General features: G+C 31.3%; 4 protein-coding genes and 1 pseudogene across 4 annotated transcripts; all 5 read left to right on the plus strand.

Moving 5' to 3' along the window:
* The first annotated feature begins 1,409 nt into the window (after positions 1–1,409).
* LOC124938709 lies at positions 1,410–5,473 on the plus strand. The gene is made up of 9 exons (XM_047479204.1): positions 1,410–1,786; positions 1,983–2,096; positions 2,286–2,368; positions 2,461–2,930; positions 3,352–3,527; positions 3,928–4,013; positions 4,528–4,661; positions 4,752–5,060; positions 5,129–5,473. The coding sequence occupies exons 1-9, from the start codon at positions 1,448–1,450 to the stop codon at positions 5,305–5,307; spliced, it is 1,890 nt and encodes a 629-aa protein (XP_047335160.1). The 5' UTR covers positions 1,410–1,447; the 3' UTR covers positions 5,308–5,473.
* Positions 5,474–6,505: 1,032 nt separating this feature from the next.
* On the plus strand, positions 6,506–8,693 carry LOC124940196 (DNA-directed RNA polymerase subunit 10-like protein). The gene is made up of 2 exons (XM_047480682.1): positions 6,506–6,640; positions 8,197–8,693. Exon 2 carries the CDS (start codon positions 8,225–8,227, stop codon positions 8,438–8,440), a length of 216 nt encoding a protein of 71 aa, XP_047336638.1. The 5' UTR covers positions 6,506–6,640; positions 8,197–8,224; the 3' UTR covers positions 8,441–8,693.
* Positions 8,694–16,077: 7,384 nt separating this feature from the next.
* Positions 16,078–29,777, plus strand: LOC124939225 (histone-lysine N-methyltransferase SUVR4-like). The gene is made up of 11 exons (XM_047479726.1): positions 16,078–16,260; positions 16,340–16,520; positions 16,645–17,488; positions 17,568–17,634; positions 17,800–17,850; positions 18,950–19,062; positions 28,164–28,187; positions 28,845–28,869; positions 28,979–29,032; positions 29,109–29,205; positions 29,452–29,777. Exons 1-11 carry the CDS (start codon positions 16,078–16,080, stop codon positions 29,775–29,777), a joined length of 1,965 nt encoding a protein of 654 aa, XP_047335682.1.
* A 174-nt stretch (positions 29,778–29,951) lies between these two features.
* On the plus strand, positions 29,952–42,081 carry LOC124939226 (annotated as a pseudogene).
* Positions 42,082–42,497: 416 nt separating this feature from the next.
* On the plus strand, positions 42,498–52,013 carry LOC124939227 (histone-lysine N-methyltransferase SUVR4-like). Its single transcript, XM_047479727.1, is given in 10 exon segments — positions 42,498–42,827; positions 42,829–42,892; positions 42,895–42,976; positions 42,978–43,089; positions 43,092–43,192; positions 43,276–43,342; positions 50,196–50,246; positions 51,337–51,433; positions 51,725–51,791; positions 51,876–52,013. Coding segments are annotated over 9 exon segments (933 nt in total). The 3' UTR covers positions 51,754–51,791; positions 51,876–52,013.
* Positions 52,014–61,000: the final 8,987 nt, after the last annotated feature.

Genomic DNA, 61,000 nt, shown 5'->3' on the forward strand with positions numbered 1-61,000 from the left:
ACAATCTCAAGCAATGCATGTCTAATCCGATGAACAAGAAAGAAGAATCGTCTTCAATGCCTATATAATCGGTAATCGCATGATATTACCGATTATACCGAGTTAATTGCAATTTCATTACGATTTTCTTCAACTCGCGTCTCTATCCATATGAGTTAATTCGTAAACTCGAGCGAGTTCACGAATTAACTCACAATTTTGACCGTGTTGGCTGCGACGGAAGAAGAAAAGGGAATCGACGTCCACAAGAGAGAGATTTCATTGTTGATTTCTTGCTGCTGCTACACTTCAACTTCATCGGGCTCGATTCTTTAATCTTCTCAATAAAATCAGGTATATTTATTACTTTATGGCTATGATATGATGAGCTTAATGTTGTTATGGCTTAGATTGTGATAAATCTTTGTGTTTAATAAAATAAATGATGCAATAAAGTGTTGATTCTTTCTTATTAGTGCTAATTCAAGTTGATTTGAATGTGACAAATATGTTGAAACAATAAAACTTCCTATTAAAAAATAGTTTGAGAAATCTTGATTTTCTTATGATCCAAATGTTTTGAAAATTTGCCAAATTTGTAGTTCTATTAGCTGTTTAAACTTGTGCAAGCTTGATTAAGATTCGTTTTAGGATAAACTCCAAGTGACCTACTTTCTTTTAATAAATTGCAATCTAATATCTCTTCATGAAATGAGCTTAAATTTCTCCAAAGTTGTAATTTAACATGATAGTGTGAATTTAATTGTAAATAACCAGTCAAATTTAGCTTTTACTTGATGAAAACCAAAAGTGTGATAGTTCAGGATTTCAATTTTCCAAACTTACTGTGATATCAGTTTTTCTCTTACATGAGCTGAAAGGACATGTTCCAAAATAAAGTTTTCAAGGAAAATATGTTCTGAACATCTCTCGCATGTTAAAGTGTTGTATTTGAGATCATCTAAAAACTCAAATCACTTGTTTTCAGAAATGCTGTGGAATTGGAATTAAATATAGGAAAGAAAATAACCTCACTGTTTTGAATTAAAATTTGATATTGATAGTAAGCATTTGATGTTAGATTAGATTTATGAGTTAAGTTTTAAGATATGAAAGTCATTTTTTCATTTAAACATAAATGGTTTAAAAAATCACCAAAACAATAGGCTGTCCTATTTGTTTTGATTTCTGGGCAGCCTGTTACAATTTTTTGTGAAAATTGAAAATCAAACTTGCCTCTGTCATTTGAAGCTAAAAACCTATCAAATTATAGTTAATACATTTGGTTTTTTATTTGTTCTAGATTTAATGCACCATAAGACTCATAGTTAAATTCAATTTTATGACCTGTAGACTGCTTCTAGTTATAGTTTCTATTATACATTATATAAGAACAGAATATCTTAACTGAGTTAAGCTTATTACAGATTGACTGGCTCAGAAAAAAAGATATTCTAAGAATTTGGAGATGGAAGTGGACGATGAATGTAAAGAAGAAGTTAAAGGTTCTAAAGAAGAAGTTAAAGTTGGTAAAGATAAAGGTTATAGAAAGGCTAAACAGGACATGTACGCTGAAGAAGTAAAAATTAGGCGTATCAAGAGAATTCTTTTATCTATCACAAAGCCTTCTTATACTCTAAGGCTGGGTGGTGAAAATGTTCGAGCTGAACACCGTAATCGACTACAATATCTTCTGTGCATGCTCGTGCGTAGGCATAATTGGGAAGAAGCGAGTGGCGTGCTGAGTGTTCTTCTAAAAGCAACGGAAGGCAACAAATCACCAATAAAGAATCGCATAAAGTATGGGGTATGTAATTGCTTAACCTAATTGATAAAAGTGCTTTGGAGTTCATGTCTGAACACACAATTTTTTTTTAAGTTAAGAGAGATTAAAATTGGATGTCAATTCCAAGTGAAGTGTATATTGGAGGATGCAGTTTGTCATAACCTAAGCTCAGAATGTTATGATTATTTTTTAAATTAATGCGTGTACTCTTATTTAGGTGGCATTAGAAATTCTTAAGCATGCAAGAAGTGATGTTAAAGCAACTAAATTCCGGCACATATTTGAAATTTGGATGAAAAAGATCGGGGCAATGAAAATGTGGCCAACAAAGGTACAATATGGAGACAAAGGTTATTGATTAAGCAGTTTTTACTTGCTTTTCAACACAGGTCATTCCACCAATTTAATATCTTTTTTAAAAGTCATTTTCTTGTTATACTGAATGTATTTTCTTGACCTGATACAATAAATATGATTTGGATTCCAACAAATGCTACATTTTCTTTTTCCTTCTGGACAGGATAGGTATGTGGTTCAATCAGAATATATTATTTTCTGTCTAAAACAAGGGAATCTCGATGGTGCATATCAGGCTGCATTGAGGTATTGATCTTTGTTTATTTTTTCTGTATTAACTGAATATTGGTTCATAGGACTTTCTTCCTTCTTGGCTAATTATTGATCATTACTCTCAGTCTGATGCAAGAACGCCAATTTTCAAATGATCCAATGTCGAACTTAGTTGTGGGTCTGACGTTCTATCAGTTATGGTATTCAAGTATTCCAGAGGATTTGCAGTTAAGAGATATTGATGAATCACGTGAGCCTCTGGAGCCAGAGATTTCAAGATCATATGCTAATACACTATTTGAGAATTCCGAAGGACATAGTGTGATAGATGAGCATGAATCTAGTCACACCTCGGACTTAGACTCAGACACCTCTGTTAGAATTGACAAAGTCAGTTCTCATGCTCATAGTGTGAATGATAGTAAAGATTCCATGGAGGTTGATGGGTCTAAAGGAGAAATGCCCCCCCAAAAATTCCAGTCACAAGGACTTTACATGCAGTCTGATGATGATGATGATAATAGCAGTCAGAAAGACCACTCTTTTGATAATCATGCTGATTATATGGAATATGTATCAATTCTTCATTCCCGTGGTGAGTTAATCATTCATTGCCATCTTGTTTAGCCTAGGCTCCACTACTCCTTACAAAGTTAGTGTCCTTACAAAGTTAGTGTAAAGATAACTTGTTTAGCCTAGGCTCCACTACTCCTTACAAAGTTAGAAGGGGACAATTATGTTATATGGCGGTTTCCTTTGGTTGGTACTTATTTGAATCTCTGCAAAACCATAGTCTTTCACTTGGTTGTTATTTGTTCAATATTTGTTACGATGAAAATGGACACTGAGAAAACTATTAGTATTTTAACCACTTTCTGCATATAATTCATTCTGATGCATAACTGCTTGAATGTAGATTGTCATGTGTTTAGGGATTTTGACCTGCTGCATCCTAAGAGATGCATCTTATATGACTGTTTTTAACAAAATATTTACCTGATTCTACTTTGGTACAGGTTTAAATACATGGCTTCTTCCACTGAGGATGTTGAATTCTAGTGGTAATTTAGAGGATTTCAATCGCTTACATGTGGAACTGACAAATGATCACTACAAGAGTGCAATCAAGCATTTACGGCTTGCTTTATATATGACACCTCCAGTTAAGGAGGCATTACTTCCTTTGGTACAGGTAAGGCAAATCCTTCATTGCCATTTCTGTACACTTGTTGTGACCTGGAGCACTTTTCTTATCAGCATTCAAAATCTACTTTTTTTTTAATTAAGACTTGTATAATCTTAGTTACGAAATACAACTAGGGTACAAACTACCATTCAAAGAGAGAAATTGGGGAGAAATGATAAGAATGGGGATAGAAGGGAATGACCTCACATGTTAGCCCAACCAAGCTATAAAGACTATAAACAATGAAGCACATTAAAAAAACCAAAAAAAAACTATTGAAAACTCTAAAGACTGCTCGTACGCTCTTTTGTTAGTTTTTCTTTTCTCTAATAGTTGAGATATGTCGTCAACTAGAATATTTATAAACTTTGGTAGGGATGCTCAATTGAGTTTGTTAAATTCCCAGTTGTTGTTACTTGGGAATCGCGTTCACGAGGCCATGGATGAGCTAGAGAAGTTCGGTGATCTTTCGGATTCAACACTCTTACTAAGGTACTGTTGTTTCCTTTATTATTTTTCTGGATACGGAAAATAAAGCTTTGGATGAACGAAATTGGAATTAGAAATATAATTTCAATTCCAACTCTATAACTTTTTTTTACTTTTATTCTTTTTATCGTTAGATTGTAAGTCTTTAGAGATTTATTTGAATTTTGTTTTCTATTTTAACCGCATACAAACCATTTCAGCTAATTAACAAATAGTTAGAAAAATGACATTGTCTTGAATAGGGCGGGAATATATTGGAACTGGAATTTGGATGTCACGACAATAGAATTGCAAATAAATAAATTACACATTTTAATTCCAAAAGAATTTCTAATTTTAAGCCCATAAACAAACAACATTAGCTGGAATTGAACCCTAATTCAAAGTTCAGTTCTAATTAAGCTTTAGCCAAACGTGTTGGTGTCAGCTTAGAAAGCACAAGAAGAAAGTAACAAATAACTGTTCTCACCAACTGTAGATTTGATTATATTTTTGAACTTTTTTTATTTGATATTAGATTGAAAGCAAGTCTTCTGGAATCATTTGAGAGAGACAGTTATAGCAAAATAGTAGCTTGTTATGAAGAAACGTTGAAGAAGGATCCAACATGCTCTCATTCATTATCGAAGCTCATCAGCATGCATCATAATGGTATATATATATATATATGTATTTTGAACATATTCCTTATTTATATAGGTAGGATAACAGTAAGTAATTATGTAAATGATTTATTTGCAGGAGAGTATGGTCCTGAAGAACTTATAGAAATGATAGGTCTTCATTTAGACGGTACATATGCAGAAAGTAGTATGTGGCATGAGTTTGCTAGTTGTTTCCTTAAGCTTTCTGCAACGGAAGAGGACCGGATGTCAGCGTGCTTAGATGAAACTGGAAACAGTACAGCTAGGCATAGGTACTCTGTTCGTTTCAATAGGGTCCCCAAAATGCTTATAGAGGGCGCATCTGGAAAATCCTGGGCCTTTCGTTCTAGATGGTGGTTGTCAAGGCATTTCAGTCCAAACACCTTTACCTTAGAAACAGCAGCAGGTAAAACCTTTTTTATTTTTACTGTTTTACCTTTGGGGAGGAACTGAAAACATAGAATTGTGAAACAGGTGAATTGCAACTGGTGACTTACAAGGCAGCTGTTGCATCTCATATCTACGGACATACATTTGAATATGTTTCCAATGCTTCCAAATTCTTGCAAGAAAACGACACGGATTTGTTCTTATTCTTGCGAAAGCACATGCTAAACTCTGTTCCATTCTTTGATACGAATAAACGTCTGTAATCCTTCTCTTTTGGCTAAAATTTTGGCGAGTTATAGGTTAAAAAAGGATGCTAGTTTATAATTTATTGTATGTATAATGTCAGTCTTCAAAGGAAGATTTTATTCATTTTTTTAATAGAGGGAAGATGCATTTTAGTCCTCTTCCTATTCCCCTGCTTTTGTTGTTTATGTTTGACTAATGTTACAATCATGTGTTTTATTTCTACAACAATGTTTTTTAAAAGTGAAATAATAACCAAATGTATTCACCAAATAAGAATGAATGAATACATATTATTTTTTTCTAATAAAACCTGTATCTACTTAAACCAAACATCTGTAAAATTAGTAAAATTTTGTTTGTCAATGGAGAAACTGGTTTTGAATGTTAGTTTTTTATTGGTCCATTTGTTAAATTGAGATTTTTGAATTAATTGTGATATTTTTTATCTCTTTTTCAAAGTTTAGAGTATTAATTTATTATTTATGTGATATTTAAAAAATAATTTGTCTATCCAAGTTTAAAAAATAGAGTCAAAATCTTCAATTCAGTATTATATTAATTTTACATATATAATAAATTAACATAATTTGAAATTATTAAGACAAAACCTAGTATTAGTATTGTACTTTATTTTAAAGTAACTTAAAATTGTAAAATTTACAAATAGATATCCGAAAACTCAATTGAATCAAATTGAAAAAGCATCGATTGGATAATGACAATATTTTATTTGTAGATTTATCTTAGAAGAAAAGGAAAGTCTACAACTTATATAATTTTTTTTTTCGTACATGTTAAATAAGATATCTTTATCATATTAAGAAAAAAATAATAATTCATAACAGTTAAATAAAATAATAATAATAATTAGTTTAAGATAAAGTAGAAAGTAATTATATTATTTAAAAAATATTATTAAATAAAAAACTGAAATAAAATAATAACATAAAAAATATTTAAATTTAAAAATAAATAATATATTTAATTAACTGCTTAATTAATTGTTAAAATTAGTGAGTTATGTAAAAAATATACCAATTATCTTATAAATTTTACGTGCCTATATTATTTATTATCTTTGAAAAAAGAATTAGTTGAGAGAGGAAAATTATAATTAAAAAAGGACTTAATTTTATTTATATTTTTTGGAACGGCCCGAACTTGAAGATAAAGCCCAGCCCATAAACAAAGGCCTTCAAATCAAATAATGAAAGTATAAATGGACTAGATTCAAAAGAAAAAAAAAAAGGAAGGAGAGAGAAAGAAGAAAAGGGTTTCGGCGACGTCCATAAGGAGAGAGAGCTTACAACTTCAACGGGATCTATTCTATCATCTTCTCAATAAATTCAGGTATATTGATTACTTAATGGCTATGATATGATGATCTTAACGATGTAATGATATGATGATCTTAATGATAGTTGATTCGTTCTTATTAGTGTTGATTAAGTTGATTTAGCGTTTGTTTGATTGAAATTGACAAAAGTGTCGAAACAATAAAACGTCCTAATTAAAAACTAGTTTGAGAAATCTTGATTTTCTTTATGATTGAAAATTTGCCCAAGTTGTAGTTGTTTATGCTGTTTAAAGTTGTGCAAGCTTCGTTGATAGTCGTTTTAGGATAAACTCTAAGTGACCTACTTCCTTTTATTAATAAATGAAATGAGCTTTAATTTTGCCAAGTTGTAGTTTAACATGATGGTGTCAATTTAATTGTAAAATACCTAGCTAGTCAAATTTTAGTGTTTCTCTTACATGAGCTGAAAGGAAAATATGTTCTCAACATCTTTCACATGTTAATGTTTTGCATTTGAGATCATCTATCTAGAAGATCAATCACTTGTTTTCAGAAACGCGGAAAAGAAAATGATATCACTGTTTTGAATTCAAATTTGACATTGATGGTAGGCATTTGATGTTATACTAGATTGATGAGTCAAGTTTCAAGATATGAAAGTCAGTTTTCATTTGAACATGAAATGGTTTTGAAAATCATCAAAGCAATAGGCTGCCCTATTTTTTCTGTTTTCTGGGCAGCCTCTTGCAATGAAAATCAAACTTGCCTCTTTCATTGGAAGCTAAAAACCTATCATATGATATTGGTTAGGTAATTTTCTTAGGGTCACTTGTTAAGGACAAATGAAAGAAAGTGAAATTTAAAGTTGAACTTATGATCTGATATTTCAGAAACTTGCTTTAATTTCTTTATTTTGGATTCAAATGAAGCCTTGACAAGATGATTGCCTAAATATCAAAACAAAGTGAGTATAATTGAGTTCTTTGACTAGATTTGATCTCATCAACCCTTTTTCTCTTGAAGTGAATTTGTTTTGAATTTCTGAAATGATTTCAAAATTTAAAAAAATGAATTTATTGAAGAGAATGTTTGATGATTTGAATGTGTGTTGTACATTCAACAATTCTCATTCTTTCATGCCTTGATTGATAGTTAGACACGACGTCATGAAAGTATGCTTGAATTGTTTTGGTAGATTGAATATGAATTGCATGCTTAGGTTAAGATGATTGAAATGGGCATGTGTAGAATGATTTAATGTGCTTACATGAGAAATTGATTCTAGAAATGCTGATGTTGTTGAATGATGCTTCACTGGATTCAATTGATTGATTGATTTGATGCATGTCTTTAATGATAAAAGTTCATATGAGCATGTAAAGTGTTAGGATTCATGTCTGTTGAGCACAATGATCTTCTACTTGTGTAAGGTATATTTAATATAATATTTGAAAAGGCAACTATGTTTCTTTTTTGTCTATGCTTCACTATTCTTGGCTTACCTTTCTCTACTGAAACTGTAGTTCTAGTTTCATATTGATTTTTCATCATCATAAACAAGCATGTTTGATCGGATTCTGAAATCTGGAGTCCATATCATATATTGTAGGTAAGAATCTAGGGAGAAAAACAGAAAGATGATCATCCCTGTTCGTTGCTTCACTTGCGGGAAGGTTATTGGAGACAAATGGGACACATATCTTGACCTCCTTCAGGCAGATTACACAGAAGGAGATGCTCTTGATGCACTAGGGTTAGTTAGGTACTGTTGTAGACGCATGCTCATGACCCATGTTGATCTCATTGAGAAGCTTCTCAACTACAACACTCTTGAGAAGTGCGAGGGAACCTAAGAAAGATGCTTTACGAAATACTTCTTCTATATGTGATTAGGTATGTTTAGTCGTGTTTTGAGTCTAAATCAGGACAATCTTTTTATTTTCTATTATGCAGAGGATTTCAGAACTTGTAGTGGATGATGACTTGATTATGAAATACCTTTTGCCAAATTCTCATCTAGGTGTGGGATCTAGATGGTACTTGGCCAAGCTTATTGATTTGAAATAGTAGTTCATTTCATATGATTATACACTTTGAATTGATTAATCATGTTATTATTATTATTATTATTATTATTATTATTATTATTATTATTATTATTATATTAGCGAATTTAGGGTTTATGATAACGACGAAGAGTGTTTTAGTTGGAGAATATATTTAACTAAGTTTCTCAAATGAAATAAGAACTCTACAGCTTCTCCATCATGCAAATCTACCAACCCTAAAAAATTCCAACCTAGATTTTATTAATAATGTGTTTCTATAAGCATTTAGTTCTACAAAATATTAATGAAATAAAATAGTTGAATTGAAGCTTTATTTTCTTATGTTTTCTGTCTTACCTTTATGATTGAATCATATATAAAAAAATTAAATAGTTTATGTTATCTTTAACTGTAGATTTAGGAAACATATTTTGTGAGTGAAAGAGTAAGAAATTAATTGAAAATTTGATAGAACACATACTAAGGATACTCATGATAAATTAGTTTAGGTTTGAATGAGGGGATGTAAAAATTTTGGAAAAATTCAAAATATAAAAAAATTAAAATCTTCTTATTGACTTTTAAATTTGCCTCAAGATGAGAAATAAAATAAAAATATATAGTTGAGGGAAAAAAATAAAAAAATTTGAAGTAATGAGTAATTTCTAACTAAACTGTTTATGTTTTATTCAAAGAATTCAAATTTTTACATTTTGTAGCACTAACATGACACACAATTAATTGTAACTTTTATTTTTCTAATTAATTGATTTATACATGTGAATAAATCAAGAAAAAAATTATTATGATGTGTGATCAGTTTAGTTTGTATTAATACTATATTTATTATTAGAACTATTTTAAGTCCTAGATATTAATACTAATTTTTATTATAAAAAAATAACAATACTATAAGAATTAATATATAGTTTGAGTCCTTGTCTATTTCTTCTCTTTTTATTGTTTAATTCCCTTTATATTATTACTTTAATTATATTCTTTTAAAAAGACTTAAAAAAAAGTTTTATAAAAATAAATTAAAAAACAAAAGAAATTTAAGGCAAATTAATAAAAAATATTTAAACTAGAAAAATTAAAAATATATTTAATTGAAGATAGTAACTTTTAAAGTGATTATAAAATGTATTTGATATTTTTATTATTATTATAAAAAGGCAAAATAAGACCCATTGAAAGAATTTTTTTTAAAATGGACATAAAATTTAGTAAGAAAATAACAATTATTAAATATTATTTTATTTAATTATATATATATATATATATATTAGTTTTAAATATTTTTTTAATATTTGTCCAATTATCTATTGTATTAATATTATTTTTCTTATTTATTATTTTTAAAATTAAATGTATTCAAATTAATATTTTTTTATTTTGATAAATATTAAAACTTACTAAATATTGTTATTATCATCAAAATTACTGTACACATAAGAAAAAACAAATGAATCAGTTTATACGATGGTTTAGTATTTTATTTTTTAAAGTTATATATCTGTTTCTTACATATATTTTACGGTGAGATGTTTATTTATATTGTTAATATTATATTCTAGTATATAAAAATTTAAAAATTAGATATACTAATTTTAATATTATTATAATTTTTTAAATTTGTATTTATATGTACAATTTTGTAAATTAATATGTATGAGTATACAAGTTATAAATACATGGTAAAATAAATAATAATTTATGTATTTATTTTTAACAACAATTAGTTAAATAATAAAACATATAATCAAATAAATAATAATTTTATAAAATCTTAAGTAAGGAAATACATTATATTATAATTTTATAATTTTTTCATTAGATTTTTATGTGAAGATAAATATTAGTAAATATATTAATTTATTAATTTTTTAAATTATATGAGTAGAAATAAATATTTATATGTGTAAACAATCATTTTACCCATAAGTCTCAAAATCATTTAGAAAATATTCGGTTCACTGACCGGGATTAATAATAATTCATTTTGAATTCACTATAAATTGTTCCAAATTAATTAAATTTCTGACAACTTTCAAATAAAAAAAAATCGTGGTATTATATAAATTAAACTCAAATTGAAATAAAATATCAAGAATAACTTTTTTTCATTCTTTTTGTTTTGATATTTTCAGAATTTGAAAAAAAATAAAAATAAATCTACGCGGGTTTAAGTTTGAATTCTTGTAATCAAACAAAGCCTTAACTAATTTTGATCCCCAAGATTGTTCCTTGCTGTTGAATCTTTAATCTTTTGAATTATTTTTTATTTTTTCAAAAAAATCATAACTTTTGATCTAAACCCTCAAATTCAAATCAGTTTGAATCCACTTTAAGAATGCACGACTTAGATTATTTTCTTGAAAAATCGTTAATTTTCATTAAGCATATACAAGACTAATTTACCTTTTAAGTTCATAAACCGAAAAGAAGAAATTCGAAATTAACTTTCAATACTCAACCAAGTCGGTTGAAGTGGTTGAAGTTTGTTGCGTTGGAATCCTTATGTCAAGGACAATAAAAATACAGAGTTTCAAGTAGGAAATAGAGAAGAAGATTCCACCATTGGTGGCCTTCAAGAAATTTCAACTTGTGCGTTTTTATTGTGGGTGATACACGCTTATAAGGTTAGTATTAGACTATTTATTTAATGTATATAGAATTAATCTAAATTATCTGTAATTCCTAATTCAATTTTATAGAAACTCAATTTGAATTAATCTTTCAACTATATATTATGTTGTTGTTCTTTATTTCAATTAATGATTCAAATTCGTTCTTTATATGTTGTTGATCAATTCTCATATTCAAAGATATATTCAATTTGAGTAAATAAAAAACTTCAATTTAAATTTCAAGAAAATGTTTAATTTTGTATTTGTTTATCTTGGAGCATTCTTGGTATAGAGCTTGTAAATTCATAATTAATTAATATATAATAAAAAGAAATAATGAATCAATCTTGATTTCTCTCATGGTATAATATATAAAAAGAAATATCCCTGGATTGAACTTTAACTTGTAAATAATGTTTGGACACTGGTATGAATTATCAATGACATTCTTTTGAAGTCTGAAACGAAAATCAAATGAGTATGAGTAATTCTTGGAAAATAAATATTCATAACTTTTAACTAATTTGATAAATGATTATAATCTAATCACCCCATTTTCCATAAAATCTAATCACCTAGATGTTGCATATATCTATAACTTTGTGTTGGTACGTTTTTTGTCTATGCAAATCATATATACTATAAACGAGGAAAACACTAGTTGAACGACTCTTTATTTTGTGTTATAAAAAATGTAAAATGTTTGATATTTTTTTGGTTGGTTGATTTTATATTTTTGTTGACCTTTTATCTTATTTTATTTTGTTGAGTTGGTACTTGGTTGTTCAAAATAAAATAATTAATATAAATGAATAATAATTCATGATTATGTGTGTTTGATTAGTTTTTACAATGATGATAATAATTTATACATTTTTTTTCTAATACTAATGTATTATATACATTCAATATGTTTTATTAAGAAATAAATGTATTAGATATACAAACTCTATTTCAACTATTTGAATTTGAATGATTAGATAATTATTATCCTAATATTCAAGTTTATTTTTTTAAAATAACATATCTAGACAAGACAAGTGAAGTTGTTGAAAATTTGTATGACATTTTCCCTTAAAATAAGATGACTCAATGCATAAACATTACTTAATTCAAGTTTATTTATAATTTATGTAGTTTATATATTTTATTTTATCTTATAAGACATTAATATTTTTATATTTTTTAATTAATTGTTTATCACATTTTATATTTGGTTCAAATTGGGTTATTTAAATAATTTGGAGTTAAAAAAATAATGACTGATTATGATTGTAATTTTTTTTATTTTTTATTTTTTTATTTTTTGAGTAAAATGATTTAAAAAATATATTGATATATATAAATAAAATAAAAATAATAATTTAAAATATATAATATTTTTAATATTTTGATTAAAAAATTGAATGATATTATGAATTATAATAGGTGAATTAATGTAAAAAAAATTGAACACATTGCACGGGTTTTAACTATTTAATTTAAAACGTATAAAATTATAAATTTTTAAATAATAAATTAAAAATAGTTAAAATTTAACTAATTTATAAGTTTTTATAAATAAATTAATAAATTTTAATTAACTTTGACTTGAGTGTAATATTTTATTTTTTAATATGAAAAAAATAATAAAAAATTACAAAATAAAATAAGAAAATGCCTACTATCTAGTTGAAAAGTGATGGATGACATAACCCCTCATGTGTTGAATAATGTATTTGTAAAATAAAAAATAAAAGAAAATGTTTGTTTACGTGGCGCCACAAGAGGATTAAATAATAGGGTTTCTCTCTATTTCTACTACCCCTTTAGTTTAAAACAACAAAAAAATGTACTGTGCGGCTCTCTCTTTCAGTCTCTCTCTAACTTGATTTTTGCTTGAAATTTTTTCTCTTGCGGCACGGATTTGTACCTTCACCAAAGGTAAAAATTCTCTTGCGTTTAAGCACGGATTTGCACCATCACCAAAGGAAAGGTATGTCTTGATTTTAATCTATTTATACATTTAGGTTTATTTTGATTAAGTTTATTCTATAATCATTTAGATATGTTTATAACTTTCAACTTATATATAGTGTATAGTGTTTTCTTGTTATAGATCGAAAAAAATGAGATTGAAAAGAGATAAAAATATTCTTAGATCTACTTAATGAATTGAACATTTTCAAGTTGATTCAATGACTTTGAGCTTTTATTTATTTAAATTGTACTTACTACGAATGTTTTCTCCTCAAAGTTGAAATAAGTTTTGTTTTTACATAGATCGAAAAAAGATAAAAATATTCTTAGATCTACTTAATGAAATGAACATTTTCAAGTTTGATTCAATGACTTAGAGCTTTTATTTATTTAAATTGTACTTACTATGAATGTTTTCTCCTCAAAGTTAAAATAAGTTTTATTTTTACATAGATCGAAAAAAAAGAATAAGATCCAAAAAAAGATAAAAATATTCTTAGATCTACTTAATGAAATGAACATTTTCAAGTTGATTCAATGACTTAGAGCTTTTATTTATTTAAATTGTACTCACTATGAATGTTTTCTCCTCAAAGTTGAAATAAGTTTATCGAAAAAAAGAATGAGATTGAAAAAGAGATAAAACATATTCTTAGATCTACTTAATGAAATGAGATTTTCAAGTTGATTCAATGACTTAGAGCTTTTATTTATTTAAATTGTACTTAACATGAATGTTTTCTCCTCAAAGTTGAAATAAGTTTTGTTTTTACATATATCGAAAAAAAGAATAAGATCGAAAAAAAGATAAAAATATTCTTAGATCTACTTAATGAAATGAACCTTTTCAAGTTGATTTAATGACTTAGAGCTTTTATTTATTTTAATTGTACTTACTATGAATGTTTTCTCCTCAAAGTTGAATTAAGTTTTGTTTTTACATAGATTGAAAAAAGAATGAGATCGAAAAAGAGATAAAACATATTCTTAGATCTACTTAATGAAATGAGCATTTTCAAGTTGATTCAATGACTTTGAGCTTTTATTTATTTAAATTGTACTTACTATGAATGTTTTCTCCTCAAAGTTGAAATAAGTTTTGTTTTTACATAGATCGAAAAAAAGATATGTTTATTCTATAATCATTTAGATATGTTTATAACTTTTAACTTATGTATAGTGTTTTCTTGTTATAGATCGAAAAAAAGATAGAAAAAGAGATAAAAATATTCTTAGATCTACTTAATGAAATGAACATTTTCAAGTTGATTCAATGAGTTAGAGCTTTTATTTTTTTAAATTGTACTTAGTATGAATGTTTTCTCCTCAAAGTTGAAATAAGTTTTGTTTTTACATAGATCGAAAAAAAGAATGAGATCGAAAAAGAATAAAAATATTCTTAGATCTACTTAATGAAATGAACATTTTCAAGTTGATTCAATGACTTAGAGCTTTTATTTACTTAAATTGTACTTACTATGAATGTTTTCTCCACAAAGTTGAAATAAGTTTTGTTTTTACATAGATCGAAAAAAAGAATGAGATCGAAAAAGAGATAAAACATATTCTTAGATCTACTTAATGAAATGAGCATTTTCAAGTTGATTCAATGACTTTGAGCTTTTATTTATTTAAATTGTACTTACTATGAATGTTTTCTCCTCAAAGTTGAAATAAGTTTTGTTTTTACATAGATCGAAAAAAAGATATGTTTATTCTATAATCATTTAGATATGTTTATAACTTTCAACTTATGTATAGCGTTTTCTTGTTATAGATCGAAAAAAAAGATAGAAAAAGAGATAAAAATATTCTTAGATCTACTTAATGAAATGAAACATTTTCAAGTTGATTCAATGACTTAGAGCTTTTATTTATTTAAATTGTACTTACTATGAATGTTTTCTCCTCAAAGTTGAAATAAGTTTTGTTTTTACATAGATCGAAAAAAAAATATGTTTATTCTATAATCATTTAGATATGTTTATAACTTTTAACTTATGTATAGTGTTTTCTTGTTATAGATCGAAAAAAAAAGATAGAAAAAGAGATAAAAATATTCTTAGATCTACTTAATGAAATGAACATTTTCAAGTTGATTCAATGACTTAGAGCTTTTATTTATTTAAATTGTACTTACTATGAATGTTTTCTCCTCAAAGTTGAAATAAGTTTTGTTTTTACATAGATCGAAAAAAAGAATGAGATCGAAAAAAAGATAAAAATATTCTTAGATCTACTTATTGAAATGAACATTTTCAAGTTAATTCAATGACTTTGAGCTTTTATTTATTTAAATTGTACTTACTATGAATGTTTTCTTCTCAAAGTTGAAATAAGTTTTGTTTTTACATAGATCGAAAAAAAGAATGAGATCGAAAAAGAGATAAAATATTCTTAGATCTACTTAATGAAATGAACATTTTCAAGTTGATTCAATGACTTTGAGCTTTTATTTATTTAAATTGTTTTTACTATGAATGTTTTCTACTTAAGTTGAAATTAGTTTTGTTTTTACATAGATCTTAGTAATAAAATGTCACAAATTTTATTAACAAAGTTGATGAATGTAGGGTGTCACACTTTGAATGTATGTGTCACGCTAAATGTCACAAATTTTATTAACATATATTTACTAGCATAAAGCTTTAGACTTAGATACTTGTAATTGTTTTAGGCAATAAACGAATTTCTCCATGCCTCTTTAAAACTACAAATTAAACAGGATAAATAATTTTAAAAATGAGTGATTTTAAAACAAATTTTAATTTCATACATGTTTATGTGATAAAACAATTATTAAATGTTATAACCCATTGTATTTATTTATTTTTGTTTGTGTATGTAGGAATAATGACTCCAAATTCAAGAGTTGTGAAAGCATCAAATGCCATGAGAAATTTGGGTGTTAGCGAGGAGAAAATAATGTTTGTGTTGGAAAAACTTTTGAAATTATATGATAAAAATTGGCAACTTATTGAGGAAGACAACTATAGAGTACTCGCAGATGCTATATTTGAGCGAGATGAAACGCCGGTCTGTCTCTTTTCTTTTTTTTTTCCCGATAATTGATTAATTAACTTTTCTCTTATTATTATTCTTTTATTTTTAACAGAAAGACGATGGACCTAATGTTAAAAAGTCGTGTCTAAAGAAGGAAGAAATCGAAGATGTCTTGTTCTGTACTAATAAATTTCCGCGAAACAACCGTGGTTATATTAGTAAACGCCATTTTGGTGCAACTACATCATCGACAATTAGAAACAAAGGAAAACAACCTTCAATAACACTTGAAGGTATGTGTGATGGAAGTATATAATTTCATATTTTCCATGTTTAATATATCTAATATTGTCCATGTGAAAAATAATATGTTATACATTAGAAACACTATTAACATTGATTAGTTACATTGAACAGATAAAAAGACTTCTTCAAAATTTGTCAACAGTGCTGAGATTTGTGAAAAAGGAAATGTTTCACAAAGTATAGAGAAAAGTCATGACATTTCAAAAGGGCAAGAAGCAGTTGTCATTACACTAGTAAACGAGATTAATGATGAACCTCCTCCAACATTTCGTTATATTTCGAAGAATGTGATATATGACAAAGCTTATGTAAATTTTTCATTGGCCCGAATTGATGTTAATAGTAATAGCTGTGCAACTTGTCACGGTAATTGTGTATCATCCTTTCCACCCTGTGAATGTGCCCGAGAGACTCGTGGTGATTTTGCATACAACGTGGATGGCATTGTAAAAGAGGACTTCATAGACCAATGTATCTCTATGAACCGCTTTCCAGAAAAGCACAACAAATTTTACTGTAAGGGGGACTGTCCGCTTGAAAAATTGAGAAATGATGCAAATTTGGAAGATTGTCAATGTAGAGGACATTTAATAAAGAAGTTCATTAAAGAATGTTGGTGGAAATGCGGATGCAATAAGCAATGTGGGAATCGGGTCGTGCAACGAGGTATAAATATAAATTTACAAGTTTTTATGACACCTGAAGTTGGTAAAGGATGGGGTCTTCGAACCCTACAAGACCTTCCAAAGGGTACTTTTGTTTGTGAATATGTTGGTGAGATATTAACAAACGCTGAGTTATACGAGCGAGTGTTGGCCAAGAAAGATGGTGAAGTGCATACCTATCCTGTTCTACTTGACGCTGATTGGGGCTCAGAAGGTGTCTTAAAAGATGAAGAAGCTCTATGCTTGGATGCTACTTATTATGGAAACATTGCAAGGTTTATTAATCATAGGTAAGTTAAGGAATTTAATTAATCTCAAATTTAATTTTGTGAAATTTTATTGTTAATGTTTATTTATTTATTGTGTTAGGTGTTTTGATTCCAATTTGCTTGAAATACCAGTGGAGGTGGAGACTCCAGATCATCATTATTATCATGTAAATATTTGTGGAATTTTTGTTCAACATTTTCACATAAATGAGTCATTATAATAGATCCATTATATTATCTCTAGTATCTCCTATCTTTTTCTCTTTTTTAATAAGTTATTTTATATCACAATGTGCATTTGATTACCATTCATAATCTCCCATTTTGTACAGCTTGCATTTTTTACCTCAAGAGAAGTGAAAGCAATGGAAGAATTAAATTGGGTAAGTAGTGTTATCCTATGGTTATTTAGTCTAATACATATGAATAGAATTTTTAATTAGTTCATTTAGATTTTGATTTAATCACATAAAAAGTAGACATGTTACCAAGTGTTCAAGACATTTTTAATTAGTTCATTTATAATATCTTGGAGAGTTTGATTATAAAACTGTTATTATCAAATATATATCTTGATATGACCTACATAAACATGCCTGATTTCCTCAAGAATTCTTGTCAACCAAACCTCATGACAAGTAGAACCAACAATATTAATGGACTCAGCTTTTGTAGATGATAATGAGACTATTGGTTGCATTTTGAAAGACCATAATCTGCTCTACACACAAAAATAGATGTGTTTTTCTTGTCATTTAAGTATTTCATTCTTGTAGAACACCATTAGATTCATTGTCCCTCTAAGTTATCTCAATATTCTTTTTCTATTGCTGCAAGATTGGATTATGTTGTCCTTTCCATAAATATGTTAATGAGATTGCCAACAAACACATGATGGTTGGTCTTGCTTTTCTTTTGAGCCTTCTTCCTTTTCTAGCTTGCTTTCAGGAAGGATGAGATTTACAAAAGAGTTACTCTTATACATTCTTTAACATTTATAACATTTAGATAGAAACTAGTAAATTAACTTAGTTTTTCAATTCTTTTCAAATAAAGTAGTTTTTCAACAATTAACTTTTTACTATTGATCATTAGTTATTCTTATTGGATTATCTATTGATGTCAAAAAGACTACATGTGTAATTATTCTTATTAATATTTATATCATTTAGATAAAATTGAGTAAATGTTGAATTTACATCCAACCTTGGAATTGAAATGACAATTACAACTCTAATTGCTACATTTGTAAATAAATTTGTGTAGTCTATTCCATTTTTTGAGATTTCGCTAAAGCTTTAATTTCTACATCATAATACTCTTTCATTCTTTTTTTTTTTACTTTATAAAGTGGAAACTAGATAAATTTATTAGTCTTCTTTTATTTATTCTTCCTTAATATATCATCTCTAGAAAACAGTAAAAAAATTCGACATCACGATTCAAAGTATAGATTGTTGTAACAAAACTGTTTTTTTACAGGATTATGGGATTGACTTTGATGACCACGAGCATCCGGTCAAGGCCTTTAATTGTCGTTGTGGCAGCAAATCTTGTCGGAATATCAAACCTAAGAGAAGTAAGTTTTATATTTTGTTTTTTTAATATAATTATCTGATTTTAAACAACAAAAAAGTTAACATGTCGTGATTTTGTAAATTAGTTCTTTCTGTTCGATCTCGTAATAATGGTGTATTACTTTAGTTAGTATGAATTGTTACCTTTAACATCTATGGTAGTCTATTCTTTATATATAACAATACTTTAGTTTTGATTATGATTATCATAATAGAATTGTTAACATTTAAAATAAACTTCATACCTTAAGTTGTCAACACCATAGTGTCAATTTTTTGTTTGTTTTTGAATAGAATCTTCCAGATCTAAATCTAGGAGATGAAGCAATGCCTCTAAACTCCATGATGCTACAATTTCAAGGTATCAATGTATTGTTATTTTATTTAATTATTTTGTAACTAAAATCTTTGTTTTTTGACAATAATTTTTGTTGCTCTCTTTCAGTCATCAGCCACAATGTTGAATGTGCTTCACCATAAGGATCTTAAACTGAATGGAGGATAGTAAGATTGGTTATTGGATTAATGTAGTTTCGAGTCAACTTCTTAGAATTTCTATTATTTCTATCTATGATTGGTTATGGAATTAAAATTTTATTTTAGACTGCTTAATTTGTCAAGTATGTTTTTGTTTGTAACTTTGATGATTAAATATTGTTTTTATTTGTGGCTATGAATAGGCCAATTTGGGGATATTTGTTTTGGATATAATTGAGAAATTATCAATGTATTTTTTCAAAAAACAGATTTTTGTCAAATATTTCAAAGACCCATTGTTTAGATAGAGATGGTTTTATCATTTATGAGCTCACTGATGAGATTGAAATATTGAAACTTTTTTTCTCTCTTAGAGAGCTTTTCTCTTTGTGGCAATTTGTTTATATTTACTCACAAGAGATGGGTCTTAGGTCTTCGATGTTGGTAGTGCATAGTCTGAATTTTTAATCGACTTGTAAGGTTGTTTCTAATTTGGACAGTAAAAATTTTGAACTTCCAAGTAAATGATCTCTTATAATCAGCTCATAAATTTTGTGAATTTCTTACTATTTTAACTATATATGTTGTAATTTATTTTTATCGTTTAAGATTTCTCAAACAATCATGCTTTTAATAATTGTCCAATATGTTTGGTAATAATCTTTTCATTGAATTTTAGATTTTTGTTTGACTATTTACATGTTTTTAGATACTTTTTTAATTTGTTTGTAAATTATTAGTTTTATGTGCAACTCTTTTCCTTATTTTCAAATGTGTAACTCTTTCCAATTTTAAAATAGATAAACATTGAACACTTTAAAAAAAATTGTTGAACAAACAATGTCTAACACTTCGCCAATAGAAGAAAAATGGGGTTAAGTGACTTCTATCTAGTCCTTTTTGTTAAGTGGCTTGGTAGCGGGAAATGTAGTTTAGTGTAGATTCTCCTTATTCCTAATATCTGGGGCTATTTAATTACATAGAAACTTCTTCACCTTGCACACGGGTTCAAGGGCCCTATCTTGTATCCTAACTTGGTCGTGAAAAGATAAGATAAAATAAGATGGGTGGGTCTTACAAAGGTATTTTGTGTTGAGAATGAATTTACAATATTATAAATATGGTATATTCATGCATGTTACACAATCTTGGTACAATGAAGAAGTATATTCAACAACAAAAAAAACTATATCTTTTTGTGTATGATTTTGATATTAGGAAATAAGATTAACATAAAAAGAGAGTAGATCTTTCGTTATGGAAATATAATTAGAAAATATGGTAATAATATTTTGGAAGCTCTATGAGAGATTTAAACAAGGTATTGATATTGACCTAATTGGAGGCTTATTTAAAGGTGCAATCAGACACTTTAGAAATTTAAGTTTTTGCCTTGAGAGCATAACTTACTTGTGAGTTGTGTGTGAGATTTCATTATGAGAGAATCATTGTAATATTTCCATAAAAATCTTGATAATAAAGTTGAGAGACTCTTCTGCTTCGAAAGTGGATGTAGGTCTGTTTTGGCCGAACCATTATAGATATTGTGTATGCGTTCTTTAGTTTGCTTTCTTTTATTTCGCAATTGTTCGATGTTGTTATTATTCTTGTATTAAGGGACACTTCATCTCCTGGTATCCCAACATTTTGTTGGATGAGTTGGTAAAATTTTTGACATATTTACCAAGAGAATGAAAGCAAATCGGATGTTTGATATGTTTTCAAAACTAAATAAAATTTTAAAGGTACACTAAAAAATATAGTTGTAACTAAAGAGGGGTAGTAAAAATGAAATTGATTTTAATAAATATTTTTACTTCTTGTCATGAGTGTTGTGATCTTAAAATTATTTGTTGCTCCATTAACTTCAAAAAGATGATTAAAACTAAATTGAAGTTAACAATGCATTTCTTAATGACATTTTTGAATATATATATATATATATATATATATATATATATATATATATATATATATATATATATATATATATATATATATATATATATATATATATATATATATAATTACTAAATAGGTTTAAATGTGATTTTAAAAACAAAATTTATAAGTTAAATAAAATTCTATAAGGACTCAAACAAGTTTCATACAAAATATCATCAAATCCCAATCAAATGATTTAAAAAACAAATTGACTATGATAACTGCTTATATATTAAACATTTTGATCCAAATCTTATTTATTTATGTTGATGATATATTGTAAAAATTGATATTAAGTAAATTTTAAATCCTTAACAGTTTCATATTTTGGAGTTGTAATTTTTTTTGTTGGTCTCGAAATTACACATGTTGTCAATGTTATCAATGTTATAAATGTAAATCAAAATAATATATTCTGGATTTTATTGAATAAGTTGTTAACCTACTAAAACACTCATGGTTTGAAGTATTTCAAGAAAAATTACATAAATCTATTCCTAACTACTCTAAAACGTGTTCGAATTGATAAAGACAAGCCTGAACGAAGAAACAAAGAAGAAATCGGAACAACCCAAATTTTGGATTTACAACTTCTGAATCGTATATGTTATAATAAATATTTAGAACTTAAATAAAGCTATACAACAACTAATAATAGACTATAACATGATATCAAAAAACAAACTCACAAAAGGGTTATATTGAAAATTAAAAGTTACAATAATAATGGTGCTACAACGGGACGTGAAAAATATCTAATACCTTTCACGAGGAATTCCTAAGCCAAGCTCGAGCTCCAAACAAGCTCTAACTAAAAAAATAGAAAAACTTACCAGCCTTAAAACTCAATTGATGGCGGACGTTGGAATTTTTAAGGTTACTATATAATAAATAATTGTGCAAATGTCATATTTAATATAATTATGTGTGTATTTGTCATGAATATAAAATGAGGATACCTAAGTGGCATTTCTAATTTTATGAAGGGGCTGAATTACAAATAACCTAACTATAATAATTAACTTAATGTTAGTTATATGTAACGGTAATGGTCCCATTTGAAGTACGGCTAATTCTCCTTTGTTTCCCCATCAACAGAGAGATAAATCTATTGCCGTTCCATATAAAGAAAGTCCGAAGAAGGAAAGAGATTAAAGAAACATTCAATCCATGCAAAGTCTAAGAAAGAGAAGATTCATGATTCATCAAATTAAGGCACTCTTCCGTCGCATTTCAGATTTTAATTTCTCACATATTAAATTATGATCTAATTAGGATAATTCTAACCACTATTGGTATCAGAGCCATCCTAATTTAATTATGTGAATAAATTTTAAATCGGAAAGATATATATATATATATATTTATCTTTTAATATATATTCTAAATAAATAATTTAATAATGTTGTCTATCATTAAGATATCATTAAGATTGACGATAGATTTATGATATATTTGAATTATCTATTTGACTAGTTATTATTATTAAGATAAGATCCTTAGATTTAGGGATATTTAAATTCATAGGAATGTCAGGGTCAAAAGGGTGTACAAGATTTGGCTATCGATTTCTATAAGCAGCTTATGGGTACAAGAAAGCAACATCAAAGTCACCTAAATACCTTGTATCAGATTATTGATAGGAAAATTTTATCAGAAGATAGTCGCGAGTTGATAAGGGTTGTCACGAGGGTTGAGGTTAAAGAAGCACTGTTTAGTATTGATGGGAATAAAAGCCCGGGTCTTGATGGGTTTAATGCACAGTTCTTAAAAGACAATTGGTCAGTTGTGGGTAAAGACGTTACTGATGGGGTTCTGGAGTTTTTCAAGAATAGAAAGATGTTAAAGCAATGGAATACATCGGTCCTAACCTTGATCCCCAAAACTGCGGTACCCGAGAAAGTACAAGATTTCAGACCAATTTCCCACTGCAATTTGATTTATAAAATCATTTCAAAAATCATTTCTAAACGATTTAAAAATGTCATAGGAAAAATTATAAATCTTAACCAATCTGCATTCATCCCCGGTAGGACAATCCCTCATAATATTCTTCTCATGCAGAGCCTTTTAAAAGGCTACGAGAATAAGAAAATATCCCCGAGAGTTGCTTTCAAAATAGATATCAAGAAAGCTTTCGACTCTATTAGATGGGAAGCCATTCGAGACTTTCTGATTGTATCTGCTTTTCCTATGATTTTTATTGATTGGATTATGCAGTGCGTTTCTTCATCCTGCTTTGTTGTTAACGTCAATGGAGTCCACAGAGGCTATTTCAAGGGTGAAAACAGGGTAAGGCAAGGGGACTCCCTCTCTTATTACCTTTTTGTAGCTATCATGGCGATCTTTGAGAGCATCTTCGCTATATTCCGAAAGAATCATCCATACATCTTTCACACATTCTGTGAGGTAGAGGAGGTAACCCATTTATGCTTTGCTGATGATTTGTTCATTCTAGCACACGCAGACATTGATTCCATTAAAACTATTAGGGTTGCACTAATGTTCTTTTATGAGGTTACATGTTTAACTATTAATGAAAGCAAAAGTGTGGCATTTTATGGAGGCGTGAATGACGAAACGAAGCAAGACATCTTCAACATCATGGGTATCAAGGAAGGCAGTTTTCCCATAAGGTACTTAGGAATTCCGTTAACCATGAAGCAGATCGAGATCTCACACTGCAAGCCACTGATTGAAAATGTAAAAAATACGATATCTGGCTGGGCAGCGAAAAAACTTTCTTATGCAGGGAGGATCGAACTTATCAAAACCGTGGTCATGGGCATAGTTGGCTACTGGGCGCATCAAATGGTCATTCCGAAGAAGGTAATGAAGGAGCTCGATACACTGATGAGGAACTTTATCTGGGCAATAGCGGAAGAGGAGGAAAAAAAGTCAAATGGACCGCTCTCTACAAACCGAAGGACGAGGGAGGCATCAGTTTGAAGAACTATATCGAGTGGAACAAGGCTTTCACCTTCAAGCATTTGTGGGCTTATAGCGCAATCAGGAGTCACTATGGATCAAATGGGTGCATACGAGGTTTATGAAATACGAAACCAGCATCTGGACCTGCAAAATTCATGAAGGTATGAGCTGGTCTTTAAAAAAGATTCTTAAACTAAGAAGCGATATTGCAGATCTTTATGACATCCGGCTAGGGGACGGGAAAAGAACTCTATTCTAGCACGACCCCTGGTTCGAAAACCAGCCTATCATCCACAAGGAGGAGTTTCAAAATACCCGCATCAGAAGGGACTGCACAGAAGCGAAAATCAGAGACATTAAAGACGGGAATTGGGACTCACTCCTAAGAAGAAATTCAGGACAGAGGATACTTGATCATATAAGTAACATACAACTACACGACAAACCGGATATTCATGAATGGAAAGCTAGGACAATGGAAAGCTGATCTTGAAGAAAATATTAGAGGTAACACGGGAAAAAGCACAGAAAGTAGAATGGGCTCCTCTTGTAGGGTCAACTAAGATTATCCCTAGACACTAGTTCATCCCATGGCTCGCCTTTTGGGAAAGACTCAGCACTCGCGATCGTATAAGCAAGTATATGAGTATCCCGGACACGAACTGTCTTCTATGTAGAGGAAATGAAGAAACCATAGATCACCTATTCGGGAGCTGCTATATTGCTTCAGAGCTTTGGGACATATTCAATAAAAGCCTGGACCTGATCAGTTTCCCGATCGAATGGAATGAAATCAAAGATGTAGCACTACTCAAAACCAAGAGAAATAGATTTGCAACAAGCGTGTTCAAGTGCGGCTTTGGAGTAGTGGTGTATAACATTTGAAAAGAACAGAATGCAAGGGTATATGGAAGAACCCGCAGGAGCGTTGAAGAGTTATGGAAAGATATTGTATCGGATTGCAGCGCCCTCGCGGGAACGTGGACAAGAATTCCAAGCACGGAGCAGAACTGGAATATCTGTAGGACTGGAATTTACCGTTTTTTAAACTCACTAGAATTGAAAGTATTGTAATAAGATAATTCATTTATGTTTTTAGTTTTTTAGTTTTTCATCAGAATGTTACGACTTCAAAATCATTTTAGGCCTGTCTAGAATGATCTCTTAAACTCGTGGTTTTTTCCCCATTTTTGGGAATTTTTAATGAAATGACGCTAAGTCGTTTTTTCCCCCAAAAAAATCACAGGAATGAATGTATGAGCTACAAAATTCATGAAGTTATGAGCTGCTCTCTAAAAAAGATTCTTAAAGTAAGAAGCGATATTGCAGATCTTTATGACATTCGACTAGGGGACGGGAAAGACACTCTATTCTGACACGACCCCTAGTTCGAAAACCAGCCTATCATCCACAAAGATGAGTTTCAAAATACTCGCATCAGAAGGGACTACACAAAAGCGAAAATTAGAGACATTAAAGACGGGAATTGGGACTCACATTTGAGAAGAAATCCAGAAGGATAGAGGATACTTGATCATATAAGTAACATACAACTACACGACAAAGCGAATATTCATGAATTGAAAGCTAAGGACAATGGGAAGCTGGTATTGATGAAAATATAGGAGGTAACATGAAAAAAAACACAGAAAGTAGAATGGGCTCCTCTTGTATGGTCAACAAAGATTATCCTTAGACACCAGTTCATCATATGACTCGCCTTCTAAGAAAGACTCAGTACTCGTGATCGTATTAGCAAGTATATGAGCATCCCAGACACGAATTGTCTTCTATGTAGAGAAAATGAAGAAACTATAGATCACCTATTCGGGAGCTGCTGTATTGCTTCAGAGCTTTGGGACAGATTTTATAAAAGCCTGGAGCTGATCAGTTTCCCGAGCGAATGGAATGAAATTAAAGATTCAGCACTACTCAAGCCAAGGGAAATAGATTTGCAACAAGCGTGTTCAAGTGCAGCTTTGGAGTAGTGGTGTATAATATTTGGCAAAAACGGAATGCAAGGGTATATGGCAGAACCCGCAAGAGCGTTGAAGATTTATGGAAAGATATTGTATCGGATTGCAGCGCCCTCGCGGGAACGTGGAAAAGAATTTCAAGCACGGAGAATAACTGGAATATCTGTAGGAACTGGAATTTACCATTTTTTAAACTCACTAGAATTGAAAGCATTGTAATTAGATAATTCATTTACGTTTTTAGCTTTTTAGCTTTTATTCAGAAAGTTACGACTTCAAAATCATTCTAGGCCTGTTTAGAATGATATCTTAAACTCGTGATTTTTTTTCCCATTTTTGGGAATTTTTAATAAAGTCGTTTTTCCCAAAAAAAACTCACAGGAATGATATATACATTTATAGATAATTTCAAAGCATGTTAGTCGGATTATATATATATATATATATATATGCTTGAATTATTTATAAATGATTTAAAAGCATGTTATCAATTAATTTGAATACGATAATATAAAGATTTATCATGTTATCGTAGATTTATGGATATTTACATTCTTTTTCGTTAAGTTCCTAAATTTATGGATATTTAGACTCTCTTGTTAATTATTAAGTATCGTTAAAGAGGAACAATTATATATCATCAAGATTGACTTCTATTTTGAAACCGATGAATATGATATCTTTTCTAAATTAATTATTTATTTTAATCCCGTGCAATGAGCATATCTACGCATTTTTAGAAATAAGTTAGTTGGCTTGGAATTATTTTAAAATTATAATTACGGTGCAAAAAATGAGTGTATATAAAATGCCACTTTTGGACAAAGTTTGAAAATAAATATAAATTTTGGAAAATGCATGTCCAAGCTTGATAAATATACACTACCTATTCATCAATTTAAGAAAGCAATAAAAGGGCGGAGACATAAAATCTCACGATCCACGCAACATGTCGTATGATTTAGATCTTGGAGGGTGTTCCTCTAATCTTACCCATGAAGTATGGTGGACTTAGTTTTTAACTCTAACCAAGGTTTGTTCAACTTTTGACCCGACTATAGTTAGTTTTTTAACTACGGCTAAGGTGTGACTAGTAATGCAAGTGTTTGACTCAAATTGGAATATTTAGACATCGCAAAACACTGCAAGTGGCTGTGTCCATGTGTGGGTGGATGCCCTATGTGTATATATTAATGTTGTTAGATATCTTGTTTTGAATAACAGAAAATATATATACATATGATGTTACAAATAAATTAAATAAAATTAAATATATGAATAATGAAATCATCAATTGAGATGTTGATTCGATGCATGTGTTAGACACATTTCCCTTAAAACAGTTCCATCGTCTCCCGTTTGTGCTGGAGTTTATCGTAGATGGTTGTCTCCTAGGGTACAACAAATCCAGTAGTGATTCTGCACTGAAATCACTACTCGTCGAACTTGATCAGCGTACCTGAACTATCACAGGGTTTCAACGGAAATATAAGCAAAGAAATCGATAAAACACTCACAAAAAAAAGAAGAGGGCTTTTGGAATTCTAAAGTGAGAAAATATAAGATGATAGGGTTGCTTTTTTGGGGAAAAGATGATAGGGTTGTTTGAGATTAGAGATGAATGGTTTTTTATTGTTGAAAAGTTAAACATTCAGAAAAATAAAATCAACCATTATCTTTGATCAAACAGCTAACCTTGATTGCTTCTTCATTGCCTTTTATATTTTTTCTTCATTAGAAAATACACATGATTTTCTAAATTGCTAATAATTCTCTTGCGTTTAAGCACAGATTTGGACCATCACCAAAGCAAAGGTATGTCTTAATTTTAATCTATTTTATACATTTAGGTTTATTTTGATTAAGTTTATTCCATAATCATTTAAATATATTTATAACTTTCTACTTATGTATAATGTTTTCTTGTTATAGATCGAAAAAAATGAGATAGAAAAAGAGAATAAAAATATTCTTAGATTTACTTAATGAAATGAATATTTTCAAGTTGATTCAATGACTTTGAGCTTTTATTTATTTAAATTGTACTTACTATGAATGTTTTCTACTCAAATTTGAAATTAGTTTTGTTTTTACATAGATCTCAGTATTTTTACCCTACAAGTATGACCCAGTGGAAAATGTCGATCTAAGAGTCTAAAATATCACAAATTTTATTAACAAATTTGTACGAATGTAGGGTGTCACACTTTGAATGTATGTGTCAGGCTAAATGTCACAAATTATATTATCAGATATTTACTAACATAAAAGTTTAGACTTAGATACTTGTAATTGGTTTAGACAATAAACGGATTTCTCCATGCCTATTTAAAACTACAAATAAATAGGATAAATAATTTAAAAAATGAGCGGTTTTAAAAAAAAATTTAAATTCATACATGTTTATGTGATAAAAACAATTATTAAATGTTATAACCCATTGTATTTCTTAATTTTTGTTTGTGCATGTAGGAATAATGACTCCAAATTCAAGAGTGTTGAAAGCATCACATGCCATGAGAGATTTGGGTGTTAGCGAGGAGAAAACAATGTCTGTGTTGTAAAAACTTTTGAAATTATAAGATAAAAATTGGCAACTTATTCAGGAAGACAACTATAGAGTACTCGCAGATGATATAATTGAGCGAGATGAAACGCTGGTCTGTCTCTTTTCTTTTTTTTCCGATAATTGATTAATTTATTTTTCCGTTATTATTATTCTTTCATTTTTAACAGAAAGACGATAGACCTATGGTTAAGAAGTCGTGTCTAAAGAAGGAAGAAACAAATGATGTCTTGTTCTGTACTAATAATTTTCCACGAAACAACCATGGTAATATTAGTAAATGCCATTTTGGTGCAACTACATCATCGACAATTATAAACAAAGGAAAACAACCTTCAATAACACAAAGGTATGTGTGATGGAAGTGAATAATTTCATATTTTTCATGTTTAATCTATCTAATATTGTCCATGTGAAAAATAATATTTTATACGTATTGACATTGATTTGTTACATTGTCCAGATAAAAAAATTGTTCAAAATTTGTCAATCGTGCTGAGATTTGCGAAAAAGGAAATGTTTCAGAAAGTATAGAGAAAAGACATGACATTTCAAAAGGGCAAGAAGCAGTTCTCATTACACTAGAAAACGAGATTAACAATGAACCTCCTCCAACATTTCATTATATTTCGAAGAATGTGATAAATGACAAAGCTTATGTAAATTTTTCATTGGCCCGAATTGATGATAATAGTAATAACTGTGCAACTTGTCACGGTAACTGTGTATCGTCTTTTCCACCATGTGAATGTGCCGGATGGAATTGTAAAAGAGGACTTTATAGACCAATGGATCGCTATGGATCACTTTCCAGAAAAGCACAACAAGTTTTACTTTAAGGAGGACTGTCCGCTTGAAAAATTGAAAAATGATGCCAATTTGCAAGATTGTCAATGTAGAGGACATTAAATAAAGAAATTCATTAAAGAATGTTGGTGGAAATGCGGATATGCAATAAACAATGTGGGAATCGGGTCGTGCAACGAGGTATAAATAAAAATTTGCAAGTTTTTATGACACCAGAAGTTGGTAAAGGATGGGGTCTTCGAACCCTACAAGACCTTCCAAAGGGTGCTTTTGTTTGTGAATATGTTGGTGAGATACCTACGAAGGCTGAGTTATACGAGGGAGTGTTGGCCAAACGAGATGGTGAAGTGCATACCAATCTTGTTCTACTTGATGCTGATTGGGGATATTATCGAAATATTGCAAGGTTTATTAATCATAGGTAAGTTAAGGAGTTTAATTAATCACAAATTTAATTTTGTGAAACTTTATAGTTAATGTGTTATTTAATTATTGTGTTAGGTATTTTGATTTCAATTTGCTAAAAATACCAGTGGAGGTGGAGACTCCAGATCATCATTATTATCATCATGTAAATATTTGTGGAATTTTTGTGCAACATTTTCACATAAATGAGTCATTTTAATAGATTCATTATATTATCTCCTATTTTTTTCTTCTTTTTAATAAGTTATTTTATATCACAATGTGTATTTAATTTATTACCATTCCTGATCACCCATTTTGTACAGCTTGCATTCTTTACCTCAAGAGAAGTGAAAACAATGGAAGAATTAAATTGGGTAAGTAGTGTTATTTAGTCTAACACATATTAATAGAATTTTCAATTAGTTCATTTAGATTGTGATTTAATCACATATAAAGTTGACATGTTACCAAGTGTTCAAGGCATTTTTAATTAGTTCATTTATAATATCTTGGAGTTTGATTATAAAACTGTTATTATCAAATATATATCTTGTTAGGACCTACATAAACATGCCTGATTTCCTGAAGAACTCTTGTCAACCAAACCTCATGACAAGTAGAACCAACAATATTAATGGATTCAGCTTTTGAAGATGATAATGAGACTATTGGCTGCATTTTGAAAGACCATAAACTGCTCTACACACAAAAATAGATGTGTTTTTCTTGTCATTTAAGTCTTTCATTCTTGTACAACACCATAAGATTCATTGTCCCTCTAAGTTATGTCAATATTCTTTTTCTGTTGCTGCAAGATTGGATTATGTTGTCCTTTCCATAAATATGTTAATGAGATTGCCAATAAACACATGATGGTTGGTCTGGTTAGAATCAAATACACACACATGATGGTTGGTCTTGCTTTTCTTTTGAGCCTTCTTCCTTTTCTAGCTTGCTTTTAGGAAGGATGGGATTTACAAAAGAGTTACTCTTATACATTCTTTAACATTTATAACATTTAGATAGAAACTAGTCAATTAACTTAGTTTTTCAATTCTTTTCAAATAAAGTAGTTTTTAAACAATTAACTTTTTACTAATGATCAGTTATTCTTATTGGAACATCTATTGATGTCAAAAAAGACTATATGTGTAATTATTCTTATTAATATTTATAACATTTAAATAAAAGTGAATAAATTTTGAATTTACATCCAACCTTGGAGTTGAAATGACAATTACAACTCTAATTGCTACATTTGTAAATAAATTTGTGTAGTCTATTCCATTCTTTGAGATTTCTCTAAAGCTTTAATTTCCACATCCATAGTATTCTTTCATTCTTTTCTTTACTTTATACAGGGGCGGAGCTAGGATTTGAAACCTACCCGGGCTAATTTTTTATTAAAAAAATCTATCCGGGCTAGTTTTATAATTTGCTGTCACCAATGCATTTTAGCGACGAAAAATAACCAATAACGACGGTAATTTACTGTCGTTATTAATAAAATACATACAGGCTACTTAAGGCTACCCGGGCTACAGCCCGGGCCGGCTTGTACTTGGCTCCGCTCCTGACTTTATAAAGTGTGAACTAGATAAATTTATTTGTCTTCTTTTATTTATTCTTCCTTATTATATCATCTGGATACCTGTCTCTCTACTAGGTTACTCAACCTAAGGAGCCGTCTTCCCTTATCTCTCTCTTCTCTCTTCTCTCTTCTCTCTTCTCTCTTCTCTCTTCTCTCTTCTCTCTTCTCTCTTCTCTCTTCTCTCTTCTCTCTTCTCTCTTCTCTCTTCTCTCTTCTCTCTACTCTCTGTATTTTTACCCTACAGTATGACCCAGTGGAAAAAGTCGATAAGAGACTAAAATGTCACAAATTTTATTAACAAATTTATATGAATGTAGGGTATCACACTTTGAATGTATGTGTCATGCTAAATGTCACAAATTTTATTAACAAATATTTACTAGCATAAATGTTTAGACTTAGATACTTGTCATTGGTTTAGGCAATAAACGAATTTCTTAATGTCTCTTTAAAACTACAAATTAAACAGGATAAATGATTTTAAAAATTCGCAGTTTTATCACAAATTTTAATGTCATACATGTTTATGTGGTAAAAACAGTTATTAAATGTAATAACCCATTGTATTTCTTTATTTTTGTTTGTGTATGTAGGAATAATGACTCCAAATTCAAGAGTTGTGAAAGCATCACATGCCATGAGAGATTTGGGTGTTAGCGAGGAGAAAACAATGTCTGTGTTGGAAAAACTTTTGAAATTATACAATAAAAATTGGCAACTTATAGAGGAAGACAACTATAGAGTACTCGCAGATGCTATATCTGAGCGAGATGAAATGTCGATTTGTCTCTTTTCTTTTTTTAGATAATTGATTAATTTATTTTTCTCTTATTATTATTTTTTCATTTTTAACAGAAAGACGATAGACCTAATGTTAAGAAGTCGTATCTAAAGAAGGAAGAATTTCATTTTTAACAGAAAGACGATAGACCTATTGTTAAGAAGTCGTGTCTAAAGAAGGAAGAAATGAATGATGTCTTGTTCTGTACTAATAATTTTCCGCGAAACAACCATGGTAATAATAGTAAACGCCATTTTGGTGCAACTACATCATCGACAATTATAAACAAAGGAAAACAACCTTCAATAACACTTTAAGGTATGTGTGATGGAAGTGAATAATTTCATATTTTTCATGTTTAATCTATCTAATATTGTCCATGTGAAAAATAATATGTTATACATTACCGTATTAACATTGATTAGTTACATTGTCCATATAAAAAATATTCTTCAAAATTTGTCAACAATGCTGAGCTGAGGTTTGCGAAAAAGGAAATGTTTCAAAAAACATATTGAAAAGACATGACATTTCAAAAGGACAGGAAGCAGTTGTCAGCACACTAGTAAAAGAGATTAACGATGAACCTCCTCCAACATTTCATTATATTTCGAAGAATGTGATATATGACAAAGCTTATGTAAATTTTTCATTGGCCCGAATTGATGATAATAGTAATAGCTGTGCAACTTGTCACAGTAATTGTGTATCGTCTTATCCACCCTGTGAATGTGCCCGATAGACTCGTGGCGATTTTTTCATACAACCTGTTTGGCATTGTAAAAGAGGACTTCATAGACCAATGTATCTCTATGGACCGCTTTCCAGAAAAGCACAACATTTTTACTGTAAGGGTGACTATCCGCTTGAAAAATTGAGAAATGATGCCAATTTGGAAGATTGTCAATGTAGAGGACATTTAATAAAAAATTCATTAAAGAATGTTGGTGGAAATGCGAATGCAATAAACAATGTAGGAATCGGGTCGTGCAACGAGGTATAAACAAAAATTTGCGAGCTTTTATGACACCGGAAGTTGGTATAGGATGGGGTCTTCGAACCCTACAAGACCTTCCAAAGGGTGCTTTTGTTTGTGAATATGTTGGTGAGATACTAACAAACGCTGAGATATACGAGAGAGGTTTGGCCAAGCGAGATGGTGAAGTGCATAACTATCCTATTCTACTTGATGCTGATTGGGGTTCAGAAGGTGTCTTAAAAGATGAAGAAGCTCTATGCTTGGATGCTACTTATTATGGAAACATTGCAAGGTTTATTAACCATAGGTAAGTTAAGGAATTTAATTAATCTCAAATTTAATTTTGTGAAACTTTATTGTTAATTTTTATTTATTTATCGAGTTAAGTGTTTTGATTGCAATTTGCTTAAAATACATGTGGAGGTGGAGACTCTAGCTCATCATTATTATCATGTAAATATTTGTGGAATTTTTGTGCAACATTTTCACATAAATGAGTCATTTTAATAGATCCATTATATTATCTCCTATCTTTTTCTCCTTTTTAATAAGTTATTTTATATCACAATGTGTATTTAATTGATTACCATTCCTAATCTCCCATTTTGTACAACTTGCATTCTTTACCTAAGAGAAGTGGAAGCAATGGAAGAATTAAATTGGATAAGTAGTGTTATCCTGTGGTTATTTAGTGTAACACATATTAATAGAATTTTCAATTAGTTCATTTAGATTATGATTTAATCACATAAAAAGTAGACATGTTACCAAGTGTTCAAGACATTTTTAATTAGTGCATTTATAATATCTTGGAGAGTTTGATTATAAAACTGTTATTATCAAATATATATCTTGATAGGACCTACTCCAAATGTTATACACCACTACTCCAAAGCCGCACTCGAACACACTACTCCAAATCTATTTCCCTTGTCTTTGAGTAGTGTTACATCTTTGATTTCATTTAATTCTCTTAGGAAACTGATCAGCTCCGGGCTTTTATAGAATCTGTCCCTAAGCTCCGAAGCAATACAACAGCTCCCGAATAGGTGATCTATGGTTTCTTCATTTCCTCTACATAGAAGATAGCTCGCGTCCGGGATGCTTATATACTTGCTGATACGATCACGAGTGGTGGGTCTTTCCCTGAAGGCGAGCCATAGGATGTAATGATATCTATGTATAATCTTCGTTGACCATACAAGTGGAGCCCATTCTACTTTCTACGCTTTTTCCCGGATTATCTCCCATATTTTCTTCGATACCAGCTTCCCATTGTCCTCAGCTTTCCATTCATGAATATCCGGTCTGTCGTGTAGTTGTATATTACTTATATGATCAAGTATTCTACGTCCTTCTAAATTTCTTCTCAGGAGTGAGTCCCAATTCCCGTCTTTATTATCTCTGATTTTCGCTTCTGTGTAGTCCCTTTTGATGCGGGTATTTTAAAACTCCTCCTTGTGGATGATAGAATAGTTTTCCAAACAGGGGTCGTGCCAGAATAGAGTGTCTTTCCCGTCCCCTAGCCGGATGTCATAAAGATTTGCAATATCGCTTCTTAGTTTAAGAATCTTTTTCAGAGACCAGCTCATACCTTCATGAATTTTGTAGGTCCAGATGCTGGTTTCGTATTTCATAAACCTCGTATGCACCCATTTGATTCATAATGACTCTTCATTGCGCTCCAAAAGCCCATAGATGCTTGAAAGTGAGAGCCTTGTTCCACTCGATATACTTCTTCAAGCCGATGCCTCTCTCGTCCTTCGGTTTGTAGAGAGCGGACCATTTGACTTTTTTTCCTCCTCTTTCGCTACTGCCACAGATAAAGTTCCTCATCAGCATGTCGAGCTCCTTCATTATCTTCTTCGGAATGACCATATGCTGTGCGCAGTAGCCAACTATGCCCATGACCACGGTTTTTATAAGTTCAATCCTCCCTGCATAAGAAAGTTTTTTCACTACCCAGCCAGATATCTCCATGATGCCCATGATGTTGAAGATATCCTGCTTTGTTTCGTCCTTCACGCCTCCATAAAATGCCACACTTTTGTTTTTATTAATAGTTAAACCTGTAACCTCAGAAAAGAACGTTAGTATAACCCTAATAGTTTTAATGGAATCAATGTCTACGTGCGCTAGAATGAACAAATCGTCAGCAAAACATAAATGGGTTACCTTCTCTACCTCACAAAATGGGTGAAAGATGTATAGACGATTTTTTCGGAACATCACGAAGATGCATTCAAAGATCGCCATGATAGCTACGAAAAGGTAAGAAGATAGGGGGTTCTAAGATTGAATTATGTTGTCCTTTCCATAAATATGTTAATGAGAAACAAACACATGATGGTTGGTCTTGCTTTTCTTTTTTAGCTTGCTTTCAGGAAGGATGGGATTTACAAAAGAGTTATTCTTATACATTATTTAACATTTATAACATTTAGATAGAAACTAGTAAATTAACTTAGTTTTTCAATTCTTTTCAAATAAAGTAGTTTTTCAACAATTAACTTTTTACTATTGATCATTAGTTATTCTTATTGGAACATCTATTGATGTCAAAAAAAGACTATATGTGTAATTATTCTTATTAATATTTATAACATTTAAATAAGAATGAATAAATGTTGAATTTACATCCAACCATGGAGTTGAAATGACAATTTCAACTCATTGCTACATTATAAATAAATTTGTGTAGACTATTCCATTCTTTGAGATTTCTCTAAAGCTTTTATTTCCACATCCATAGTATTCTTTAATTCATTTCTTTACTTTATAAAGTGGGAACTAGATAAATTTATTTGTCTTCTTCTATTTATTCTTCTTTATTATATCACCTGGATACCTTTCTCTACTAGATTACTTAACTTAAGAAGATATCTCTCTTCTCTCTTCTCTCTTCTCTCTTCTCTCTTCCTTTTTTTAAAAGAATTATGTTTTCCTAAATCCTTTAGCAAAACAATCTCCACTTTCCAATTATGCTTATTTGTGTCGTTCATGTCATCCCATTCATGTTGGGATAATTTCAAAAGGCCCATAAAGACTATTGGGTTGAATTATGTTTTTCTAGATTCTTTAGCGTCATTCGTGTTAACGACACCGTATTTATTTAAATCCTACAATCAATAAATAAAGACACTATAAATTATAGATATCTTTTCAATATAGTCCATTTATTTATATATTACTTTTATTCAAAAATAGTCCAGATTTTTATTTTGAAATCAATGAATACGATATCTTTTCTAAATTAATTATTTATTTTAATCCCGTGCAATGAGCATATATACGCATTTTTAGAAATAAGTTCATTTGCTTGGAATTATTTTAAAATTATAATAAGAGTGCAAAAAATGAGTGTATATAAAATGCCACTTTTGGATAAAGTTTGAAAATAAATATAAATTTTAGAAAACGTATGTCCAAGCTTGATAAATATACACTATCCAGGAAATCCCTAATTTATAATTTTATTTATTCATAAATTTAGAAAAGCAATAAAAGGGCGGAGCCATAAAATATGGCGATCAACGTGATCAAAGATATCCTTACTCTAATGCCTATTAGGCAACATGTTGTATGATTTAGATCTTGGAGTGTTTTCCTCTAATCTCACCCATGAAGTATGGTGGACTTAGTTTTTAACTCTAACCAAGGTTTGTTCAACTTTTGACCCGACTTCAACTTTTGACTCGACTAGAGTTAGTTTTTTAACTACGGCTAAAGTGTGACTAGTAATGCAAATGTTTGACTCAAATTGGGATATTGGGAAATCGCAAAACACTGCACGAGGTTTTGTCCATGTGTGGGTGGATGCCCTATGTGTATATATTAACGTTGTTAGATATCTTGTCTTGAATAATAGTAAATATATATACATATGATGTAACAAATAAATTAAATAAAATTAAATATACGAAAAATGAAATCACCGATTGAGATATTGATTCGAGTAATGTGTTAGACACATTTCACTTAAAACAGTTCCAACGTCTCCCGTTTGTGTTGGAGTTTATCGTAGATGACTGTCTCCTAGGGTACAACGAATCTAGTTGTGATTCTGCACTGAAATTACTACTCCTCATACTTGATCAGCGTACCTGAACTATCACTGGGTTTCAACGGAAATATCGAGCAAAGAACTCGAAAAAACACTCACAAAATAAGAAGAGGGCTTTTGGAATTTTAGATTGAGAAAATATAACATGATAGGGTTGTTTGAGATTAGAGATGAGGGGTTTTATATTGTTGAAATGTTAAACATTCATAAAAATAAAATCAACCATTAATCATTGATCCAACAGCTGACCATTAATCATTGATCCAACAGCTGACCTTGATTGCCTCTTCATTGCTCCTTATATTTTCTCTTCATTAGAAAATACACGTTACATGATTTTTTAAATTGCCAATAATTCTCTTGTGTTTAAGCACGGATTTGGACCATCACCAAAGCAAAGTTATGTCTTGATTTTAATTTATTTTATACATTTAAATTTATTTTGATTAAGTTTATTCCATAATCATTTAGATATGTTTATAACTTTCAACTTATGTATAGTGTTTTCTTGTTATAGATGAAAAAAAATGAGATAGAAAAAGAGATAAAAATATTCTTAGATCTACTTAATGAAATGAGCATTTTCAAGTTAATTGAATGACTTAGAGATTTTATTTATTTAAATTGTACTTACTATGAATGTTTTCTACTCAAAGTTAAAATTAGTTTTATTTTTACATAGATCTTAGTATTTATACCCTACAAGTATGATCCAGTGGAAAAAGTCGATATAAGAGACTAAAATGTCACAAATTTTATTAAAAAATTTATATGAATGTAGGGTATAACACTTTGAATGTATGTGTCATGCTAAATGCCAAAATTTTTATTAACAAATATTTACTAGCATAAATGTTTAGACTTAGATACTTGTAATTGGTTTAGACAATAAACGAATTTATCATACCTCTTTAAAACTACAAATTAAACAGGATAAATAATTTTAAAAAAGAGTGGTTTTAAAACAAAATCTAATTTTATACATGTTTATGTGATAAAAACAATTATTAAATGTTATAACCCATTGTATTTCTTTATTTTTGTTTGTGTATGTAGGAACAATGACTCCAAATTCATGAGTTATGAAAGCATCACATGCCTTCAGAGATTTGGGTGTTAGCGAGGAGAAAACAATATCTGTGTTGGAAAAACTTTTGAAATTATACGATAAAAATTGGCAACTTATTGAGGAAGACAACTATAGAGTACTCATAGATGCTATATTTGAGCAAGATGAAACGCTGGTATGTATCTTTTCTTTTTTTTCAATAATTGATTATTTTATTTTTCTCTTATTATTATTCTTTCATTTTTAACAGAAAGAAGATAGACCTAATGTTAAGAAGTCGTTTCTAAAGAAGGAAGAAACGGATGGTATCTTGTTCTGTACTAATAATTTTCCGCGAAACAACCGTGGTAATATTAGTAAACGCCATTTTGGTGCAACTACATCATCAACAATTATAAACAAAGGAAAACACCCTTCAATAACACTTGAAGGTATGTGTGATGGAAGTGAATAATTTCATATTTTTCATGTTTAATCTATCTAATATTGTCCATGTAAAAAATATTATGTTATACATTATCTATTAACATTGATTTGTTACATTGTCCAGATAAAAAAACTTCTTCAAAATTTGTCAACAGTGTTGAGATTTGCGAAAAAATAAATGTTTTACAGTATAGAGAAAAGACATGACATTTCAAAAGAGCAAGAAACAGTTGTCATTTGCCTAGTAAACGAGATTAACGATGAAACTCCTCCAACATTTCATTAAATTATGAAGAATGTGATATATGACAAAGCTTATGTAAATTTTTCATTGGACGGAACTGATGTTAATAATAATAGCTGTGCAACTTGTCACGGTAATCGTGTATCGTCTTTTCCACCCTGTGAATGTGCCAGAGAGACTCGTGGCGATTTTGCATACAACGTGGATGTCATTGTAAAAGAGGACTTCATAGACCAATGTATCTCTATGAACCACTTTCCAGAAAAGCACAACAAATTTTACTGTAAGGGGGACTGTCCGCTTGAAAAATCAAGAAATGATGCCAATTTGGAAGATCGTCAATGTAGAGGACATTTACTAAAGAAATTCATTAAAGAATGTTGGTGGAAATGCGGATGCAATAAACAATGTGGGAATCAGGTCGTGCAATGAGGTATAAATAAAATTTTGCAAGTTTTTATGACACCTGAAGTTGGTAAAGGATGGGGTCTTCGAACCCTACAAGACCTTCCAAAGGGTGCTTTTGTTTGTGAATATGTTGGTGAGATAATAACAAACGCTGAGTTATACGAGCGAGTGTTGGCCAAGCGAGATGGTGAAGTGCATACCTATCCTGTTCTACTTGATGCTGATTAGGGCTTAGAAGGTTTCTTAAAAGATGAAGAAGCTCTATGCTTGGAATCTACTTATTATGGAAACATTGCTAGGTTTATTAATCACAGGTAAGTTAAGGAATTTAATTAATCTCAAATTTAATTTTGTGAAACTTTATTGTTAATGTGTTATTTATTTATTATTGTGTTTGGTGTTTTGATTGCAATTTGCTTGTGGAGGTGGAGACTCCAGATCATCATTATTATCATGTAAATATTTGTGGAATTTTGTGCAACATTTTCACATAAATGAGTCATTTTAATAGATCCATTATATTATCTCCTATCTTTTTCACCTTTTTAATAAGTTATTATATATCACAATGTGTATTTAATTGATTACCATTCCTAATCTCCCATTTTGTACAGCTTGCATTCTTTACCTCAAGAGAAGTGAAAGCAATGGAAGAATTAAGTTGGGTAAGTAGTGTTATCCTATGGTTATTTAGTCTAACACATATTAATATAATTTTCAATTAGTTTATTTAGATTATGATTTAATCACATAAAAAGTAGACATGTTACAAAGTGTTCAAGACATTTTTAATTAGTTCATTTATAATATCTTGGAGAGTTTGATTATAAAACTGTTATTATCAAATATATATCTTGATAGGACCTACATAAACATGCCTGATTTCCTCAAGAATTCTTGTCAACCAAACCTCATGATAAGTAGAACCAGCAATACTAATGGACTCAGCTCTTGTAAATGATAATGAGACTATTGAAAGACCATAAACTGCTCTACACACAAAAATAGATGTGTTTTTCATGTCATTTAAGTCTTTCATTCTTGTACAACAACATAAGATTCATTGTCCCTCTAAGTTATCTCAATATTCTTTTTCTGTTGCTGCAAGATTGGATTATGTTGTCCTTTCCATAAATATGTTAATGAGATTGCCAACAAACACATGCTGGTTGGTCTGGTTAGAATCAAATAAACACACATGATGGTTGGTCTTGCTTTTCTTTTGAGCCTTCTTCCTTTTCTAGCTTGCTTTCAGGAAGGATGGGATTTACAAAAGAGTTACTCTTATACATTCTTTAAAATTTATAACATTTGGATAGAAACTAGTAAATTAACTTAGTTTTTCAATTCTTTTCAAATAAAGTAGTTTTTCAACAATTAAGTTTTTACTATTGATCATTAGTTATTCTTATTGGAACATCTATTGATGTCAAAAAGACTACATGTGTAATTATTCTTATTAATATTTATAACATTTAGATAAAATTGAGTAAATGTTGAATTTACATCCAACCTTGGAATTGAAATGACAATTACAACTCTAATTGCTACATTTGTAAATAAATTTGTGTAGTCTATTCCATTCTTTGAGATTTCGCTAAAAATTTAATTTCTACATCATAGTACTCTTTCATTCTTTTTTTTTTACTTTATAAAGTGGAAACTAGATAAATTTATTAGTCTTCTTTTATTTATTCTTCCTTAATATATCATCTCTAGAAAACAGTAAAAAAATTTGACATCACGATTCAAATTATAGATTGTTGTAACAAAACTGTTTTTTACAGGATTATGGAATTGACTTTGATGACCACGAGCATCCGGTCAAGGCCTTTAATTGTCGTTGTGGCAGCAAATCTTGTCGGAATATCAAACCTAAGAGAAGTAAGTTTTTAATTTGTTTTTTTAATATAATTAATCATCTGATTTTAAACAACAAAAAAGTTAATATGTTGTGATTTTTTAAATTTGTTCTTTCTGTTCGATCTCGTAATAATGGTGTATTACTTTAGTTAGTATGAATTGTTACTTTTAACATTTATGGGGTAGTCTATTCTTTATATATAACAATACTTTAGTTTTGATTATGATTATCATAATAGAATTGTTAACATTTAAAATAAACTTCATACCTCAAGTTGTCAACACCATAGTGTCAATTTTTTGTTTGTTTTTGAATAGAATCTTCCAGATCTAAATCTAGGAGATGAAGCAATGCCTCTAAACTCTATGATGCTACAATTTCAAGGTATCAATGTATTGTAATTTTATTTAATTATTTTGTAACTAAAATCATTGTTTTTTGACAATAATTTTTGTTGCTCTCTTTCAGTCATCAGCCACAATGTTGAACGTGCTTCACTATAAAGATCTTAAACTGAATGGAGGATAATAAGATTGGTTATTGGATTAATGTAGTTTCGAGTCAACTTCTTAGAATTTCTATTATTTCTATCTATGATTTGTTATGGAATTAAAATTTTATTTTAGACTGCTTAATTTGTCAAGTATGTTTTTGTTTGTAACTTTGATGATTAAATATTGTTTTTGTTTGTGGCTATGAATAGGCCAATTTGGGGATATTATTTTTGGATTTAATTGAGAAATTATCAATGTATTTTTTCAAAAAACAGATTTTTGTCAAATATTTCAAAGACCCATTGTTTAGATAGAGATGGTTTTATCATTTATGAGCTCACTGATGAGATTGAAATATAGAAACTTTTTTCTCTCTTAGAGAGCTTTTCTCTTTGTGGCAATTTGTTTATATTTACTCACAAGAAATGGGTCATAGGTCTTCGATGTTGGTAGTGCATAATCTGAATTTAAAGGAGATTAACGATGAACCTCCTCCAACATTTCATTATATTTCGAAGAATGTGATATATGACAAAGCTTATGTAAATTTTTCATTGGCCCGAATTGATGATAATAGTAATAGCTGTGCAACTTGTCACGGTAATTGTGTATCGTCTTATCCACCCTGTGAATGTGCCCGAGAGACTCGTGGCGATTTTGCATACAACGTGGATGGAATTGTAAAAGAGGACTTTATAGACCAATGTATATCTATGAACCGCTTTCCAAAAAAGCACAACAAATTTACTGTAAGGGGACTGTCCGCTTGAAAAATTGAGAAATGATGCCAATTTGAAAGATTATCAATGCAGAGGACATTTAATAAAAAATTCATTAAAGAATGTTGGTGGAAATGCAAATGCAATAAACAATGTGAGAAACGGGTCGTGCAACGAGGTATAAACAAAGGGTGCTTTTGTTTGTGAATATGTTGGTGAGATACTAACAAACACTGAGATATATGAGCGAGGGTTGGCCAAGCGAGATGGTGAAGTGCATACCTATCCTGTTCTACTTGATTTGATGCTGATTGGGGTTCAAAAGGTGTCTTAAAAGATGAAGAAGCTCTATGTTTGGTTGCTACTTATTATGGAAACATTGCAAGGTTTATTAACCATAGGTAAGTTAAGGAATTTAATTAATCTCAAATTTAATTTGGTGAAACTTTATTGTTAATGTTTATTTATTTATTTATTGTGTTAGGTGTTTTGATTGCAATTTTCTTGAAATACATGTGGAGGTGGAGACTCCAGATCATCATTATTATCATGTAAATATTTGTGGAATTTTTGTGCAACATTTTCACATAAATGAGTCATTTTAATAGATCCATTAAATTATCACCTATCGTTTTCTCTTTTTTAATAAGTTATGTTAGGATCTAGGTCGCGGCTGGAGGACCGGAGTTGGACCGGTTAGCGCGTCTCACTCAAAGGTTGGTGATTAATCCGGTTAGAGATTAACACCGGAGTTTCAATACTACACAAACTGTCACAAACCCTTGAACCAGGTTCAAGCGCGGAAGAGGTTTGTTTCAGGTTAAAGCAGCACACTCACAAGATAGGCAGAACCGGTTTTGGATAAGACAGGTTTGGAAATTGATGGGTCGGATTTTGTAACTTGGTGATTCGGTTTAGATAGTTTAGAGTCGGTCAAAAAGGTGTAGGTCGGTTAGTACCGCTCGGTGATAAAGTAAGTCAGACGGAAAGTAAATAACAAGACAAATTTTTATGGATGTTCGGAGATAAAACTTCTACGTCACCCCTTCCTCTCGAAACCGCGAGAAGGATATTCACTAAGGAATACAAATACAATCCGATCGAGACTTATTTTCTGCTCGATAACACCCGTACAATTTACACCGAAATTATAAATACACACTTCAACTTTAACACTTAGGCATTTTCTAGAGAGAGAACACAATCTTATCACTTGTAAATTAATTGTTCACTGTGTCCCATATTTACTCCTCTTCAGCTGCTCCTTTTATAGGTAAAATATGCCAACGGTCATATTTCACTTCCTTGAATTTGATTGGCTGAGCAGATGTTCAGTGTTTCAGACCTGCCGGTCAACTGTTCAGACCTGGCGGTCAACTTTTCAGACCTAGCAGTCTGTTCTTCCAGTATGTAGGACAAACCGGCTAGGTTTGTCTTTTACTCAATGTGGTAACTGTCGGTTAGACAGTTGTCTGTACTTGGAAGATTGCCTTTCTAATTTATCCCGAAGTGGAAAGACCCTGTAGGACGGTTTTCTGCAGCCTGTAGACTGTCCTCAGACTTGTATGAATATGGAAATGTTCAGTTTGTTCCTTTGGTATCATTCTCAACAGGTACCCGAAGTATCTTCTTATGCTGGTCGGTTATTTGTCTTAACCGGATGGCTTCCGGTCATTCCTTTGGCTTCTGGTCGGTTAATGACGCGCTATCTGGTGTTTCCAGCCTTCAGTCTTGACCGATCTTGTTTTTCTTTGTGCGGTCATGTTTCTGGTCGGTTTGATAACTTGACCGGTTGAGTTTCTTAACCGGTTGAGTAATCTGACCGGTTGGTTTTCTCAATCCGGTTGGGAACTTTGACTGGTCCGGTTCTTTGTTCCTGCATGGAAGGTTTATTTTTGTTAAGTTCTGTTGATCGGTCTAATTTTATCTTATCAATTTCTCCCTTTTTGATTATTTTATTTAAAATTATCAAAATCATGTAGGATTGCAAACGTAGGCCGGTTCTTTATTTGACTGGATTTTTGAAATTGACTTGGGAGAATTTTTCGAAAATTTTGGAAAAATTTTGAGAAAAATTTTGGAAAATTCTAATCTTTTATCTTATCAATTTCTCCCTTTTTGATTATTTTATTTAAAATTATCAAAATCATGTACGATTGCAAGTATAGGCCGGTTTAAAAAATAACTTTATATATATAAAAGTAACCGTAAAAGGGGAAAATATTATATGTAGAAACCGAAATAAACATAGATTAAGAAAAGAGAGCCCCTATTCTGATTCGGATGGCAGGAAGTCTTTCATCATGTCATCGGTTGTTTGTTCCTCATCCGGTGGAGCCGCTCTTGAAGATGAACCTCCAGCTTGCGGTTGACCGACCGTGCTGATTGGAACCGCATTGGAGACTCGCTGTCTTGTAGATCGCGGCTCGAGATTCTCTTCGCTTTCATCCTCGGTTTGGGGAGCAGGGTTCGGTGGAGTTTCGATATTTGTCTCGGTGATCCTCTCCTGCATCCCGGTTACTTGAACCTTCCTTGATGGTGTTTTCCTTTTCCGTGTTGCCGGAACTGAAGAGGAAGAATCCGCCTTGGTCTTCTTGTGGGCATTTGCAAAATCGGCGAGCCTTCGTTTTTCAGAATTTAACCGTTCTGCATCCTCGGCCGCTTGAGCTGCTATGCTCTTTGCAAGTGCCGGATCTTTGGCCATTGATATCCGTAGTCGTTCGTTGAAGTTCGCATCAGATGATTGCGGTGCTTCCTTTACTTTCCGCGTTTCTTCGTCCAGCGCATCCTGAATATCCTTAGCCGCTCGAGTGTTTGCCTCCTCAACCGCTTTATCAACATTAAGCTTGGCATTTATCAACTCAGTCACTTGTTCGGTGAGCGCCTTGAGGTCGGCTTCAAGCTTGCCGTTGCGCTCTTCAAGACTTGCATTCTTCTTTTCAAGATCTATGACCCTGTCAAGTGTCGAACAGACTTCGGTGCTTGACCGCCCTAGGTCCTCATCTACCTTTGTGAGCTGTTGATCGGTTTTCTCTTGAAACCGTTCCAAGTCATCCACCATCTTGGAGGTCTTATCTTTCAAGTCTTCGGTTCGCTTAAGATGTTCGTTGTGTAGAATGGTATCGTCCCGGTAGTCGGCTTCGATCTCTGTGATCCGGGCATCTGCCTTCACAAGATCATCCCTCGTTGTTTCGGCTAACTTGATTATTTGAAGCACGGTTTTCTTGAATTTCCTCTTCCATGGTCGAACCTTTCTGTTGCAAACTCTTCAATGAGAGTCTTGACCCTTTCTTCTGTAACGACCGGTTCTGAATCCCCAGGTTGACCAGTTTCAAGTGACCCGGTGAAAGGAGTCTCTGTCCTTTCGTCAGTGTCGTTGATGACCGGATCCGCTAGAGGAGGCGTATCACTTCGATTCTGACCGTCATCGGTCTCAGGACGCGGAGAGTGCGCCGTATCTCGCTGTCTACGCACCGCTTCAAGACGCTCTATTTCGTCAATGAATTCTCCTTTCTTGACTTCAAGTATATCCAACACCAGGAGTTGTAATTTAGCCTTCGGTGTTCCCGCAACATACCTTTCTGTAAGCTTTCGTATATGTGTGGTTAGCTTGTGTAGCCGAGCACGCGGTTCCACTATTGCGTGTCGGTCCATGGCTTCGTTGGGATCCTCGGCGTTTGTGAGCCTGATAACGTCTTCCTCTATCTCCAAAATTCTCTCAAATCTTTGTCTGGTGGTTAGGTCCGGTAGCACATGTTTGAAGAATTTATTGCACCGTATCAGGAACCACTCTCTATATGCTTGTGCTGCCTTTTGAGCTTGCAGATGAATTTCTTCCAAGACTTTGCGTACAATTTTCTCGGCCATCTTCTGGTCGTTGTCAGCGGGAACCTCTTCCTCCCCTCGGCCGTCTGCACCGGCATCGGTGTTTTCAAGGCTTGTGGCCGCACCGACATTGTCAAGACTTGTGGCCGATTGTTCCTCTTCAATTGGTCCTTCTTTATCGGATGGATTGTCATTGGTTTTCTGCGAGCCGGTTCGGTCAGACGTGGAAGCCGAGTCTTCCTCATCTTGCGTTTCTGAGCGCGGTTCCGTGAATACTATCGGTTCCTTATCCTTGCTTCCGGACTTGTCTTTTACCGGAGCCGGTGTCTTGGCAGTAGATTTCTTCCTTCGGCCACCTGTAGAGCCGGGGGCCGACTGCTTTTTCTCCAGGAATTGTCGGGATCTTATTATCTTGCTCGATGAGAGAAGAACACCAGGACCGGTGTTGATGTTGTCTTGGAGCATGATCTTCCCAAGCGGGATGGCATAACCCCATGACCGGGCGGAATCCGGTTTCACCATGTCTTTTAGGTTTTGAAAGATCTCCTTCGCCCAGTTAACGTTTATACCGTTCAGTAAGCCGATAAGCATCTCGATTTTGGCCCTGGTGAAGTTATCGAAATTTCCACATCTCGCCTGAACCGACTTAGTGAATATGTCATAGAGCGGTATATATTCCGGTCGCAGTGATGACTTCTTACCGGATACCTTTACAGGATCCCCGATTGCCGAGAGAATCTGACAAGCCGCCTCGAATGTTGTTTGGTCTATTTCCATTGAAGCGTTGCGGCCATCTGTTGGAAGACGTAAGATTTCCGCAACTGACTCTTCGGTTATGTTGAATTGCTTGTCGCCAACGGTTGCGGTTATTTTGTCGCCAGAGAGAGATGCGGTTTTGAAGAACTCTTCAACCGCTTCCCTGTAAAGAACGAAAGGACCGCCTAGAAAGTACTCGAGTCCGGCTTCCGAAATCCGGGTAAGAACTTCCTTTGCCGGAACCGAACCGTTTTGTCTGATTTCCTCAAAATCCACCTGGATGATGTGTTTGAACAAAGCCAAAGCACGAACCATTGTTGGTGATTGAGAGAGTTTGAGAGAATAACCGATGTGGGAGAAATTGAGAGCCTAGAGAGAGAAAGCTGTTTCGCGTAAGAGAAAAATGAAATGGCCAAGAGTCCCTTTTATAGGCGCGGTCTGGAAGCTCAATCGTCGCAAACCGTCCCATCACCTTGGGCGGGAATTTTCCCTCCAAGTGATTTTGGCGGCAAACCATGGGCGGTAATGAAAAAGGCGGCAAATTATGGGCGCCAAATCAGAGGCGGGAAGTTTGAGCGGGAGCTTCTGGCGGGATATGTTGGCGGGAATATGTTTCCCTCCAAAAATTTCGATTTCGGTTTTGACGATGCAGTCCCTTTTTGAAACCGTATTATGAAGTGATTTGTGAACCGCAATGATGCGGTGTTTTGATCTTGACCGGAAAGTTCTACGAACACATGTTTGTCTATCGATTTAACCGGTTATTTAGATGAGTGCTGAATATTTACAACTTTTGATTAAGCGGTTCTTCTTGAGACCGTGCATAACTGCGAAGACGCGGTTTCTTTGATATTGACCGGATATTTCAATGAAAACGAAGTTACTTTATAATATTAATCGGTTACTTAGATGGATATTCTGATTGTTACTTTGACCCGGTTATTTAGACTGAAATAGAGTTTCATTGAATGAAGGTACAAGATAGAAAGCGATATATGGATCGGTTTGGAAATAGAAATTCATAAGAAATAAAGATATAACTTATGTAATAACGACTATTGAGAGTTTCTCTTCCACTCCATCCATGTCAAGGATGTTTGAAGGAGATGCCGGTGTGCCCGGTCCAAATTCTGGGCGGTACTTAAGAATGATCCGACTGATGTGAGGAGCATAACCGAGACCCTTCTTGGTTAGCACCATGGTTTTCAGGTTCTGAAAAATGACCGATGACCAATTGATGGCCGTGTTGTTAACAATGTAGGTCATCATGTCGAATGTTTTCTTGGAGTAGCGCTGATTCGGGGATTGACAAATGATAGAGCAGTTTACAATCTAATGAAGAAGTTGGATGTGGTGAGCAAGGCGGGTTTTTAACCCATGATTTTCCACTGGTACATCGGTTCCAGAGAAGAATATTGAGTGATCGGTTGCTGCACTTCCCACCCGGGTTGGGAAGTCGGAAAACCCTTCTGTGGGCAGGTTGAACATTTGGGCAAATTCGGCTTCATCCAGCCAGAAGCTATGGTCTCTCACCATGGAGACGATATAGTTTTCTCTGATGCAAGCACCTCTGAAGAAAGTCTTGACATCCTCAAGAAGTATGGGACCGGATTCTTCGAGAAAGGTTCGAAGACCGGTGTCAATGAGAGATTCAAACATGACCTCCTTGGTTTTTATATCCCAATGTTCCATACATGAATCGAAGTTGATGCTCAAGAAGTTTTCTAGAGTTCGGCCCGGCATGATTCAAACTTTGCTAATAGAGAGAGAATGAGTTCAAGATATTTATGATTTAAGATGTGTTAATTTGATTAGGAAAGGTCTCTTTATATAGATCCGGTTTTGGAGGGAAAACATCAACATTGAATGTCAGTTTTGTCTTATTGGAGAGAGGGACCAGTTCGGTCTGAGTGATTTATAATTCGGTTCGGTTAGAGTAAGTGAGCCGGAAAGTAAGAGTAAAGAACACAAGACAGATTTTATGGATGTTCGGAACAAACTCTCCTACGTCACCCCTTCTTCTCAAATAGTGAGAAGGATATTCACTAACTGGAATATTACACAATACAATACACAATCCGGACGAGTCTTAGTGACTGCTCATCGATTACACTACTCACACAGTGATGTAATACTTTTACACTTGGTAAAATACACTGATTTCTACTTAGAACAATTTTACTTTGAGAACAGAATAGCTATATCAACTCAGGATGTTCTTCGGGTTTGATTATGTGAAAATTTTGATTGATTCTTGTTTGCACGCGTTGTCACTGTTTGCTTTTCGTTCTTGGCTTCCTTTATATAGATAATATGACAACGGTCATATTTCTCTCTCATTCATTGATTAGTCAGCCGAACCGGTCAGGTTCAGGTAGCGTGCACGCCTTGTCATTTTGGACATCTGGCAGACATGCATTAGCCGGCCGCCTATTTCAGAAGGTTGCGTGTGATCTTGGATAATTATTCATCATTGCTTTTGTTACATGATTCTAACTCGGATTACGGATCCTTCTTGTGCTCATTATCCAAGAAATTCATTACGTCATCTTTCATAGATTTCATCGATTTGAGTATTTTCCCGTTGGCCTTAAGATCTTCGATTTTTGAGCCAGCCGAAAATATGCTTTCTCCGATTTTTCATTTGAGCCGATCCGGTTTAAAGAAGTAGCACCGTTTTTCTTGATTGTCCGGATCTCTTTGAGACACAATGTCTCGACCGGTCCGGTGTGGTTACCTGCAAAGGGAACATTGAGACTGGTTAAGTTATTTTATATCACAATGTGTATTTGATTACCATTCATAATCTCCCATTTTGTACAGCTTGCATTCTTTACCTTAAGAGAAGTGAAAGCAATGGAAGAATTAAATTGGGTGAGTAGTGTTATCCTATGGTTATTTAGTCTAATACATATGAATAGAATTTTTAATTAGTTCATTTAGATTTTGATTTAATCACATAAAAAGTAGACATGTTACCAAGTGTTCAAGACATTTTTAATTAGTTCATTTATAATATCTTGGAGAGTTTGATTATAAAACTGTTATTATCAAATATATATCTTGATAGGACCTACATAAACATGCCTGATTTCCTCATGACAAGTAGAACCAACAATATTAATGGACTCAGCTTTTGTAGATGATAATGAGACTATTGGCTGCATTTTGAAAGACCATAATCTGCTCTACACACAAAAATAGATTTAAGTCTTTCATTCTTGTAGAACACCATTAGATTCATTGTCCCTCTAAGTTATCTCAATATTCTTTTTCTATTGCTGCAAGATTGGATTATGTTGTCATTTCCATAAATATGTTAATGAGATTGCCAACAAACACATGCTGGTTGGTCTGGTTAGAATCAAATAAACACACATGATGGTTGGTCTTGCTTTTCTTTTGAGCCTTCTTCCTTTTCTAGCTTGCTTTCAGGAAGGATGGGATTTACAAAAGAGTTACTCTTATACATTCTTTAACATTAATAACATTTGGATAGAAACTAGTAAATTAACTTAGTTTTTCAATTCTTTTCAAATAAAGTAGTTTTTCAACAATTAACTTTTTACTATTGATCATTAGTTATTCTTATTGGAACATCTATTGATGTCAAAAAGACTACATGTGTAATTATTCTTATTAATATTTATAACATTTAGATAAAATTGAGTAAATGTTAATTTACATCCAACCTTGGAATTGAAATGACAATTACAACTCTAATTGTTACATTTGTAAATAAATTTGTGTAGTCTGTTCCATTCTTTGAGATTTGGCTAAAGCTTTAATTTCTACATCATAGTACTCTTTCATTCTTTTTTTTACTTTATAAAGTGGAAACTAGATAAATTTATTAGTCTTCTTTTATTTATTCTTCCTTAATATATCATCTCTAGAAAACAGTAAAAAAATTTGACATCACGATTCAAATTATAGATTGTTGTAACAAAACTGTTTTTTACAGGATTATGGGATTGACTTTGATGACCACGAGCATCCGGTCAAGGCCTTTAATTGTCGTTGTGGCAGCAAATCTTGTCGGAATATCAAACCTAAGAGAAGTAAGTTTTATCTTTTGTTTTTTTAATATAATTATCTGATTTTAAACAACAAAAAAGTTAATATGTCGTGATTTTTTAAATTTGTTCTTTCTGTTCGATCTCGTAATAATGGTGTATTACTTTAGTTAGTATGAATTGTTACCTTTAACATTTATGGTAGTCTATTCTTTATATACTCAATACTTTAGTTTTGATTATGATTATCATTATAGAATTGTTAACATTTAAAATAAACTTCATACCTCAAGTTGTCAACACCATAGTGTCAATTTTTTGTTTGTTTTTGAATAGAATCTTCCAGATCTAAATCTAGGAGATGAAGCAATGCCTCTAAACTCTATGATGCTACAATTTCAAGGTATCAATGTATTGTTATTTTATTTAATTATTTTGTAACTAAAATCATTGTTTTTTGACAAAACATTTTGTTGCTCTCTTTCAGTCATCAGCCACAATGTTGAATGTGCTTCACCATAAGGATCTTAAACTGAATGGAGGATAGTAAGATTGGTTATTGGATTAATGTAGTTTCGAGTCAACTTCTTAGAATTTCTATTATTTCTATCTATGATTGGTTATGGAATTAAAATTTTATTTTAGACTGCTTAATTTGTCAAGTATGTTTTTGTTTGTAACTTTGATGATTAAATATTGTTTTTGTTTGTGGCTATGAATAGGCCAATTTGGGGATATTTTTTTGGATTTAATTGATAAATTATCAATGTATTTTTTCAAAAAACAGATTTTTGTCAAATATTTCAAAGACCCATTGTTTAGATAGAACTAATCCATATTCAAAATTTTATTCTCTTTCAGATTTAGATAGAGATGGTTTTATCATTTATGAGCTCACTGATGAGATTGAAATATTGAAACTTTTTTCTCTCTTAGAGAGCTTTTCTCTTTGTGGAAATTTGTTTATATTTACTCACAAGAGATGGGTCTTAGGTCTTCGATGTTGGTAGTGCATAATCTGAATTTTTAATCGACTTGTAAAGTTGTTTCTAATTTGGACAGTAAAATTTTTGAACTTCCAAGTAAATGATCTCTTATAATAAGCTCATAAATTTTGTGAATTTCTTACTATTTTAACTATATATGTTGTAATTTATTTTTATCGTTTAAGATTTCTCAAACAATTATGCTTTTAATAATTGTCCAGTATGTTCGATAATAAAATTTTCATTGAATTTTAGATTTTTGTTTGACTATTTACATGTTTTAGATACTTTTTTAATTTGTTTGTAAATTATTAGTTTTATGTGCAACTCTTTTCCTTATTTTCAAATGTGTAACTCTTTCCAATTTTAAAATAGATAAACATTGAACACTTTAAAAAAAAATTGTTGAACAAACAATGTCTAACACTTCGCCAATAGAAGAAAAAGAAATGGGGTTAAGTGACTTCTATCTAGTCTTTTTTGTTAAGTGGCTTGGTAGCGGGAAATGTAGTTTAGTGTAGACTCTCCTTATTCCTAATATCTGGGGCTATTTAATTACATAGAAACTTCTTCACCTTGCACACGGGTTCAAGGGCCCTATCTTGTATCCTAACTTGGTCGTGATTCTTAGGTTATTCTCATAGAAAAGATAAGATTGGTTGGTCTTACAAAGGTATTTGTGTTGAGAATGAATTTACAATATTATAAATATGGTATATTCATGCACGTTACACAATCTTGATATTCAACAACAAAAAAAACTATATCTTTTTGTGTATGATTTTGATATTAGGAAATAAGATTAACATAAAAAGTGAGTAGATCTTTTGTTATGGAAATATAATTAGAAAATATGGTAATAATATTTTGGAAGCTCTATGAGAGTTTTGAACAAAATATTGATATTGACCTAATTGGAGGATTATTTAAAGGTGCAATCAGATACTTTAGAAATTTAAGTTTTTGCCTTGAGAGCATAACTTCCTTGTGAGTTGTGTGTGAGATTTCATTATGAGAGAATCATTGTAATACTCCCATAAAAATCTTGATAATAAAGTTGAGAGACTCTTGTGCTTCGAAAGTGGATGTAGGTCTGTTTTTTTTTTGGGAAAAACGACTTAGCGTTATTTCATTAAAAATTCTCAAAAATGGAAAAAAACCCACGAGTTTAAGAGATCATTCTAGACAGGCCTAGAATGATTTTGAAGTCGTAACATTCTGAGTAAAAGCTAAAAAGCTAAAAACGTAAATGAAGTATCTAATTACAATGATTTCAATTCTAGTGAGTTTAAAAAACGGTAAATTCCAGTTCCTACAGATATTCCAGTTCTGCTTCGTGTTTGGAATTCTTGTCCACGTTCCCGCAAGGGCACTGCAATCCGATACAATATCTTTCCATAACTCTTCAACGCTACTGCGGGTTCTGTCATATACCCTTACATTCCGTTCTTGCCAAATGTTATACACCACTGCCCCAAAGCCGCACTTGAACACACTTGTTACAAATCTATTTCCCTTGGATTTGAGTAGTTTTTCATTCGCTCGGGAAACTGATCAACTCCAGGCTTTTATAGAATCTGTCCCAAAGCTCTGAAGGATGTATGTCTGTTTTGGCCGAGCCATTATAAATATTGTATATGCGTTCTTTAGTTTGTTTTTTTCCCAATTGTTTGATGTTGTTATTATTCTTGCATTAAGGGACACTTCATTTCCTGGTATCCCAAAATTTTTTTGGATGATTTGGTAGAATTTTACACATATTTACCAGAATGAAAGCAAATAGGATGTTTGATATGTTTTCAAAATTAAATAAAATTTTAAAGGTACACTAAAAAAAATAGTTGTAACTAAAGAGGGTAGTAAAGATGAAATTAATTTTAATAAATATTTTTACTTCTTGTCATAAATGTTGTGATCTTAAAATTATTTGTTGCTCCAGTAACTTTAAAGGGTGGCCAAAAAATCCAATCCGAAAGATCCGATCCGTTGATCCGGCCAATCCGATCCGAAAAAATCCGTATCCGATAGATCGAATTCGGATATCAATCCGATCCGATATTTTTACCGGATTTCCGGATCGGATACGAATCGGGCAAAAAAAAATTGGATACCCGAAAACGATCCGATGATATTTAAAATTTATTAAATAAATAAATTTAAAAACAAAATATTATAAAATAATTAAATATATATCTCTCTACCTTTCTTTTTTTTCTTTTTTTTCCTCTGCCTGTTTACAAATTACAAACCCTTTCAAACGGGTTTCTTAATTCTTACCTTTCAGATAATCAGATCTGTTTCTTCTTCTTCACATTCTCCTTTCTTCTTCTTCACATTTTCCTTTCTTCTTCTTCACATTCTTCTTTCTCCAGTCATTAGAAGTTGCCGGAGTTATTCTTCTTCACATTTTCCTTTATCTGTCTGTTTCTCAAATCCTCATTAGAAGTTTCTGGAGCTGGAGCTTGGAGCTTGGAGGCTGGAGCTTGGAGGCTGGAGCTGCTGCGGTAACTTGTAAGTAATGTTTTCCATTTCTGCTGTAACTTGCAAATTTGTTTTCCATTTCTGCTTCTTCCATTTCCAGATCGGTTTTTCAGTTCCTACTTCATAGTGTTTAAGTATTTGTTTTCCAGTATCTATTTAAGTATATGTTTTCCAGTTCTTAGTGTTTAAGTATATGTTTTCCATTTCTGCTACTGTAATTTGCAGATCTTACTAGTATTCAAGATCTACAAACATGAGTGAGAAATCTATGTCTGAGAGAAATGAAATACCTATTTCTACAAGTCAAAAATCACTAAAGCATCATACGTCTAGTGATGTTTCTTCTTCTAGTTCTATCTGTGATAATAAGATAAAAAGTTCTATTTGTTGGTCTCATTTTGATAGAACGGATGATATAAATGATGCAAAGTGCAAATATTGTGCTACAAAAAGTGGTTGTGCGGCAAAAAATGGAACAACTCCTTTAGCTAATCATATCAAGAGATGTAAGCAACTTCCTGCTAATATGGATAAGAAACAAAAACTTATGGGAGTTGAAACAAAAACTATTGTCCGTGATGATGGTGTGTTTGAAACAATTTCTCTTCCGTCTTGTTGGCAATTTGATCAAACAACTTGTAGAAAGGCCCTTGTTAGGATGATTATTGTTGATGAGTTTCCTTTTGCTTTTGTTGAAGATGAGGGATTTATATACTTCTGTAAGTGTTTGAATCCTACATTTTCAATTCCATCACGTCAGACCATTACTAGAGATTGTTATAGCTTTTTTATCGAAGAAAAACGAAAATTAAAAGCTATTTTTGAAACACTCTCTTCTCGAGTTAGTTTGACAACCGATGCATGGACTTCTAGTCAAAATTTGAGCTATATGTGTCTTACCGCTCATTTTATTGATGACAATTGAGTTTTGCATAAAAGGATCATTAATTTTTGTCCTCTTGCTGGCCATTCTGGGTATTTGATAGGTCGAGGTGTTGAAAAATGTTTGATTGATTGGGGACTTAAGAATATTATGACTATGACTGTAGATAATGCTAGTTCTAATGATTTGGCAGTTGATTATTTGAGAAAAAGACTTAATCATTGGGAATCTAGTATTTTGGATGGAAAATTTCTACATATTCGTTGTGTTGCTCATATATTCAATTTGGTTGTAAAGGATGGTTTGAAGGATATGGATTTATCTATTATGAAAGTTCATTCTATGGTGAGATATGTTAGATCTTCTCCTTCAAGACTTCAAAAGTTTAAAACTTGTGTAGAAGAAGAGAAGATAGAAAGTAAAAGTCTTGTTTGTTTGGATGTTGAAACAAGATGGAATTCAACATATTTGATGCTTGAGTGTGCTGTGAAGTTTAAGAAGGCATTTGATAACTTGATATTTAGGGACTCCTCTTGCCATAAAGAGATGATGAAGGTGGGTGGAGGTCCTAATGATGAGGATTGGAGAAGGGTTAGTCATTTCTTACCAATTTTGAAGGTTTTTTATGATGCTACTTTGATGTTATCCGGTTCTCGTTATGTCACTTGTAATAGTTGTGCACAAAGTGTGTTTGCCATTGGTTTAGAGATCTCTAATTTGTGCAAAAATGATGATGAAGGATGTATTAAAATGGCACAACAAATGAAAGTGAAGTATGATACGTATTGGGGAGACATTCTTAACATCAATTATTTGATATTTATCTCTATGTTACTTGATCCAAGGCATAAGATGCATCTAGTTGATTGGGTTGTGCGTAATTGCTTTGATGATACCAAAAGCACAATCTTGAATTTGAATGTGAAGCTTCTTATTGATGAAATGTTCAAGCTCTACACTTCTTCAATGCCTCAAGAAGATAAGCAAACAGGTTCCTCTTCAAATAGTCCATTGAAAAATAGGAATGAGAATCGTCAAGGGGAAGTTATGGATTTTGCAAAGTTATTGACTTCAAGGTTTCAAATGGATGTTGGTTTTGATCATGCTCAAAGGAACAAATCTGAGTTGGATAAGTATCTAGAAGAGCCACTTGAGAATGATTATGAGAATTTTAATATTTTAATATTATCTAACTGGAAAGATAATCAAAGGAGATTTCCTATTCTTGCAAAGATGGCCCGTGATGTACTTGCTATACCTGTGACAACTGTTGCTTCTGAGTTGGCTTTCAGTACCGGGGGTCGCGTCCTTGACTCATTTCGTACTTTTTTAACCCCGAGAATAGTTGAGGCTCTTATTTGTACCCAAGATTGGGAACGAACAACTAAGGCTGTGATAATTGAAGAAAGTTTAGCATCATTGGAGCAATTTGAAGAAGGTTTAATCTTTTAATTGTTTTATTTAATTTTAATTGATTAATATGTTTTTAAATTTACTAATAATGATATTTATAAATTGTTCATTGTTGATTTTCGTAGGAATGAAAGATTTAACTACAGAGCAACCAAGCTTTATAATTGATGATGAGAGTTATGACTTAAGTCTATCATACCAGAACTAGAAAAATGTCAAGGTACATCATCTTGTAATGTTTGATTGAATAAATCATTGTGGTAAAATATGTGAAGCTATTGTGCTGTTTTTTTTTATAGAATAAGCTCATAAATTTTGGGACTCATTGAAGAAGAAGCCACTAAAGTTGATGGAACTTACTACAAGGTTGCAGCCTACAAGTATTATAAAATGTTGAGTCACTTGGGTGGACTAATGTCTTTTTGTTTAAAAAAATATTGATTTTATTTTGGTATTTGAATTATATTTTTGATATGTATTGTACTTATGAGTTGAATTTTAAGATTTTTAATGAACAATTTCAATTTTCTAGCATATGAAAAAAAATCGGATCAGCGGGTATCCGGCTGGCCGATCCGATCCGGTATTTTCGGATCGGATAGTGGTCGGATACCGGATCGGATACGGATCGCAATTTTTGAAAAAAATAATAGCGGATATCCGATCCGAAATACCAGATCGTATCCAATCCGTAGGTTTGGCCACCCCTAGTTAACAATGCATTTCTTAAGGACGTTTTTGAAAAAAAAAATATATATATGAAAATACTAAATAGTTTTAAAAATGATTTTAAAAACAAAGTTTATAAATTAAACAAAAGTCTATAAGGACTCAAACAAGTTTCATACAAAATATCATCAAATCCCAATCAAATGATTTAAAAAACAAATTGACTATGATAATTGCTTATATATTAAACATTTTGATCCAAATCTTATTTATTTATGTGATGATATATTGTAAAAATTGATATTAGGTAAATTTTAAATCCTTAACAGTTTCATATTTTGGAGTTGTAATTTTTTTGTTGGTCTTGAAATTACACATGTTGTCAATGTTATAAATGTAAATAATATTAATATATTCTGGATTTTATTGAATAAGTTGTTAACCTACTAAAACACTCATGGTTAGAAGTATTTCAAGAAAAATTACATAAATCTATTCCTAACTACTCTAAAATGTGTTCGAATTGATAAAGACAAGCCCGAACCACCCAAGAACGAATAAACGAAGAAGAAACCGGAACAACCCAAATTTTGAATTTACAACTTCTGGACCGTTTTAATCATTAAAAATATGTTATAATAAGTATTTAGAACTTAAATAAATCTATACAACAACTAACAATAGACTATAACATGATATCAAAAAACAAACTCACAAAAGGGTTATATTGAAAATTAAAAGTTACATTAATAATGGTGCTACAACGGGACGTGAAAAATATCTAATACCTTTCACGAGGAATTCCTAAGACAAGCTCGAGCTTCAAACAAGCTCTAACTCAAAAAAATAGAAAAGCTTACCCGCCTTAAAACTCAATTGATGGCGAATGTTGGAATTTTTAGGGTCACTAGTATAATAAATAATTGTGCAAATGTCTTATTTAGTATAAGCCAAAATAATGTGATCTAATGTGATTAAGTTTATGACTTATGAGTGTATTTGTCATGAATATAAAGTGAGGATACCTAAGTGACATTTCTAATTTTATGAAGGGGCTGAATTAGAAATAACCTAACTATAATAACTTAATGTTAGTTATATGTAACGGTAATGGTCCCCATTTGAAGTACAGTCAATTCTCCTTTGTGTCCCCATCAACAAAGAGAGAAACCTATTGCCGTACTCATCAAATGAAAAACCATTCCATATAAAGAAAGTCTAAAGAAGGAAAAAGATTAAAGAATCATTCAATCCATGAAAAGTCTAAGAAAGAGAAGATTCATGATTCATCAAATTAAGATACTCTTCTGCCGCATTCAGATTTTAATTTCTCATACATTAAATTATGATCTAATTAGGACAATTCTAACTGGTATCAGAGCCATCCTAATTTAATTAAATTTAAATCAGAAAGATATATATATATATATATATTTATCTTTTAATATATATTCTGAATAAAGAATTTAATAATGTTATCTATCATTAAGATTGACGATAGACATAGACGATAGATTTATGATATATTTGAATTATCTATTTGACTAGTTATTATTATTAAGATAAGATCCCTAGATTTAGGGATATTTAAATTCACAGGAATGATATATGCATTTATGAATTTATAGATAATTTCAAAGCATGTTAGTCGGATTATATATATATATGCTTGAATTATTTATAAATTATTTAAAAGCATGTTATCAATTAATTTGAATACGATAATATAAAGATTTATCATGTTATCGTAGATTTATGGATATTTACATTCTTTTTCGTTAAGTTCCTAAATTTATGGATATTTAGACTCTCTTGTTAATTGTTAAGTATCGTTAAAGAGGAACAATTATATATCATCAATATTGACTTCTATTTCGAAACCGAGGAATATGATATCTTTTCTAAATTAATTATTTATTTTAATCCCGTGCAATGAGCATATATACGCATTTTTAGAAATAAGTTCGTTGGCTTGGAATTATTTTAAAATTATAATTACGGTGCAAGAAATGAGTGTATATAAAATGCCACTTTTGGACAAAGTTTGAAAATAAATATAAATTTTGGAAAACGCATGTCCAAGCTTGATAAATATACACTACCAAGAAATCCCTAATTTATAATTTTATTTATTCATCAATTTAGGATAGCAATAAAAGGGCGAAGAGATAAAATCTGGCGATCCACGTGATCAATGACATCCTTACTCTAATGCCTATTAGGCAACATGATGTATGATTTAGATCTTGGAGGGTGTTCCTCTAATCTTACCCATGAATTATGGTGGACTTAATTTTTAACTCTAACCAAGGTTTGTTCAACTTTTGACCCGACTATAGTTAGTTTTTTAACTACAGCTAAGATGTGACTAGTAATGCAAGTGTTTGACTCAAATTGGAATATTTAGACATCGCAAAACACTACAGGAGGTTGTGTCCATGTGTGGGTGGATGCCCTATGTGTATATATTAATGTTGTTAGATATCTTGTCTTGAATAGCAGAAAATATATATACATATGATGATACAAATAAATTAAATATATGAAAAATGAAATTATCGATTGAGATGTTGATTCGAGGCATGTGTTAGACACATTTCCCTTAAAATAGTTCCATCGTCTCCCATTTGTGCTGGAATTTATCGTAGATGACTGTCTCCTAGGGTACAATGAATCCAGTAGTGATTCTACACTGAAATCACTACTCGTCGAACTTGATCAGCGTACCTGGACTATCACCGGGTTTTAACGGAAATATCAAGCAAAGAACTCAAAAAAACACTCACAAAATAAGAAGAGGGCTTTTGAAATTCTAAAGTGAGAAAATATAAGATGATAGGGTTGTTTGAGATTAGAGATGAGTGTTTTATATTGTTGAAAAGTTAAACTTTCATAAAATAAAATCAACAATTATCTTTGATCCAACAACTGACCTTGATTGCCTCTTCATTGCCCTTTCCCTTTGTATTTTTCTCCAATAGAAAATACACGTTACATGGTTTTCTAAATTGCTAATAATTCTCTTGCGTTTAAGCACGGATTTGGACCATCACCAAAGCTAAGGTATGTCTTGATTTTAATCTATTTTATACATTTAGGTTTATTTTGATTAAGTGTATTCTATAATCATTTCGATATTTTTATAACTTTCAACTTATGTATAGTGTTTTATTGTTATAG

The sequence above is a fragment of the Impatiens glandulifera genome, chromosome 5, assembly GCF_907164915.1.
Source record: "Impatiens glandulifera chromosome 5, dImpGla2.1, whole genome shotgun sequence".
NCBI classification, from domain to species: domain Eukaryota; kingdom Viridiplantae; phylum Streptophyta; class Magnoliopsida; order Ericales; family Balsaminaceae; genus Impatiens; species Impatiens glandulifera.

Coding starts and splice junctions, on each gene's coding strand:
- LOC124938709 (XM_047479204.1), top strand. CDS start 1,448: ATGGAAGTGGACGATGAATGTAAAGAAGAAGTTAAAGGTTCTAAAGAA. Junction 2,931..3,351: donor ATCAATTCTTCATTCCCGTG/GTGAGTTAATCA, acceptor ACTTTGGTACAG/GTTTAAATACATGGCTTCTT. Junction 3,528..3,927: donor CATTACTTCCTTTGGTACAG/GTAAGGCAAATC, acceptor TTAAATTCCCAG/TTGTTGTTACTTGGGAATCG.
- LOC124940196 (XM_047480682.1), top strand. CDS start 8,225: ATGATCATCCCTGTTCGTTGCTTCACTTGCGGGAAGGTTATTGGAGAC.
- LOC124939225 (XM_047479726.1), top strand. CDS start 16,078: ATGACTCCAAATTCAAGAGTTGTGAAAGCATCAAATGCCATGAGAAAT. Junction 16,261..16,339: donor TTGAGCGAGATGAAACGCCG/GTCTGTCTCTTT, acceptor TATTTTTAACAG/AAAGACGATGGACCTAATGT. Junction 28,870..28,978: donor ATGACTCCAAATTCAAGAGT/GTTGAAAGCATC, acceptor CAACTTATTCAG/GAAGACAACTATAGAGTACT.